At 44.7% G+C, this 72,089-nt stretch overlaps 3 protein-coding genes and 1 long non-coding RNA gene across 5 annotated transcripts; 2 read left to right on the top strand and 2 right to left on the bottom strand.

The window, feature by feature from the left end:
• Window positions 1-24,576: 24,576 nt before the first annotated feature.
• On the top strand, window positions 24,577-25,792 carry LOC127340378 (uncharacterized). Its single transcript, XM_051366138.1, has 2 exons — window positions 24,577-24,966; window positions 25,718-25,792. Exons 1-2 carry the CDS (start codon window positions 24,577-24,579, stop codon window positions 25,790-25,792), a joined length of 465 nt encoding a protein of 154 aa, XP_051222098.1.
• Window positions 25,793-45,283: 19,491 nt separating this feature from the next.
• On the bottom strand, window positions 45,284-46,605 carry LOC127345711 (glucan endo-1,3-beta-glucosidase GV). Its single transcript, XM_051372220.2, has 2 exons — window positions 46,457-46,605; window positions 45,284-46,348 (listed from the first exon to the last, which is right to left on the bottom strand). The coding sequence occupies exons 1-2, from the start codon at window positions 46,461-46,463 to the stop codon at window positions 45,405-45,407; spliced, it is 951 nt and encodes a 316-aa protein (XP_051228180.1). The 5' UTR covers window positions 46,464-46,605; the 3' UTR covers window positions 45,284-45,404.
• A 6,275-nt stretch (window positions 46,606-52,880) lies between these two features.
• Window positions 52,881-60,693, top strand: LOC127345710 (uncharacterized). 2 transcript variants are annotated; one of them, XR_007878861.2, is made up of 4 exons: window positions 52,881-53,193; window positions 53,279-53,565; window positions 54,112-54,489; window positions 60,418-60,693. It is a non-coding gene; the product is annotated as an uncharacterized lncRNA (long non-coding RNA). The 2 variants fall into 2 exon arrangements; XR_007878860.2 differs by having other exon boundaries at window positions 52,881-53,565.
• A 2,447-nt stretch (window positions 60,694-63,140) lies between these two features.
• On the bottom strand, window positions 63,141-63,983 carry LOC127345709 (NAC domain-containing protein 48-like). The gene has a single exon (XM_051372219.2). It carries the CDS (start codon window positions 63,914-63,916, stop codon window positions 63,308-63,310), a length of 609 nt encoding a protein of 202 aa, XP_051228179.1. The 5' UTR covers window positions 63,917-63,983; the 3' UTR covers window positions 63,141-63,307.
• Between the last annotated feature and the right edge of the window lie 8,106 nt (window positions 63,984-72,089).

The following is a 72,089-nucleotide window of genomic DNA, read 5'->3' as shown; positions in this document are numbered from 1 at the left end:
AATTTTTGATGTTCCATGCTTGTTTTACACCAATTACTATATGTTTTAAGGAACTAATAACCTATTAATAGTTGCAAAAGTGCACAAGTTCTTGTTTTAACTTTGTTGTGCAGGAAAATAGGCAAATATGGAAGGAAATAGCTCATTATGGTGAAATCTGGAATTTCCCGGAATCTGTCCCTGCTGAACACTTTTCAAAGATCGCTTCGAAACTCCATCAAAACGACGTCCAATGGAAAAGTCGTAAACTACGAAGTTGTAGAGAATTTCAAACCGAACAATTTGGGCATCTTATTCGTCCAGAAAGGACGACTGATGCATCCGGCAGAGCAGAATTACTGCGGAGGTTCATGCAGTCTCGGGACTCCGAAAGTTGGAACTCTTTCCATACCTGAATATTTCGGCCCAGCCACGAGTTGTGAGGCTCATGAAGGACAGAGGAGAGTCCTAGGAAGGTTCTAGAGGTGCCCAAGAGCCCTTGGATCAAAGGGGCATCCATCCCATGGCCTAGATTGCATCTCCAACACTATATATTGATGGGAACCCTATTTTTAGAGGCCCCCAAGCATTGTCACGAATATCCTCCTCCTTGGAAGCAACCAAGGAGGGCGAAACACTCATCTACACCAGCACCAACTCAAGGAAGAAGAAGGCTAAGGGGCGGCACTCCCCCATGATGCCGGCGGCGGGGAAGAAGTCCCCCGCGCCGTCGTCGCCGCCGCCCACGCCTCCGCCTCCCGACGCTCCTCGCTGAGCCCTCCAATGTCTTCACCGCCATCTCCATCACCAACTTCTCATTGTATTCAGTGGTCCATCCTCTCACAAACCTCTGTACTGCCCTATGTAAACATGGTGTTTGATGCTATAAGTTATAATCCTATGATCTATGTCATGTTGCCATAGTTTATTTGTTCTTTGATTGATTGGTTGTTTCTCTTTGGTTCATTAGAGTTGTATGTTGAAATGTTACATTCCTTGGTGCCCATTATATTTGTGCGCGCATGGATCAAGCACCATAGGGTTGGTAGTACTTGTATACTAGAAGGGGGAAGTTCTACCGGAGTGACAGAAACCTAAGGACGCGAACCAGATAGTTGCATGTATGGGAGTAAGAGGACCACTACTTAAGGCTATGGTTGGGGAAACCTTAATGCTTGCTAGTATTTACGGATATTTGTGATACGTCTCCAACGTATCTATAATTTCTGATGTTCCATGCTTGTTTTATGATAATACCTACATGTTTTGCTCACACTTTATAATGTTTTTATGCGTTTTCCGGAACTAACCTATTAACAAGATGCCAAAGTGCCAGTTCCTGTTTTCTGCTGTTTTTGGTTCCAGAAAGGCTGTTCGGGCAATATTCTCGGAATTCGACGAAACAAAGACCCAGTATCTTATTTTTCCCGGAAGACCCCAAAACACCGAAGGAGAGTCGGAGGCGGGCCAGGGGGCCACCACACGCCAGGGCCGCGCGGGCTCCACCCTGGCCGCGCCGGCCTATGGGGAGGAGGCCCCAGGCGCCTTCGCCTATATAAGCCCTTTCGACCTAAAAACGCGACACGAATTGACGAAACTCCAGAAAGACTCCAGGAGCGCCGCCGCCATCGCGAAACTCGAATTCGGGGGACAGAAGTCTCTGTTCCGGCACCCTGCCGGGACGGGGAAGTGCCCCCGGAAGCCATCTCCATCGACGCCACCGCCTCCATCATGCTCCGTGCGTAGTTCCCCCATGGACTAAGGGTTCTAGCAGTAGCTAGTTGTTACTCTCTCTCCCATGTACTTCAATACAATGATCTCATGAGCTGCCTTACATGATTGAGATCCATCTAATGTAATCGGTGTTGTGTTTGTTGGGATCCGATGGATGATACATTATGATTAGTCTATCTATAAAGTTTGTGAAGTTATTGTTGCTGTAATCTTGTTATACTTGATGCTTGTCACTAGGGCCCGAGTGGCATGATCTTAGATTTAAGCTCTATACTTATTGCTTAGATTGTATCTACAAGTTGTATGCACATGTCTATGTCCGGAACCAAAGGCCCCAAAGTGACAGAAATTGGGACAACTGGAGGGGAAGGCGTAGGTATGAGGATCACATGTTTTCACCAAGTGTTAATGCTTTGCTCCGGTGCTCTATTAAAAGGAGTACCTTAATAGCCAGTAGATTCCCTTGAGGCCCGGCTGCCACCGGCTGGTAGGACAAAAGATGTTGTACAAGTTTCTCATTGCGAGCACGTATGACTATATATGGAAAACATGCCTACATGATTAATAATCTTGATGTTCTGTCTTAATGCTATTTCAATCCTATCAATTGCCCAACTGTAATTTGTTCACCCAACACTTGTCACTTGTTATTGGAGAGTTACCACTAGTGTAGATCGTTGGGAACCCCGGTCCATCTCTCATCATCATATACTCGTTCTATATGACATTGGAAGTAGTATCAACTATTTTCTGGTGCCATCGCCTCTGTGTTATTGCTACACTCTTTGTATTCTTTATTACTATTGCTCTCATATTACTGCTGCTTTCACATCACCCCTGTTACTAGTGCTTTTCCAGGTGCAGCTGAATTGACAACTCAGTTGTTAAGGTTTATATGTATTCTTTACCTCCCCTTGTGTCGAATCAATAAATTTGGGTTTTACTTCCCTCGAAGACTGTTGTGATCCCCTATACTTGTGGGTTATCAAGACTATTTTCTGGCACCGTTGTCGGGGAGGCATAGCTCTACTCATAAGTTCACCTGGGGAGTACACTCTACCTCTCTCTGTTTTTATTTTGTTTTGCTTAGTTTACTTTTGTCTAGTTTATCTGTGCTTAGTTTATTTCTGTCTAGTATTATTTTGCTTAGTTTCTTTTTGTCTTGTTTTATTTTTCTTATATACCCAAAAATCCATAAAAATTTGAAAAACCTAAAAATTAAAAACTGTTGTTATGGAAGAACGCATAACCATGTTGGAGCTTATTGAATTATATAATAATTATAGAGAATCAAGAGCTGCTAAAGTAATGAGTGTTGTGATAGAAAAATTGAATACAATTGCTAAAATCTTGCTTAAACGCCATGATATAAACTGTTTCTCTCAACAGGATACTAAACATCTTAAATTTCAATGTGGCTTTAGTAAAGAAGTTTTAATTATCAACTATAATTGGAATAACTATATTCATCTTGGGTTCGAAGAGGTAGAACAATTTGTTTTATTTATGGGAGCCTCTGAGATAGAATCCTTCATGGTTAAAAATTATGAATCTTGTGTTGTTTGTAAGGACCTTAAACATTATGTCTCTTCTATCCTTAATTTTTGCATAGAAAGTTACAGTGATAATTCTTATATCATTGATTATAAAGAGAGACTCATTAATGCACAAGAATGCACTCACAATTTGCAGGAACCTGTGGAAGAAGAAATTGATGAACCGGAAAGCTCATTGGATGAAAAAGAAGAGGAGAGTGATGAACAAAAGGAGGAAGAATGGATTAGCTACCCATGCCAACTTTCTAATGAGAGTAACTCTTTATCTCTTACACTATTTGATTGTCCTCCATGCTTACCGAAAGAGGTTGAATGTAATGTTCCTGTGGATTCTCTTGAAATATTACCTATGAGTAAAACTTGTGAGAATAATTATTCTACTGTTATCTATGATAATCCATGCTACTTTGATAAATCTTATGATAATGCTTTGTTTGTGCCTGATGTTGAAATGCATGGTACTAAAGAGTTTTGCGTAGCAAATGTTTATGATAAATCTTTTGATGATGGTCCTATGTTACTTGATAATATTAATTGTACTACTAATGAAAATGGGATTGGAGAAGTCTTGACTTTATGTAGGAGTCCCATATCTCTTGAGATTGATCAATCATCCTGTTATATTATTGATAAAAGTGGTTTGAAAGTTTTAATCCCACTATTTTTGAGCTTGATAAAAATTAGGGATTTCTATTTTCGTGCCCTCGGGTCCTTAGTTGTACTCAGTTTTCCCCAGCTCCTTAGTTTTTCCTCAGTTTTCCCCAAGCCCTTGTCTGAACCCGCAGAAGGAGCTCGGACGGAAGGAATCCGTTAAGTTGACCGTTCCGTGCTGACGAGTGGGGTCGTGTCGTTTGTGGGGTCGCGTCGTGTGGGACTGCGTTGTGTGGGGCTGGTAGGAAGGGACCGCGTGGGACAGGACGAGACCATGTTTGTGGGGCCGTAGCGTGTGGAGCCGTGTGGGTCCGGGACGGGAGCACGAGTGGTTTCTGTCTCTTTCGCCCAGATTAGCAGTTTTCAATGTACCTTTTTCCTCTCTCACGCTCGATCTCATTCATATTTGATAGCCCAAATTGGTAGCAAATCTAGAGCAGCTTGTCCTTCTGTTTTTTAACGCCATTCATTTCTTTATGCCTTCGTTTTTACCCAATCAGGTAGGAAATCTAGGGCACAAATCCAGAGAGAAAATATAGGATAAGCTGCATACAGCAACCAACATAGCATAGATATATTCAGGACAGATCCAAAAGTAGTACCGATAGATCCAACATAAGCTACATTTTACATGAATTTAAGCTGCTCTACAGATAGAGCAGTCACATATAGAGAGTGCAGTAGGCACGTTCAACGCCTCCAGGTAGCGCGTGTGACTCGCTTGGAGGTTGCGCAGGTGAATCCCAAGTGTTTTGTGTTTGGCCATGTACGCATGCACGTTCACGGTCCTTCCAACTCTAGCGCCACATCTGCCAATGGATTCATCATGGTTCACCAGGGAGTTGAAGTCGGTGGCGCGGAGCTTCCTGTTGCAGAAGGGGCACTTGTAAATGCCTCGAGCAAAGGGGCCATCGTAATGGCCGGACTGCAGCCTCCTGAGGACGTGACGAGTCTTGGTGTGGAAGGACTCGTCGTCGCTGTCGACGTCGCTGCTCTGCACCTGTCACGTAGCACCAAAGATCGTGCAAAAAAAATGGAGTCAATTGCAACGATGATGGAACAGAGAGTGAACAAAAAATCATGCATGATAATATGGGCTCGAAAAAAAGAGGTAGCCTCAGTTACATTGGACACACTTATATCCAGGATTTGAGTCAGCAAACCAAAGATCATGCACAACAAATTTGTACACACCAATTGTTTACTGACCAAACCCTGAATCAATTTATGCCCAAATATTCATCATCATTGGCACAAATCTTAAACAAAAGCAAATCACAAACACTAATAATGCAAGATCTAACACAAAAGGATCGAACTAGGAACAGACGAACAGTAATAACGCAAGATCTAACACAAAAGGATTGAACTAGGAACAGACGAACCGTAATAACGCTAGATCTAACACAAAATGATTGAAATGAGATAAGAACAAGGGAACAAAGGGTTACCTCCGGCGATGCTGGTGTCGTAGGGGTTCTCCGGCGTGTCGTATTGCACTGGTTCGTACAGGTCCCAAGCGACGGGGGACTGGACGGTGGCGGCGGCTGATGCGCCGGCTGCTACGTTGGAAGCAACGACAGGGGCCTGGACGGGGGCGGCGGCCGATCCGCCGGCTGCTACGTTGGAAGCAGGGACAGGGGCCTGGACGGGGGCGGCGGCCGATCCGCCGGCTGCTACGTTGGAAGCAGCGACAGGGGCCTGGACGGGGGCGGCGGCCGATGCGCCGGCTGCTACGTTGGAAGCAGCGACAGGGGCCTGGACGGGGGCGGCGGCTGATGTGCCGACAATGGGCATCTCATTCTTCTCCATCGCCGGCGGTTTTCTTCGGGGTTTTGCTTCGGTTGGGGCGAAGATGATGGGACAGGAGAGGCGGTTGCTGTGAGCCAGGGTGAACGTGCGTCGAGGGAGAGAAAGAGGGGCTCTATAAAGACGAAGGTGGCGTGTACCGCAACACGCGTCCGCTATGCACGGCTGCAGCGTGCACCGCTACACGAGTCTAACCCTGGGACGTTTGGTGTACTCAGTTATAACCTCAGACCTTATACAGAAATTTTATCTGTACTCAGTTTTCCCCTCGAGGACTTAGACCGGCAAGTGCAATATACTCAGTTTTACCCTCAAGTAGCTGGTCAACAGAGAGTCAACAAATGAGATTAACATAGCTAATTGAGTCATTTCATGCGCAAAAAATCCAAAAAAAATAAAAACATAGTGGCAACTACTCATGGAGTCTTCCTACGCAACCTGCCACCTAGAAAACCTTAACAAACATATATAAATCAGGTTTTACCACAAATTGCCACTTCTCAGAATCACTAGTGTAGCTATGAAGATGATTGGTTTTCCACCCAAACCCCTTTGCAAAACATCTTTCCCAAAACATAGTTTGTCTAAATGATGCCATAATTGTCACACTCATGTATATTTGAATTGCAAATAATTTGATGTAGCCCAATATGAATTATATTGTACAAAACACACATTTTTCATTTTGTAATTCTTTTGTTTGAATCCCTTAGTCTATTTACTATTTATGTGCCCTTGGATTCTTAGTACTACTCAGTTTTGCCCTCAAGTACTGTCACAAATGCTCTGAGAAGCCCAAACTTATCCTGATTGGTTGAGCCGTTGTCACACGGATCGACTCCACGAACCGTTGATCCACTGATCTAACGGGCAGTATACCCCTATCCGTCTCTTCGTGGCAACCTCTCTCTCTCTCTCTCTCTCTTCGTGGCTACCCCTCTCTCTCTCTGTCGGTGGAGAATGCCCACCCCTCTATTTATGTGCAATAACGAGTTTGCCACTTAATATAGTTTGGGATATAGTATTGGTATAAACATGAGGCATACATATTTGCGGATTTCGGTGATTGCATTATTTGTCACCCCTCTAACAATTATCAACTATCTTTAGCTGTCCTTTTCTTTTAGGGAATATAGTTTGGGATATAGTATTGGTATTTTGAAACGGCCTAAAAGTGGTATAATTTTGTTATAAACATGAGGCATACATATTTGCGGATTTCGGTGATTGCTATCAACTATCTTTAGCTGTCCTTTTCTTTTAGGGAATATAGTTTGGGATATAGTATTGGTATTTTGAAACGGCCTAAAAGTGGTATAATTTTGTTATAAACATGAGGCATACATATTTGCGGATTTCGGTGATTGCATTATTTGTCACCCCTCTAACAATTATCAACTATCTTTAGCTGTCCTTTTCTTTTAGGGAATATAGTTTGGGATATTGTATTGGTATTTTGAAGGGACCCTATTTTGAAAGGGATCCCATTTTGAAACGGCCTAAAAGTGGTATAATTTTGTTATAAACATGAGGCATACATATTTGCGGATTTCGGTGATTGCATTATTTGTCACCCCTCTAACAATTATCAACTATCTTTAGCTGTCCTTTTCTTTTAGGGAATATAGTTTGGGATATGGTATTGGTATTTTGAAACGGCCTAAAAGTGGTATAATTTTGGTATAAACACGAGGCATACATATTTGCGGATTTCGGTGATTGCATTATTTGTCACCCCTCTAACAATTATCAACTATCTTTAGCTTTCCTTTTCTTTTAGGGAATATAGTTGGTAATTTCGGTGAATGCACACACTAACTTTGAAAACAACTACAAGTACATGTAACTGAATAATGGATTTGTAAGGTATCCCTTGTAACAACTTCTAGCTACAGTGAGCAATGATAAGAATCCGATCGTAATTATACAACAAAAAAAACCAGCCATCAAAGTTAGCTTGCTTCTTCAACTCGATCAGCTGCCTTAATCGCTTGTTCATTTTCTTCAGTTCTCCCTTCACTTCCACCAGTTCTGCAGTGGGAGCTTTAGGCATAATCGGAACGGCTCCTCTCGCTGCCGCATTCTCTACAAGAAGTCCCCCTCCCAAATTGCGCCCAATAGCGCCAATTGATTCCCTGCAATCGAAGCCTCTGAACGTACACATCGATCCACTCGAAATGCCTGCATTTCTTCAAGATCTGAAAACAACAACGTGAACCCTAAATCCCAAATTCGAGGGAATAACAAGAAAATCGAGAGAAAACAGAGAAATTGGAGTGAGATCTAACCTTATCCCCCTCTCTATATGGCAAGCTCTCGCATGCAACGAACTCACGTCCACGGTTGCCGTTCTCGTCCGTCTTACAGATCGACCGCTTCAGAGGCTCCTGGCGTGGGCAGTCAGGGCATCTTGTCAAAGGCACGGGTCCATACTGCGGCCATGAAGAACGGGAGGTCGAAGAGAAACTAGACATCACCCGCCTACCGGAGAAGGGCTGCCGCTGGCGGAGAAGAAGAACAATGGGGCGCGGAGAAAGAAAGGGGAAGCAATGGCACGGGCACGGGCGCGGGGCTGGCTCGGGCTCCCATTTTGCAACGGTCACCTGGGTAAGCTGTGGGTCCGGCGCGCTAACGTGGACAAGTTGTGGGTCCCACGATGATCTGGATAAGTGGAGACGTGTCCACTGCGGGCACCAACAGTGGCCCCACTTGCCAGCACCAACCAACGTCAACTAAACGGGATTCCTTCCGTCCGAGCTCTTTCTGCGGGTTACAGACAAGGGCTTGGGGAAAACTGAGGAAAAACTAAGGAGCTGGGGAAAACTGAGTACAACTAAGGACCCGAGGGCACGAAAATAGAAATCCCTAAAAATTATATGTTTATGGATCATGAGAAACATGCTTTATGTGATAGTTATGTTGTTGAGTTTGTTCATGAAGCTACTGAAGATTATTATGAGAGAGGAAAATATGGTTGTAGAAATTTGCATGGTAATAAAACACCTATCTATATGCTGAAAATTTTGAAGTTACTCTTGTTTTATCTTCTTATCCTTGCCACTTTGTTCTTCATGAATTTATTTGTGTACAAGATTCCTATGCATAGGAAGTGGGTTAGACTTAAATGTGTTTTGAATTTGCTTCTTGATGCTCTCTTTTGCTTCAACTCTTATTTCTTGCGAGTGCATCATTAAAATTGCTGAGCCCATCTTAATGACTATAAAGAAAGCACTTCTTGGGAGATAACCTATGTGTTTATTTTGCTAATATTTTGTTGTGTATTGGAAGTTGTTACTACTGTAGCAACCTCTCCTTATCTTTATTTTGTTGCATTGTTGTGCCAAGTGAAGTCTCTAATAGAAGGTTGATACTAGATTTGGATTTCTGCGCATAAACAGATTTCTATCTGTCACGAATTTGGTTCATATTCTCTGTAGGTAACTCAGAAAAATCTGCCAATTTACGTGCGTGTTCCTCAGATATGTACGCAACTTTCATTAGTTTTGAGTTTTCTGATTTGAGCAACGGAAGTACCTCTTAAAAATTCGTCTTTGCTGGCTGTTCTGTTTTGGCAGATTCTGCCTCTGTTTTTTGCATTGTCTCTTGTGGACTTTAAGCAAGGCTTTCTAGACGTGGAGAGCTGTAGCTAATGTTTTATTGAGTTCTTGCAATGTGTCACTAAAAAACTAAAGTGAATTAAAGTCTTTTTGAGTACTAACCCCTCTAATGAAGTTTATGAGAAGTTTGGTGTGAAGGAAGTTTTCAAGGGTCAAGAGAGGATGATGATATATGATCAAGAAGAGTGAAAAGTCTAAGCTTGGGGATGCCCCCGTGGTTCATCCCTGCATATTTCAAGAAGACTCAAGCGTCTAAGCTTGGGGATGCCCAAGGCATCCCCTTCTTCATCAACAATTTATCAGGTTTCTTCTATTGAAACTATATTCTTATTCGGTCACATCTTATGTGCTTTACTTGGAGCGTCTGTGTGCTTTTATTTTTGTTTTTGTTTGAATAAATTCGGACCCTAGCAATCCTTGTGTGGGAGAGAGACACGCTCCGCTTTTTCATATGAACACTTGTGTTCTTCGTTCAATGGTAAAAGTTGGAAGCTGTTGCATTTATTGCTATTTGGTTGGAAACAGAAAATGCCTCATATTGACTTGGATAATTTGATACTTGGCAATTGTTTTGAGCTCTCAAGTAGATCATGATTAAGTTCTTGCATCATGTAGTTTAAACCTATTAGTGGAGAACTACCGTAGAGCTTGTTGAAATTGGTTTGCATGATTGGTCTCTCTAAGGTTTAGATATTTTCTGGTAAAAGTGTTTGAGCAACAAGGAAGACAGTGTAGAGTATTATAATGCTTGCAATATGTTTTTATGTAAGTTTTGCTGTACCGGTTCATACTTGTGTTTGCTTCAAATAACCTTGCTAGCCTAAGCCTTGTACTGAGAGGGAATGCTTCTCGTGCATCCAAAACCTTGAGCCAAAACCTATGCCATTTGTGTTCACCATACCTACCTACTATGTGGTATTTCCTGCCATTCCAAGTAAATACTTCATGTGCTACCTTTAAACAATTCAAAATGCTTCTCAATTTGTGTCAATGTTTTATAGCTCATGAGGAAGTATGTGGTGTTTTATCTTTCAATCTTGTTGGGCAGCTTTCACCAATGGACTAGTGGCTTCATCCGCTTATCCAATAATTTTGCAAAAAGAGCTGGCAACGGGGCTCCCAGCCCCAATTAATCAACTTTCATTAATAATTCTCTTCAAATGTTTTGCTCTGATTCGTCAGTAAGCAACTTAATTTTGCAAATAGACACTCCTCCATGGTATGTGAAATGTTGGAAGGCACCCGAGGATTCGGTTAGCCATGGCTTGAGAAAGCAGAGGTGGGGAGGAGTGTCATCTAAATAAAACTAAAAAGGCACTCCTTCATGGTATGAGATTGTTGGCAGGCACCCGAGGATTCGGTTAGCCATGGTTTGTGAAAGCAAGGTTGGAAGGAGTGTCACACAAAAATAAAAATAAATTAAACTAAAGTACATGTGAGAGATAATGTTCATGGGAGCCGCTCTTCGAAAGTCTGTTTAGCAAGGGGGTTAGAGTGCCCACTACCATTCGTTGACAACAACAAACACCTCTCAAAACTTTACTTTTATGCTCTCTGTATGATTTCAAAACTTAAAAAGCTCTAGCACATGATTTAATCCCTGCTTCCCTCTGCGAAGGGCCTTTCTTTTACTTTATGTTGAGTCAGTTTACCTACTTCCTTCCATCTTAGAAGCAAACACTTGTGTCAACTGTGCATTGATTCTTACATACTTGCTTATTGCATTTATTATATTACTTTATGTTGACAATTATCCATGAGATATGTATGTTGAAAGTTGAAAGCAACTGCTGAAACTTATATCTTCCTTTGTGTTGCTTCGATGCCTTTACTTTGAATTTATTGCTTTATGAGTTAACTCTTATGCAAGACTTTTGATGCTTGTCTTGAAAGTACTATTCATGAAAAGTTTTGCTATATACTATCTATTTGTTAGCAACTATAGATCATTGCCTTGAGTCACTTCATTCATCTCATATGCTTTATAATAGTATGATCAAGGTTATGTAAGTAGCATGTCACTACAGAAATTATTCTTTTTATCGTTTACCTACTCGAGGACGAGTAGGAACTAAGCTTGGGGATGCTGATACGTCTCCAACGTATCTATAATTTCTGATGTTCCATGCTTGTTTTATGATAATACCTACATGTTTTGCTCACACTTTATAATGTTTTTATGCATTTTCCGGAACTAACCTATTAACAAGATGCCGAAGTGTCAGTTCCTGTTTTCTGCTGTTTTTGGTTCCAGAAAGGTTGTTCAGGTAATATTCTCGGAATTCGACGAAACAAAGACCCAGTATCTTATTTTTCCCGGAAGACCCTAGAACACCGAAGGAGAGTCGGAGGCGGGCCAGGGGGCCACCACACGCCAGGGCCGCGCGGGCTCCACCCTGGCCGTGCTGGCCTATGGGGAGGAGGCCCCAGGCGCCCTCCTGCGCCGCCTCTTCGCCTATATAAGCCCTTTCGACCTAAAAACGCGACACGAATTGACGAAACTCCAGAAAGACTCCAGGGGCACCGCCGCCATCGCGAAACTCCAATTCGGGGGACAGAAGTCTCTGTTCCGGCACCCTGCCGGGACGGGGAAGTGCCCCCGGAAGCCATCTCCATCGACGCCACCGCCTCCATCATGCTCCGTGAGTAGTTCCCCCATGGACTACGGGTTCTAGCAGTAGCTAGTTGGTACTCTCTCTCCCATGTACTTCAATACAATGATCTCATGAGCTGCCTTACATGATTGAGATTCATCTGATGTAATCGGTGTTGTGTTTGTTGGGATCCGATGGATGATACATTATGATTAGTCTATCTATAAAGTTTGTGAAGTTATTGTTGCTGCAGTCTTGTTATACTTGATGCTTGTCACTAGGGCCCGAGTGGCATGATCTTAGATTTAAGCTCTATACTTATTGCTTAGATTGTATCTACAAGTTGTATCCACATGTCTATGTCCGGAACCAAAGGCCCCAAAGTGACAGAAATTGGGACAACTGGAGGGGAAGGCGTAGGTATGAGGATCACATGTTTTCACCAAGTGTTAATGCTTTGCTCCGGTGCTCTATTAAAAGGAGTACCTTAATAGCCAGTAGATTCCCTTGAGGCCCAGCTGCCACCGGCTGGTAGGACAAAAGATGTTGTACAAGTTTCTCATTGCGAGCACGTATGACTATATATGGAAAACATGCCTACATGATTAATAATCTTGATGTTCTGTCTTAATGCTATTTCAATCCTATCAATTGCCCAACTGTAATTTGTTCACCCAACACTTGTCACTTGTTATTGGAGAGTTACCACTAGTGTAGATCGCTGGGAACCCCGGTCCATCTCTCATCATCATATACTCGTTCTATATGACATTGGAAGTAGTATCAACTATTTTCTGGTGCCATCGCCTATGTGTTATTGCTACTGCTACTGTGTTACTGTTACTATTGCTCTCATATTACTGCTACTTTCACATCACCCCTGTTACTAGTGCTTTTCCAGGTCCAGGGGCACCGACATTGGAAGTTGTAAGGCTTATAAGTATTCTTTACCTCCCCTTGTGTCGAATCAATAAATTTGGGTTTGACTTCCCTCGAAGACTGTTGCGATCCCCTATACTTGTGGGTTATCAATTTGCTAGCAAGCCAATCATATAGTACTTGTAATCCCGGAGGGAGAGCATGTATGTTTAGTCTCTCCTACATAGAAAGCTGCATCGAAGACATTGAACCCAAGATCTTCACTAATCGATCTTGGACAAAGCCACCACTATTACCACCGCCTTTCCACACTCATGGTACTGTTAGTTTAGTTTGTTTTATTGCTGCAGCACTAACATTTATTCCGTGTATTTTATTGTTCTGCAAAGCCACCTCTCATACCCGTTATCGCTCTAGTTTTATTTCCTAGATATTGCAAACGCTTAGTGTGCGTAGAGTTGTATCAGTGGTTGATAGAACTTGAGAGAATGTTTATCCTACCTTTAGCTCCTCGTTGGGTTCGACACTCTTACTTATCGAAAAGGCTACACGCGATCCCCTATACTTGTGGGTTATCATGCCGCATCTGAAACATTGAGTAAGCTGTTGGCACATGGGACCCGCTGTCATCCTCAATGTACAAAAAGGTTTTTTCTTGGATTATTTTTGGCTCCTTATATATATTTGGTCACTTGCCTTTTTCATTCATTCTCATGCCGCCTTTGAAACATTGAGATCGATGTTGCAAAATGGGATCCGCATGTCATCCTCTATGTACAATAAAAGTTTCTTTTCTTGTATTAGTTTTGGCTCCTAATATTTGGTCACTTGCCTTTTTCTTTCGATCTCATGCCGCCTCTCAAACGTTGAGTAAGCTGCTGGCTCATGGGACCCGCATGTCACCCTCTATGTACAATAAATTTTCTTTTCTTGGATTATTTTTTGCTCCTGATATTTGGTCACTTGCCTTCTTTCGATCCCGTGCCGCCTTGTAAACGTTGAAACAGCTACTGCAAAATGGGACTCGCATGTCATCCTCTATGTACAATAAACAAAATCTTGGATTATTTTTGGCTCCTGATATTTGGTCACTTGCCTCTTTATTTCGAGCACACGCCATCTTTGAAACGTTGAGTAAGCTGCTGCAAAATGGGACCCGCATGTCATCTTCTATGTACAATAAAGTTTATTTTCTTGGATTATTTTTTGCTCCTGATATTTGGTCACTTGCCTTATTCTTTTGATCTCATGCCGCCTTTGAAAGAGTAAGCTGCTGGCTCATGGGTCCTGCATGTTATCCTCTATGAACAAGAAAAGTTTCATTTGTTGGAGTTATTTTTTACTCCTAATTTCTGGCTACTTCCTTTTTCTTTTGATTTCCTGCCGCCTTTGAAATGTTGAGTACTCTGCTAGCTCATGGGTCTCACATGACAGCCTCTATGAACAATAAACCTTTGCTTTCTTGGAGCTATTTTGACCCCTAATTTCTGGCTATTTACCTTTTTTAGATCCCGTGCCACCTGGAAACATTGAGGATGTTGTTGCCTCATGGGTCCCGCATGTCATCCTCTCAGAACGATAAATGTTTCTTTTCTTGGAGTTTTTTTACCAACTGATTTTTGGCTTATTTGTTTCTTCCGATCTCCTGTCGCCTTTAAAACGTTGAGGACGCTACTGGCTCATGGGTCCCACATGTTAGCCTCTATGAACAATAAAAGTTTCCTTTGTTGGATTTATTCTTGGTCCGAATTACTGGTTGTTTCGCTTTTTCGATCCCCGGCCTGTCGCCTTTGAAACTAAGAGGACGCTGCTGGCCCGTGGGTCCCACATCTCAACTTCTCTGAATGATAAACCTTTGCTTTCTTAGATTTATTTTTACCCCTAATTTCTGGCTATTTGGCATTTTCTTTCGATCTCCTGCCGCCTTTGAAACGTTGAGGACGCTGCTGGCACATGGGTCCCACATGTCAGCCTCTCTGAACGATAAACCTTTCCTTTCTTAGATTTATTATTTTTTACCCTTATTTCTGACTATTTGCCTTTTTTCTTTCGATCCACTCCTGCCTTTGAAATGCTGAAGCAGCCCTGCAAAATGGCACCCACATGTCATCCTCTTTGAACTATAAATGTTAAGGCTGCTGCTGCAAAATGGGTCTCACATGTTAGCCTCTCTAAACGGTAAATTTTATTTTCTTGGATTTTCTTTAAACCCATGATTTTCTTCCTACTTGACTTTTTCTTCCGATCCCATGCCGACTTGCTGACATGGTAGGATGATGGGTCCCTAGTGTCAGCCTCTAGGTACAAGAAAGGTGTGATATCTCTATTATTTTTTACCATTGATATTGTGGGAAATTTAGCTTTTTTATCCCCTCCGTTTAGTTTTGATCTTGTTATAACTTTGAGGGACGCTAACGCTGTTGGCTGATGGGTCTCGCATGTCAGCCTCCTTGTACGAGAAACTTGAGATATCTTGATTTTTTTACCCATGATATTGCGGGATACTTGCCTTTTTTTCAATCCCTTCCGTTTTATTTTACATTTTAAAAGATGAGGGACGCTGTTGGCTAATTGGTCCCCGATGTCAGCCTCCCCGTACAAAAAACGTGTGATATCTTGATTATTTTGCAGACAATAAACAGTGTATTTCGCTCTGAGCTATTGCCAATGGATAAATTAAATCTTTATTTCTACATAAACAAACTTATATGTTGAATCTCATTGTTTTTTATTTTTGTGAAGCATAGGACTTTCCTGTTTTGGAACAGGCTGAAAGCACGAGTCAAAAGGCGTCCAACAGGATAGTTCGAAGGCTCAGATGGCCAGATGCAGCCCCGTTTGAAATATTTGTCATCTCCTTTTTTTGCGGCAATAGTTTTGCCAATCCTCTTTGGAATCAGAGAAGGGCATGATACTTCAAATTAAGAAGGTTGCAATCATTTTTCTGCAAAGGTTTTATTTCTAGATAGCTAAGATGAATTCGAATCTGCCGTGGTTCAGGCAGCTCAGGTAAGCCTTCTTGCACTCATTAACGGAAGTTTGCATAGCAAGGTCAAGACATGTGGATCGGTGTAATGAATCTATTTGAATCATGTTGTGGGTTCAATCCGCTAGTTCTCTAACACCTCAGCCAAAATACAAATTAAGTTTTTTTCTAAAATAGAAATTTTGTAATCATTTTTAAAACGCCCATTCCCCCACCCTTTAGGAGACATCTCGTCTTTTCAATGATCCATGTCACATAATGTCTACGCAGACAACAAGCTGTTACCGTAATACAGAGAGGCCTCAGAGTTATATCTCTCCATCATCAAAAGGACCAATACCCCGCTCTTGGACATTCAAAGTATCTAGACATACTTTTAGATGTACCTAATAATGTCGATTAATGTCATTGTGTCATACAGTGATCAAAATACATCCATCTACATGTGGACACTTGATTCTCACTATCGAAGGACTTATACATAAGTTACACCGTGAGATTATACTAACGACATGTGACGATACAATCTCGCTGTGTAAATGCTATTCGGCTTCATTACCGTTCTTTTGCAGTTGAACGGTATCCTCGTTACAATAACAATACCCATGATCTGAAAAACAAGATCCTCAGTGAATCTGTAAGCTATTCCCAGAGGAGGGACTGAGACTAACTTGTGTTGTTTAGATCTCTACACATGATGTTTGAGTTTTCCTACCGAATCACATATATGATAATAACAGCATTGCAACATCAATAACTATTTTTTATTAAGAACTTGGATTATATAGTGCTCCCCCGTCTATAAAAAAATGCTTTTTTTTCTAAATTTGGATGTATCCGTACACTAAATAGTATCTACAAACATCCAACTTTAGATAAATCCAAGACATCCTTTTATGGACAGAGAAACTAACAATATTATTACCTCTAGGGCATATATACTCCCTTCATATGGAGGTACGAACAAGATATAAATAACTAAATAGTATGTGCCTACAACATCACACCCTAGAACCACCGAAATATATTGTGCCTATAATACCCATCATCATGGTGTCAATACTAAGCAAAATACACCTACGGTCATTCATAAATATCATATTTTTTGAAATGGCATAATAATAATGTGACAACAAAATTAAAGATGAGCAAACATGTTTTCCATGATATACATATGTTATTTATGGAAATGGCATAATCATAATTCCAACATTAAACTAGAGATGACTAGACATGTTTTACTTGCATGTAATATTTGATTTGGCACAAAATATTTGTCTATAACCATATTATTTTCATGTTTTCACTATAAAATTATGCCAGCTCGCATTTGCGAGGACCACTTTGCTAGTAATCACAAGAAAAAAATGTAGCCGTGGAATCGTGGAAGCATTCACCCACTAGTAAAATCAGTACGTGTGCACTGACAAGACTGCAGCTTGAGGCTGAATATGGGGTTCATGAAGCAAGTTTACAATACACAGATATATAGGTAAGTTAATCTTCAACATTTTATGTAAGATCTCCGATCATGCAGGGGGTGTATAGAAATGCTTCGTCCACCAGCAACGTCCAACTGTCGCATTGCGGACGTAGATAACCTATGTAATGAACTTTTGAGCTGTCCAAATCGTATGCCAGTGCTTCGAAGTGGTTAGACAAGAAAAACACGACCTCTTTGTAGGGGTGGAATCCAATCAACTCAAAGTTTCCATGTTGATGTCCAGACTCATTGCTAGTATCTAGAATATTATCCTCATCATCTGAGTTCCAATCAAAATCCTTCCAAGCTAGCTTCACGTTATTGCCATATTCATCAAGAAAGCGATCATCATCTAAGATCCAAGGTCTGAAAATTCCCTTAGGCCTCACCGAGGCTATATTTGCCAATGGCTCGAGGCCAATGGCATTCTTCGCTACCCAATCTACCTGGCCGCTTGATTCGCTCAGAGTCCATATCCGAATTTGATCATGAACATTTGCATAGTATACATCCTTCCCTAATCTACCAAGATAACTCTGTCCAGCTTTGCTTTCCTTGACATCTATTGGAGTTTTTATTACTTGGTATTTTCCATCAAAAGAAGCAGATAACCTACGAAGACATCAATAATAATTTTAACAACGGTTTTGAATGGCACAAGTGGCGCAATGCTTTGCTTCTGTAAAATAGACAGTATAGTCCTAGGGTTGGCCAGAGGGGCTTCATTATATTTACCTCGTGACAAACGCACCGCGGCAATGTAGCACGTATAAAGCTCCATGATAATACACGCTGTAGCGCCATCTTGGTCCGTTGAGCCCGCCGCTCAGCATTATCCACATGCGACCCCGCACATTAACCGCTCTGGTTGTAGCGCTGCCTTCCCTAGCAAAAGACCTATCCTGCCATAGTCCGGTGCTGGACGAGAAAACTTCTAGTGTCAACAATGGCGTCGGCCACTCCACCGAGTGTTGAGGGACTTCCGTGGTCCACGGAATTTTCGACGAAGAGCTGCTACTTAACGTGAAGTTTTCCTCGATGAGCTGTTCTGGTGGCACTTCTGCCTGCTTGCAATCGGTCAAGTCAAAGAGCCCTAGATCCTTAGGTGGGATCAAGAACACCTCGTAGTGCGGCGACACGGTAGGATCGAACGCGAGATAGGCGGTGCAGGATTGCCCGTGGCCGTTCATGCTCGGGAGACGCTCCCACCGTCGTGTGGCGGGGTTGACCACGCAGAACTCCCTCGTATCGCCGTAGAGCAGGAGGCCATTGCAGTGGTCCGCTATCTTCATGTAGCCGTCGGTGTAGTAGGGAAGGAAGTGGAGGTTGCCGTAGTCGACGCCGGGGTGTTGCGTGGACGGTCGGCCGAGGAACTGCGGGCGCTTGTGGCCGCTGTAGTTGACGTAGATGCCCTCCACCGAGTGCGGGAGGTCCTCAGCTCGGAGCAGTAGCAGCCCGCGGCGATCCACGATGGCACACCACGCCCTTCGCACGCAGCGGGACACGGCGAGGTCCCGCGGCGAGAGGCGGCCGAGGACGCCGGCGAGCACGTCGTGTGGCAGCGTTTCCGTGTGATCCATTGTCGCTGCCGTGACCTTGCTGGCTTGCGGCCGGTCGCTCGCCTGACGTATCCACTCCAGAAAAGAAGTAATATCTTGCCCGCTTCGCTGCTTATATATATGGAAGATTTTACCGGTTTCTTTCCCAAACACGGTTCTAGTAAGATTCTATATTAAGAATTTTTTTTGCGGGGCTGTATTAAGATTAGTACTGAACTCAAATTACGAAATAAAACTTTCATATTGCACAATAACAATCTGACTTGGAGTATTATAGATACATTCATTTAAAGGATGCAAAAACCTCACAGAGCTGAACTTGCTAGGTAACCGTTTAATTGTGAGATACCAGATTACTTGGCTGAGAAGTTCGAATCCGTTCCGTTGGGATATTGATCGGTCTTGGTTTGACATGGTTTACGTGTTACTGGTTCCCGGAAGAGTCAATTTCTCCATTAGCTAAACCCTTTATTACCCTACCTTTGGACTCGTATTTTGTTTGTACACAATCAACGGAGACCCCCCCCCCCCCCCCAACCCATATGTTGCAACATCTTCAATAGCATGCTCTTACTTCGTCTTTCCCTTAATAAGTCATCAAATATTATTCTTTTTTTTGATTTCCTCCTCTCCGGTCTGCAAGTACCTCTGGTCCTAAGCACCCCCGAACGGCAACCATCTATAACTGATATCGACAACCGATACGGATTCTCTATCGATTGACGGAGCTCTCTCTCGAATTTTCGTAGTTGATGTCCGAAATCACTAATGTACTGATCCCTTAACTTCTTCTCTTGGAACCTCTATCTTATAGAGGGAAAGTACGTTACGTTTGCTCGTCACATTGCTCTTGTCCCCCTAAAAAAAAGGAACAGCTACGGTACTAACACTGACTTGTGCATTACGATACAGAAATCACTACAGGAATCGTCCGATACGCCGACGGCCGGCTGCCATCGGCGTAGCCGCCCCTGGCCCTCGGCTACGCTGACGGTAGCCCTCAGCGTAGTTCCTCGGCGTCCACTTCCCTCGGCAGAGACGGCCGCGCCGTCAGCGTACACCTCCTACGCCGACGGTGACGAGGACCCTCGGCGTAGACGCCGTCGGCGTAGCGTCCCCGATGCGCCGTCGCCGTTAACGGCAGCCTCCAGACACTGAGGGCAATACCCTCGGCATATGCGGGCATTTGGCACGCGGAGGGGAGCCAGTGCAGCCTCCAGACGCCGAGGGCAATACCCTCGGCATAGAGCACGCTTAGATGGCGACGAGGCGCGACGTGCGGCCACCAGGCTAGGGGCCAAGGGTCTATGCCGACGGCATTGCCCTCGGCGTAGCCCTGGACATTTGGGTTTTTTTTTTCAATTCACAGCTGCAGGATAGTTCACAGCTGCAATTCAGTTCAGCATGTTCCAATTCACCATAATTCATCCAAATTCGACCAAATTCACAATAATTCACCAAATTCACCAAAATAGCATATAATTCACATAATAGCATACATAATGCACATAGTAGCATACAAGTGGAGTGTCATATCGTCCAAATACATAGTAGTAGCTAGCGTATAACCGGAATAGTAGTAGCAAGTGCGCGCATACATAGTGTGAGCCGACTATATGAAGGATCCGGGCGGGGTGTATCCTCCCTCATCGTTGGCGAAACGAGAAGCCTGGGTCCGAGGGTGCGGTCGAGTAGAAGTTGCAGAAGAACCAGCTGGAGAACCAGGAGAAGTCGATGGAGAGGCACCAGCAGAGGTACGAGCAGAACGCCCAGGAGAAGTCGACGGAGAGGCACCAGCAGAACGCCCAGGAGATCGACCACCTTCATGAATCGGTGTGACCTCTCGCCCACCCGGCGAGGCCTGGTTCCCGGAGCATCCCATTCCCTACATGTTAGCAACTTGCGAGGCAAAGAAAAGCGCTAACTACCGGTTTGGCAAAGAACTTACCGGTGTGAATCTGTAGTAAGTCCTAGCGAAAATTGCCCTCGATGGCATGATAGGCATTTCCCCCGCCATGAGAACTTAATCCGGTCTCATGTAACAGTAACCAAAGAAATCATCAGTGCCTGCAAGATAGGTTACAAATCAGGCTTTGCAAAAATAAATCATGAAACTGAGACTTGTCATCTACTTGCGAAAAGAAAGATTCAAACTTACTTATACATACGCCGTGTAGGCCGTATGTTTCTTATTCCATTGCGCAGAGGCCTGCTGATACTCATCATAACAGGCTTCCAAGGCCGCCTCGAATTCAGATCTGTTTGACCCGTAGTAGGAGTTTCCACATACAGATCCTGGATTTTACCAAGTGCTAGCCCATGTATGCGAAAATCGTCAAATCCGGGTAGATGCAAGGTTATCCAAACCTTACATCAAACTTGTACACATATGTTAGGGGCCGACGCAAGTTTTCCTGCGATTCTGACGCTCCGGTGATCTGTATCTTGGTAAACCCTAGGGCGATGACCCTGCAGATCTACCCATATAGTTTTCTCCGTGCGAGGGTTTACCAATGGACTTTTTTATTTGCTTTGATTTTTTTTGGAAATATGTACATGGAAACCATAGGTTGGGCATACTTTACCATAAAATAGGCTCCGTTTGAGCGGTAGCAGGAGTTTCCACATACAGATCCTGAATTTTACCAAGTGCTTGCCCATGTATGTGAAAATCGTCAACGCCGGGTACATGCAAGGTTAGCCAAACCTTACATCACACTTGTACACATATGTTAGGGACATATGCAAGTTTTCCAGCGATTTCGACGCTCCAGTGGTTTGTATCTTGGGAAACCCTATGGCGAGGACCCTGCAGATCTACCCCTATAGCTTTCTCTGTGTGAGGGTTTACCAATGGACTTTTTTATTTTCTTTAGTTTGTTTAGGTCATATGTACATGGAAACCATAGGTTGGGCATACTTTACCATAAAATAGGCTCCGTTTGAGCCATGGCAGGAGTTTCCACATACATATCCTGGATTTTACCAAGTGCTAGCCCATGTATGCGAAAATCGTCAACGCCGGATACATGCAAGATTAGCCAAACCTTACATCAAATTTGTACACATATATTAGAGAAATATGCAAGATTTCCAGCGATTCCGACTCTCCGGTGGTCTGTATCTTGGGAAAAACCTAGGGCGGGGACCCCGCAGATCTACCCTATAGCTTTCTCCGTGCGAGGGTTTACTAATAGTATTTTTATTTGCTTTGATTTGTTTAGGACATATGTACATGGAAACCATAGGTTGGACATACTTTACCATAAAATAGGCTCCGTCTGAGCCGTGGCAGGAATTTCCACATACAGATTTTGGATTTTACCGTGTTAGCCCATGTATGCGAAAATCGTCAACGCCGGGTAAATGCAAGGTTAACCAAACCTTACATCACACTTGTACACATATGTTAGGGACAGATGCAAGTTTTCCAGCGATTTCGACGCTCCGGTGGTCTGTATCTTGGAAAACCCTAGGTCGGGGACCCCGCATATCTATCCCTAGGGTTAGGGTTAGGGTTAGCAATTGACTTTTTCCTTTGTTTTAGGATATATGTACATCGATAGCAGATATTGGGCCTACTAACTCCAGTTGACCCGTCTGCGAGGAACGTCACTAGTGGAACCTACATATGCCATCTACCAATTCTTAAAAAATAGAACCTTTTTTACATAATTCAGACTAGTAAATAAATAATACAAACATAATATAAAGTAATATGAGAGAGAGAAAAAGAAAAAAATCATATGCCGACGATGGCCGTCGGCATAGGAGGGGGATGGCCTATGCCGAGGGTGGCCCTCGGCGTCTTGGTTGACGCTGTAAACGCATCATCACGGCACGGGTGGGAGGGGCCAGCCTGGTGCTACGCCGAGGGTCAAGTAGACGCCGAGGGCTGCCCTCGGCGTAGCCTTCTCTAAGCCGACGGCCCGCCTACACCGACGGTTGCGTTTCGGAGCTGCTCCGGCGAGGCTGTACGCGGACGGCCCCGACATTTGGCCGTCGACGTATAGCCTAGCCCTCGGCGTATACTCCTATTCCTGTAGTGAATCGCAATACTTTATGAAATACTTTACCTACGGTACAAATGACGAGTGCTTCGCCCCGCCCCCCACCCTGTAACTTATAGTGACTTTTTTTAAAGGTTAATTTCGTCAATTGTCTAATCTAGATTAGTTGTACACACTCCGCCGTAAACAACCAATGATATCCACGCGTGTTCCTTTTTTGACAAAGAAAATATATTAATATCGTAAAGATATTAACTATGTCCGGCCTCTACAACAACATCCTGTTCTAATAATAAAACGGATACACACATCCAAGAAAAAGAATTATAGGAAAGAAGAAGACCCGTTGCACTGATTTATTCCTTGTAACAACGGACAAAACACAGAAATCTATCTTCTGCAAAAGCGACACCTCCAAAAAGTAAACTGGACACATTCATTATCCCCCCGATCATAGATGATAAGTTGGCGGGTGATATTACCAAACTAGTTATAATTAGTGGGCTTCTATGCTCCAAGTCACGGATTTGTGACTTTGTATCTTTATCAATCACATTCAACAAATTAACAGACATATGTGTACAATTAGTTGGCGTGCGATATTTAAAGTAAAATGAATTACTCACCAAACAAGATGGGCAAATGGGTAATTAAAAAATAAATGATCGATGGATTTCTCATGGTCACAAAACGCAGATTTCTTACACCCATGCCAGTTTCAATTACCTTTTTATGCAAAAATCACATACAAATGCTAATCTTTAGTGGTACCTTCAACTTAATATATACTTTTTCAATAGATCATATGTGTTCATTCATGAAATCAGTATACATATACTTGAGAGTGAAAGTTCCAAAATCAATAAGTTTCCAAACAAATCTGTCATCGTCACCATTCAAATTAATAGACGTCTTTCACATATTTTTCTTACAAAGGGATTATATTAATATTCCAGAGATACCAATTGCGCTCACCATTTGAAACAACACAGTTCCCTAATGACACTACGGACAAACAAATAAAAGAAATAAAGAGGAGAAAAGTCCCGCAACAGCGATCTAAACCTTGTAGCAGCAGTACAATGACCACTCATACAACATCTGAAGTCCAAATTCTCTAAAAATGACGCCTCCAAAAGAAAATAGTGCACAAGTGCCGTCCACGCATCACATTGACATTCCATTGACATCTGAAAGTATCCTTCTAAACTCTACACTAGTAGAAAACAGGCCTTTTGTCAGATCCCTTTGGTCCCGGCCGTGTCCTGGGCGTACATGGAACCCTTTGGTCCCGGTTAGTTAGGAACCTTTTGTCCCGGTTTGTACTCGAAACCGGGACTAAACAGTTTTGTGGTCCGCTGCGCCTGCGGTACCCCCTTTAGTCCCGGCTGGTGAGACGAGTCAGGACTTAGAGTTAAACGGTTCGTTCCCCGCGCAGACGCCGATCATCGCGTCGCTATTACTGGTGTCGAAATCGAGCGTCACAAGTCGGAATTAGGGCCGCATGCGCCAGCGGCCAGCCACCTGGTGGCTGGCCTCTTCATCTTCCTTTCCTTTTATATGCCTCACATCTTCTCCACCATTTCCACACACATTCTTCACATATCCATCTCATCTCCTCTACCAAAATCTCTCTCTTCGTTGACGTTTCAGCCACAATGGAGCACCTCGCGCGCGGCCCGGCTCCTCCATCTCAAATACCACCTCATGGCCGAACGGATGTCTTTCAAGATCACGGTCGCTCTCCGTGGAAGAATGGTCGAGAAGTGGATCCGCGCTATCAAGAGGGACTACCTCGACAACGCACCAATCAAGTGTGTTGGCTTGGACTGCGAGTTCACCAACCCTCGCGAGGGTGATCAGCGCGCCGCCGTTCTTCAACTCTCCGTGGCATCCGAGAATTTGGGATTCCTGATTTATTGGGCTGATGAAGTGCCACAAGTTCTCAAGGAGTTCTTGATGGACAATACCATCAGATTCTGTGGCGCGGCTATTGGCAAAGATGTGGAAATGTTGAGTCCCTACGGTATTAATATTACTTCTGTGTTCGACCTCCAGATGATACTCCCGAACCCTAACAACAAGCCCACTCCGAGTCTATATGATCTGGCAAACTCTACCATTGGGACAAACCTTGAGAAGAAGAAGAGGAAAAAATGCAAGAAGAAGGACGCCGCGGAAGAAAAAGAAGATGAACTGATATTTGGGTGGGCCAATTTTCCATTGAGCTATGAGCAAGTGCGCTATGCCGCTTTGTACGCTCGTCTGGGCTTCGAGATGGCTAGGAGTTATTCAGAGCAAGTTGGCTACAATAGTCATGTTGATCGTCTCAACATTTAAAGAACTATGTGTATGAACTATGTGTCTTTCTAGCTATAAATCGTCTTCAATATATATCCAACTATGTATATGAACTGTTTGTGTTCCTATAAATCGTCTTCTATATTTGTATGAAATCCTAGCGACATATTTTCTTGTGTATTTTACATCTCTCATTCACTCATTTCATTGTCTGTCCATCCCTCCTCCTCCGTGATCGGTCTAGTACTTGCCAGCGCCCAGGACTGAGGGCTACACCCGGTGCTCCACCATCACACTACAACCGACCGAAGAAGATGCACTGACCATCCCCCTCCTCCGTGATCGGTCTAGTATCTGCCAGGGACCAGGACCGACGGCTGCACCCTGCGCTCCACCATCATGCTGCAACCGAAGAAGATGCAGTGACCATCCCTCCTCCTCCGTGATCGGTCTAGTATGTGCCAGCGCCCAGGACCGACGGCTGCACCTGGCGCTCCACCATCACGCTGCAACCGAAGAAGATGCACTAACCATCCCTCCTTCTCCGTGATCGGTCTAGTATCTGCCGGCGCCCAAGACCGACCGCTACACCCGGCGCTCCACCATCACGCTGCAACTGAAGAAGATGCACTGACCATCCCTTCTAGTATCTGTCAGCGCCCAAAACTGAAGGTTGCACCTGGCGCTCCACCATCACGCTACAACCGAAGAAGATGCACTGACCATCCCTCCTCCTTAGTGATCATTCTAGTATCTGCCAGCGCCTAGGACCGACGGCTGCACCCGGCGCTCCACCATATTATATGAATAATGCATATATTATTTGATAATAATAATAATAATAAATGAAGAAAACATACCTATTTAATATTCAAATTCCTCACATTTTTCTAATAATAAAGCAGATATTATTTGTTCAATTACGGTTTACAGATTTAAAGATATTAATTTTTGGCCATATTATACGAATAATGCATATATTATTTGATAATAATAATAATAATAAATGAATAAAAACATAACTATTTAATATTCAAATTACTCACAATTTTCTAATAATAAAGCATATATTATTTGTCTAATTGTGGAGGATTTATAGAAAGACACAATGGTATAAGAGTTAATAGGATTGATATGGTAGTATTTACAACAAGATACAATTACATTCGCGTGAGCACAACAGGAAAGAACTGAGAAGTTAAGCCTGGTGAGGGTGGAGTAGTGTGAGGATGTGGAGTTGTGTGAGTATGGATGGCCGACCGAGAAGTGATGACCAAGTTTACAATTTGACAACAGATTAAGTGTAATTAGTATTAAAAATGGTACAAGTGAGAGAGTAACAAGTCAAACAATTAGAAAAAGAAAAAAAAGAAATTATATAAATGAAAAACATAATTATTGAAAATAATAGTTAGTCCCGGTTGGTACGACGAGCTGGGACTAAAAGTTCTCAGCCCAAACCCTGTATCGCGGCTACATGGAAGGCTATTTATCCCGGCTGGTAATCGGGACGGGACTTCCGGCCTGTATAGTCCCGGTTGGCCAACCTAGACTAGAGCCTGTTACGGGACTGAAGGCCCTGTCTCCACTAGTGCTAAATTAAAAAGTGCTAAATTAAAAAGGATGATGAATGCATGCTCTGAAACAGTGGCGGACCCAGAAAAATTTCAAAGCCTAGGCAAGCTTAAATGTAACAAAAAAATTCACATATACATAAGCAAATATGAGGGAATGTTTTTCACATATAAAGGTGGACATGGTAAAAAAAAATACCATCGGACAAGCATTCATCAATTTGTTGTCGTTGAATACCAGGATCACAACCCCTATACCGTCTGGGTTAAAAATATGCATTTCCACCCCATTTTCTTCGTGTGCTTGTGGTTATGGATCTTCTTGTTGTGGTATGTTTCTTGTGTCAACCAAAAAGCTGCTCATTTCTCAAATTTAAATGATTTTATGTTCAAGAATATGTACTTTAAGATCATTTTAACTATTTAAAATCAGAATTGATCTAAAATTAGACATACGGCTGTGCTCAAAGCCTCAAATAAATATCTGAGGAAGTGAGAACAAAGTTAAACCAAGTGTCTTGAGCAGACAAGATTGAGCCAGCCCTGGTTCGAGCCGGCCTCTGCCAGAGTTGCCTCCTCACTCCGGGCCGCTGAACTCGCCGTCACGTGGCTCACGCCTGAGCTTCCTCGCTTCCGCTTGCGGCTAACGTCTCCGGGTTGGGTGGCACCGGATGCGCACTCTTGCCTGGGAGGCTCGTCCCCATTATCGGCTCCCATATTTGGAGTCTCAGACGTCGCCGGCTCGCCGGTACTAGGACGACGTGCGGCGGCCGGGAGAGCTGGAACCTACGTCCTGGTATGAGGGTTTCAGAGAGAGAAGCAAAGTCGACAGGGGAATTGGGGATCGATTGATTTCCGTTAATTCGGTCAGTCGACCAGCCAAATAGACTAATGGGCCAAGAGAACCATGCGCTCATGTTGGGCATTAGGCCAACCAAGGCAACAATCCCTGTCAAAGCCCGGGCAAAGCTTTGGTTCTTCTCTGGCTCGCAGCTGTGGTGGGAACTGCTATACGCCGACCTGGTCGGCGCGTGCGGGGTGCCGCACACCCCTAGCGACCAGGTCAGGTAGTTTGGGCCGCGGCCCATTAGCTTAGGTACGTTTTTTTTCTTTTTTTCTACTTCTCTTTCTTCTGTTTTTTTTCTGTTATTAATATATATTTTTTCAAAATCTAACATTTTTTATGAAATTATTTTTCAATATTTTTTTCAAAATATGAACATTTTTAAATTCAACAGTTTTAAAATTTGAAAGATTTTATATTTTAAATATTTTTTAAAAATTATATTTTTCAAAATTTGAACATTTTTCACGTTTCAACGGTTTTTTAATTTGAACGGTTTTCAAATTTGAACATTTTTCATGTTTGAACAATTTTCAAGTTTGAATGCTTTTTAAATTTGAACGGTTTTTTAATTTGAACATTTTTCATGTTTAAACAATTTTCATGTTTGAACAATTTTTAAATTTGAACGGTTTTCAGATTTTGAACGGTTTTTTATATTTGAACATTTTTTATTTAATTTTTTAAAACATTTCTATTTTTCAAATCTGAAATATAAAAGTAAAAAAAAAGGAAACATAAAAAACGAAAACAGAAACAGAAAAAAGAAAACAGGAAACAAAAGAAACAAAAAATAAGAAACAAAAAAGAAAAGAAAAATCGAAAAAGGAGGCAGCCCGCACCTAAGGGCCGGCCCGTACCGGGCGCGGGGTGTGCGGCGCGCGGTACGCGCCGACCTGGTCGGTGTATAGGGTTTGCCGCTATGGTGATCGGCAAATCCTATATGCCGATCAGGTCGGTGGCTACCGCGCGCCGCACACACCTGCGCGCGCGATATGGGCCGGCCTGGTCAGCCCAGTTCGTGTTATTTCTTATTTTATGTTTTATTTTTCTTTTCTATTTCTTTTTTTTATGTTTATGTTTCTATTTCTTTTTTGTTTCTTTTTACGTTCTTAAGATTTAATTTTTTAAATTTAAATATATTTTAAATGTAAAATTTTCTATCTCAAATATTCGAGGAAAATTCAAATTCGAAAATTGTTCAAATGCGAAAATTGTTCAAGTATAAAAATTGTTCAAATTTGAAAATTGTTCAAGTATAAAAATTGTTCAAATATAAAAATTATTTGAATTCAAAAATTGTTTAAATTTAAAAGTTGTTCAAATTTTAAAAATGTTCAAATTCGAAAATTGTTCATATATAAAAAATAATAAATTTTGAAAATTTGTTCCAATTTAAAATTATTCCAATCTGAAGAATATTCAAATATTTAAAATATTTAAAATTCAGAAAAAACTAAAATTATTTTAATCTTTTATCTCTAAATAGGAGACCCCCACTACTTGATTTCTCTCAACATGCAAGCATGCCACATCACTTTATCAGTTTTAGGTCCACGTCATTTTATTTCCACGTCAGTTCGTTTCCCTAAATTGTTTATTTGCTGAACAAAACCTTCTCCCTACCGTGCAACCCACTTCTTCATTAGAGCCCATCTTATTGATCTGGCCCACAAGCCCACGTGATCCTCAGGTACATGTATTGACTGCAGCGGCCGAAACCCCTAAAAATGACTGCAGCGGCTGAACAAATTTCGCCACGGACCTGTCTCAAATAAAAGTCACCATTAAATACAGCCATCAACAATTTGTGTTTCCTCTTCCCAATTAACACCATGATGGCGCACACACTTCCTCTTCCCACGATCTCTGCAAGAATTAGAAACTGAAGAAGGGATCCGATGAGTTTGCCCACGACTTCTCCCTTTTAACACCGTCACGGCCTCACCGGCCTATAGCTATTATCGCCCTCAAGTATACTGGGCTTCTTCCACCCTGTTGATACCGCCGCTGCCGCTGGTGAGCAATCCCTCACGTTTTCTCCTTGATCACTCTTTCGTATTCACTGATTTGTATTTGATTATGTGCTCAACGACTCGAGTGCCGAAGAATTGTCTGGACCTTCATCGCTGGCACACCGAAGGCTCCTGTAGTCCTGTTGGTAATGTGTACATGCATTTTCTTAGTCTATTGATTGCAGCAGTACAATCTCCAATAAGGTAGCTCATGTTCTTAGACTCCAGTTTTCTCAGTTCTCCAATATCAAATTCACATATTTGTACTTCCTCAGGTAATCAACGACTTGAACGTCATAACCGTATTTGGTCCTTCCTTCCTGCCTATCATACTCAGGACTCCTGGTGGTAATATCTTACATCCATGCTCTAAAGTTATTACCTGCAGAAGTAGCATCTGGGATTAGACTAGGGGAAATTAGCACTTATAACTAAGAGCAACCATGTGGTGTTAAGTGTAAATAAATATATTTTTTCTTGCAGGCCACAATGTTGTCTCAGGAGCTGTGTCACTCTTGAAAGCTACCCTGCAGTGGCAGGCTTGGAAAACTCCGGTAAAATGTGCCATGGTCGTCCACACCTGTTCTATTGATGCCTTAATTGGAAGTCGGATGTAAACACAATTTTGTTTATTGAGTCAGCTCTTTTCTCAAGCACTTAGCACGTACTGGTCCAAACTACAAGCAACGCTTACTCAGTATGTCATTCAATTTCCTCCTTCCAATTCTTTTCTGCTTCCTGTATATTTATATCAATGTAAACATCCATGTACCCTATTGGTATTTACAACTTATCATTTCTTTTCAATCTGGGGCATGTTGTGTATTTTCTACTCAATTCTGGGAATTCATTTTCTCCTTCGCTTTCGCTTAGTTAATGTTCTTACAAATTTGTGAACTTTAGCTGCAGGGAAAGAAACCTGACGGAAGTATTCCGACTATGTTTGTACCAGGTACCAACTCTCGAGGTGATTTATCTATTCTTTCTTGCTGTAAATAAGTTTCAACTCGAACTCTGAATGTTCAACGGCAACATAGATAAGAAAAGTACGCCTATATGATAGTCTCGAGGTTTCTTTTACATACACCAATATTTATGAACATGCGGCTTTTGATATCTCCTTTGTGAATTTGTTTCAAGTAAGGTTCATTCAGATGTTGATGTCTTCTGCTATCATCTCAAAATAGATACTTGTGCTGTGGTGTGTTGTTTGCCAGAGGTTTTGCACTCAATTAAGTCAAGTACCTTTTGTCCATTCACTTTAATCTCTCTTTTAATTTTTGCTTTATTAAGTATATATATATATATATATATATATATATATATATATATATATGATTATTTTTGTTTAACGCAATGTCCAGCTTCTAAAACAGATTGTATTTTCTCGCCAAATAAGATAAATTACTGCATGGGATGGCCTCTCCTTTATATTCAAGATCATGCAGCTCTAATAAGCGATATAAATAAGATTTTTTGTTCTTGCAGGCGATTAGAAAGGAAAGCAATTGTTTCCTTCGTATAGCAGGTATGTCTATTCCATACATATGCACTTAACTATTTCTGGAAGATGTGTTTTGTAGGAACCAACGGTTCGGGTTACTTGGTACGATCATGTGTTTAACTGAGGAGGATGCTACGATCAGCAAAGCTCTTGGCTTTTAAAATCTATTACATATGAATTCTCAGAATAACACTTACCGTCTTATTTTTTCTTATTACTGTTGGAGTGGAGCGAGTATATTCACTTTCTCTTCGTATGAGATCTCTATACTTAGATATATGTTTGCTTTCCTTATGTAACCATGGAGGGACCGAATGAGCATGTGTAGTCCAACTGAATAAAAGGCGATCTGAATCTGCACCTAATTCAACTTTTCTTTTACAACTCAAATGAAAAAACTGTGTTCCACCACTCTCTTTGTAAATAATATTCTATGGTTTATTTGTGTACATGAATTGCTAAACAATGTTCTCCCGGGCATATGCAATTGTGCTATCACGAGGTATCCTTCCAGAATTCTAGCTGGTTTATTAACATATTTGCATTGTGTATTGTAACTTCATAACTATTCTAAGGACATACATGTTTTTACTTATTTATGATTCACCAGATTATTGATATGTGTGCCGCAGCAACGCGGCGGGGTATCATCTTGATATTAATATATTCCCTTTATCGAAAAAATACGTACGTCTCCCACCTCCCGGATTAGATTGGACTTCCTTCTTTTATAATCAACCAATTATTTCAATTGTTTCAATATAATAGAACGTGTCAAACGGATCTTCACTGTTACGTAACTAATAATCTTTCATTAATTCATAGCCACTAATATTAGATCTAACCATTAAAATAATTAAAATGATGTGGATCAATCTAATGGCTCTATTAAAATCAGTATTTTGCTTTTAATATATAATAGATAGATATCTTTTCCGATGTTATATGTGCACACACACAAAAAAGAGAAATATGAGTGGAGGAAAATAGATTTTTTTTGCTTTTCTAGAGTCATATATCTAATTTTTAAAGGAAAATATAATGTACTATGTAATACTCCCTCCGTTCCTTTCTATAATGCCTATTGTTTTTTTGCATTTGTTTCATATTATAAGGGTAAAGCTGTGTTTATTTTTGCAGAAACCCCCTTCCACCAATTTGCTTAAGTTCTAGAAATAAGGAAACAATCACGTAGCTGCTAAAAATCTAGAAACAATCAACGTACCTGCTAAAAACGTGGAAACAGATCGTGGGAGTCCTTCACGCCAGCGAATAGCGGGGCAGGGGAGTACTTCACGCGATTTGTTTCCATCTCATGCGATCGGTTATGGCAAGTCCACGATTTTCTCCGATCTGATTTCGTTTGCTTTTTCCTCTCTCAGATCGGTAGGGGGTTTTCTGTTAAAATGATTGCTTGCGCTAATTTCCGTGCTAAAAATCAATAGGCATTATAGAAAGGAACGGAGGGAGTATAAGTTTTACACATCTACCCATGAAAAAAGATCAGAATTTTGCCTCGGGAGGCAAAATGCCGCACTCGTACAAATATGGCAATCCAATATGAACATACACTAGTAGAAAAACCCCCCTTTAGTACCGGTTCCAAAGGGCCTTTAGTACCGGTTTTGGAACCGGTACTAATTATCCGGTACTAAAAGCCTCCCACCTTTAGTACCGGTTCCTTACGAACCGGTACTAAAGGTGCCTCCACGTGGGCACGGAGGAACCCGTGGGGCTGGAGACCTTTGGTACCGGTTCGTAACACGAACCGGTATTAAAGCCTATTTCGTTTAAATTTTTTTTCCATTTTTTCTAATTATTTTTCACACCCTTTTTTTCACGGCCTCTTTTTTTTATTTTTTTTCAGAATTACTAGTATTTCCGTTATTTTAATTTGGAATGTTGGGCCGGCCCAACAACCCGCCTGGGGGGTGTGGGGCATCTGGTCCTCGCCGACCAGGTCGGCGTACAACACCCGTGGCGATCGCCATCCGCAGGAGAAGCACGGAAACATGGTAGGTCCGCCCATGCTCTGAAACATTATAAACTACTAGTTTGTTGTACAAATGGCATCATTTATATTGGTTCTTGCTGCAATTATAAACAAAACCTTATTTTTTTATATAAACATACTTAAACGATCAGGCAAGCTGTATAGATGCAACTGCGAAGTCACTGCCATCCATGCCTACCTCTCTGACTTCTTGGTCAAATGTTGAACTTCCCTATTGTTGGTTGTACCCATGTCGATATTGTTTTTTTCTGAATGTTCTACTGTGTATTCTGATCAGGCTAACAACGCCCGGCTCCCCACTTATCAGAGCATCTCCACTCGTCCCCCGAGAAGCCCCCCACAAGCCGTTTTTTACATCCGGACGGCAAAAAACGGCCCAGTCGCGCCCCCAGGTTCTCGTTTTCATCCGGAAAACGGCCTAATTTCGTCCGGACTCCCCGGGCCAACCTCGGTTTCCCGGGGATCTCTCGGGGACTCCGGATGGAGCAAAACCAACCGCCCACGCCCACGTGTCTCCTCTTTCGTCCGAACTCCCCGGGCCATCCTCTTTTTCCCCGAGAAACGCCGCTTGGGGAGCACACGACTGGAAATATACTGCCCCCCATACCAAAAATTGATCCAATCCGGAGCTATTTTCATCGGGAATTCGCCCCGAGGGCCTCCAACGGCTGGGGATGCTCTCATATGTTGCTAGGGTTTGGTGCAGTGACTTGTCTTTCGGGTAACTAAAGTTACCATCATACCTTTCAGGCCGGGGTCTGCTTCAAGTAACGCGCCCACCATCGTGTCGTGAATCCGTGTAGCTGCTATTTTTTTTGTTTGAACAAGAGCTGGTCCAGAAGGACCCAGATACTACTTTATATATCAGCGGTGGGAGTACAAGTTACAGAAAGGTCCGGAAAAAAAAAAGGAAAACACACACAAGACCTTCACATTTACAGCAAGGACCCTGCAAAGAAAACAGAAAAAGCAATCGGGTCCCTAGGATCCTTCTCCACCGCAACGCCATGGAAAACTCAACAGCCGGAGCAGCGATGCCGTCACTGATGACCCACAAGTATAGGGGATCGCAGCAGTCTTCGCGGGTAGTATAACCCAATTTATTGATTCGACACAAGGGGAGACAAAGGATACTTGAAAGCCTTAACAGCGGAGTTGTCAATTCAGCTGCACCTGGAAACAGACTTGCTCGCAAGAGTTTATCAGTAGTAACAGTTTTATAGCAGTAGCAGTAGTGAAAGAACAGCAGCAGAGTAACAGAGACAGCAGTAGTAATTATAGTAAACAGCAGGATTAAAATACTGTAGGCACGGGGACGGATAACGGGCGTTGCATGGATGAGAGAAACTCATGTAACAATCATAGCAGGGCATTTGCAGATAATAATAAAATGGTGTCCAAGTACAAAGCAATCAATAGGCATGTGTTCCAATTATAGTCGTACGTGCTCGCAATGAGAAACTTGCACAACATCTTTTGTCCTACCAGCCGGTGGCAGCCGGGCCTCAAGGGAATCTACTGGATATTAAGGTACTCCTTTTAATAGAGTACCAGAGCAAAGCATTAACACTCCGTGAACACATGTGATCCTCACATCACTACCATCCCCTCCGGTTGTCCCGATTCTTGTCACTTCGGGGCCATTGGTTCCGGACAGCGACATGTGTATACAACTTGTAGGTAAGATCATAAAACAATGAATATCATGATGAAGCAATAACATGTTCAGATCTGAGATCATGGCACTCGGGCCCTAGTGACAAGCATTAAGCATAACAAGTTGCAACAATATCATCAAAGTACCAATTACGGACACTAGGCACTATGCCCTAACAATCTTATGCTATTACATGACCAATCTCATCCAATCCCTACCATCCCCTTCGGCCTACAGCGGGGGAATTACTCACTCATGGATGGGGGAAACATGGCTGGTTGATGGAGAGGCGTCGGTGGTGATGATGGCGATGATCTCCTCCAATTCCTCGTCCCGGCGGAGTGCCAGAACGGAGACTTCTGGCTCCCGAGACGGAGTTTCACGATGTGGCGGCGTTCTGGAGGCTTTCTGGCGACTTCGACTTCTTCCCGTGCGTTTTTAGGTCGAAGGCAATAAATAGTCCGAAGGAGGGCGTCGGGGGCTGACCGAGGCCGCCACACACTAGGGCCGCGCGGGCCCCTCCTGGGCCGCGCCGGCCTAGTATGTGGGGCCCTCGGGCCCCCACCTGGCTTGCCCTTCTGGCTCCGCCAATATTCTGGGAAAATAGGACCTTCTGCATAAATTCCGAGGATTTTCCTGAAAGTTGGATTTATGCACAAAAACGAGACACCAGAGCGCTTCACGAAAACAGCGTTAGTCCGTGTTAGTTGCATCCAAAATACACAAATTAGAGGCAAAACAATAGCAAAAGTGTTCGGGAAAGTAGATACGTTTTGGACGTATCAACTCCCCCAAGCTTAGCTTATTGCTTGTCCTCAAGCAATTCAGTTAACAAATGAGCGATAAAAGAACTTTCACGAACACATTTGTTCATATGATGTAAATATTCTCATGCTATGGCTAACACTTAGGCAGTTCATAATAAGATACATGCAAATAAGATCATCTAATAGCTATGTCAATCATGGAGAGGTACCAACAATTAATAATAAGCATCATGAATCATGTAAATAAGCAGGATTGCAATGTTCATAAGAGAGTATGATAAAGTGGTGTCTCGCTTGCCCATGTTTGATCAGCAAAACATAAATGCTCAGGCACCTCTGAAGTTCATAGAAAGACTAGAAATAGTGATAGTCAAAGATAAAAGCATCAAAGTTATACCACAATCAATCATATTTTGAGACAAGCATATTATACTAAGAATGACAGCTGTGCTCTCAAGATAGTGCCCAAAAAAAGGATGGAGACACAACATAAAAGTAAAAGATTGACCCTTCGCAGAGGGAAGCAGGGATTAACATGCGCTAGAGCTTTTCATTTTTTAAAAATAGGAGTAAAATTATTTTGAGAGGTGTTTGTTGTTGTTAACGAATGGTAATGGGTACACCAACTACCTTGCCAACCGGACTCCCAAGAGCGGCTCCCATGGATTATTTTTATGTTTATGTGGCACTCCTTCCAACCTTTCTTTCACAAACCATGGCTAACCGAATCCTTCGGGTGCCTGCCAACAATCTCATACCATGAAGGAGTGCCTTTTTATTTTAGTTTTATTATGATGACACTCCCCCCAACCTTTGCTTACACAAGCCATGGCTAACCGAATCCTTCGGGTGCCGTCCAACAATCATATACCATGAAGGAGTGTCTGTTTAGGTTAATTAATTTGGGACTGGGAATCCCATTGCTAGCTCTTTTTGCAAAATTATTGGATAAGCGGATGTGCCACTAGTCCATAATGAAGGTCCGTCAAGAGTAAATGACAAGGTTGAAAGTTAAACACCACATACTTCCTCATGAGCTATGAAACATTAACACAAATTGAGAAGCATTTTGAAGGTTTTAAAGGTAGCGCATGAGAATTTACTTTGAATGGTTTGAAATGCCATGCATAGGTATTTATGGTGGACACTTTGGAACAACTTGGTTTTTAGGTGTTTGGAAGCACGAGCAGCGTTCCCGCTCAGTACAAGTGAAGGCTAGCAATAGACTGGGGAGCGACAAATCAAGAGAGCAGTAACTATCATAATCATGCTTGCGGCAAAATAAATTAACAGAGGCATAAAAGTGATACAAGAACTCTGAAGCAATATAAATCATCGAGGCTTAATTGACTTTTGTTCAGTCATATGCATGCGTGAGCATGTGCCAAGTCGATATAAATGAATTATTCAGAGGAGGATACCACAATACCATACCTACTTACGAATAAAACAATGCAAGCAAACATCCATGACATGCTACTCATATTAATAAATTGGAGCTAAACATGAGAGATCATGAACTACTAGACTTTCTTAAATGACATATACCTCACATGAACCAACTAAGCATGCTCACATGGATGATTATATGTACAAAAATGAAAACCACGCTCCATCCACCGAAGACCATTGAACTCATGATGAACTTTACAAACCAAAGAAGAACAGCAAATATTTTTGGTGTTTTCAAATTAGAAACAAGAACAAAAGAAAACAAGCAAACAAAGCAAAATCTTTTTGGGTTTTCTTGTAGCAAACTAGCAATAGCAAATAAAGCGAAATAAATGCAAGAAATCAAAACAAACAAATGGTGAAGAGAAACAACAGAAATATTTTTGGTCTTTTTGTGTTTTGGGAAAGAAACAAAGCAAAAACAAGAAATGGCAAACTAGAAAAGTCACATAAACACAAAGCAGAAATTCGTCAAACTTGACAGCAGTACAGTACTCGATTTTTAAGAAATTCTTCCACTGCTCAAATCGAAAAGTGTGCAACTAATGAAAGTTAGATAAAAACCTGGGGAACATGCACAAAAATTGGCTTCGCAAAATACTTTATGGCTATTTTTGAGAATTTTTTCGGTAACAGTCGAGAATCTGTTTTCAGGCAGCACTTCCCCAAGTATCATCTCCCTCTCATTAGAAAACCACTCAAACAAACTAAACAAGTATATACAAGTATCCAGCAATCATAATATGCAAAGAATGAGTGATGCTGGTATACCTCCCCCCAAGCTTAGGCTTTTGGCCTAAGTGGAGTTCAACCCCAGCGAGGTTCGCTGTTCCTCGCTGGTGGATAATGCATGGCGTAGTCATAGTAACGTTCCTGTGCAGAAGAAAAGCGTGGAGGCTCCACATGCCCAAAATGTTGATGCGAGGAACTTGCTGCATCGGATGATGAGTCGAGGTGTTCCTCGACCTCCTCCGTGTTGCCTCTTGCATGATGGCCTCCTCCCTCTATGTGTGCATTCAGTGCACCTTCTGTGACTGACCAATCCTCCCTGGAATCAAGGTTAAATAGAACAGGTGCAGACAATCTCACTAGTTTTTCAGATTTCTTAGTTGTTCTCCAAGTCTTCTTGTAAAATGTTATTTTATAAGACAGGTTTCCCAAGTTAGATGAATCAGAAACAAATTCATGTTTCATCATGGAGACTATGTCAAGTTTTTCTATGGAAAGTTGAATATCAAGATGGTGAGGTTCTACTCCATGCAAAGCTAATAAACGAGAGGCGATGAGACCTCCACAAATTCCGCCAATCTCACGGTTAGTACCAAGTCTATAAGCTATCAATGCCCCCAAATTATAAGTCTTACTACCTTGCAGTGCAGCAGCTAGAAAAGCTAAATCCTGGATAGATAGTTTACTACCATTCCTTCTAGCAAGAACGCATTTAGTAATGAAATAAGCAAAGTAGCGGATAGCTGGGAGTTGAATGCTAGTGACTTTACCACCATCCTCTACGAAACTCCTTCCATGACAAATCATCTCGAAGAGGCTTAAGAGCTCTCGCGGCGATCCCCTTATCTTCTCGCATGACCCCCATTGCGGTACTCTAATTGCTGTACAAAAATCATTGAATGGCAAGTTGATAGTTTTATTATAAATCTTATACTGAACCATGGGGTTAGATCGCGACCAATTGAACTTAAAATCATGCACAACAGACATAGTCAATTTTGCATATTGGCATGGTTCTCCATCAGCAAAATCATTCAACCCTGCACGAGAAATTAGATTCTGAACATCTTCCAATATTCCTGCGCTTCTCATGAAATCTGTGCACGGGTAGTAAGAGGGGTATACTCCCTCTTCACGGTTCACTCTCATGACTTGTTGCACCTCCAATTCTTGTTGGTTTAGTTGATATCTATTCCACTCCATTTTCTGAAATTTTTCAACAAACAATATAAAATTTGATTTGGTGACATATAATCAAGGGGAACTACTATAGGAACTTGCTAGAGTACTAATCACGCATCAAAACTAGTTTATACAACTTAGAACAAGCATGCAAGCTCACTAAACATGTTACCTACAGCAGCAAAATATTTAAGATATACTCAACCAAACAAAATTCTACTTGGATAGACGGAGGAGTCACATACCGGAGAGCAAATGTGCCAAATTTCAGACAGAAATCTGGGCTGAGCAAAGAGATCAAAAAAATCCTGAGCTCTTGAGCAAAAACGCGAGTGAGAGAAAGCTGGTGTCGATTTTTCGGGAGAGAGAAGAGTCTGGGAGGAAGAGATGCTGAAGTGGGGTAAAGGGGGGCCCACACGCCAGGGTGGCGCGCCCCCCTTGCTGGCCGCGCCAGCCTATGGGGTGCCACCCTGGGGTGCCCCACAGGTCATCCCCAAGTGCTCCCAGGTGCATTTTCGAAAAATAGGACCAACGGTATAATTTTTGTGAATTTTTGAAAACTTTGAAAAATGCACATTTCTGGGCATTAAGTTTATTATTACTGGCCATGAAATTTTTTGAAATCTCTAATAAACTAAGGAACTTTGCAAATCAAAAGTGCTACAGCAAATAAGACAAGTGGAGGAAGAAAGAGATGTTGTTTACCTCCTCTATGCATATAAAAAGTATTCGTTAACAAGGTTGATCAAGTCTTGCCACCAAATAAATTTTACATAGCATATGAAGAAATAAACCTCAAATCAATCATGTTACCTTGAATTGTATTGATATGGATCCAATCATAAGATTTTGATAACCTTCTTTAGGCTCATATATAGGACAATCAATAGTTCCAATTTTGATAGTTCTCACATTAGAAATAGTATTGACTCCACATACTTTATCAATCCTCTTGGGGAAATAGACGGTATGCTCCTTATCATCAACATTGAAAGTAACCTTTCCTTTATTGCAATCAATAACAGCCCCTGCGGTGTTAAGAAAAGGTCTCCCAAGAATAATAGACATATTATCATCTTCAGGCATTTCCAACACAACAAAATCAGTTAATATCAAGCAGTTATTAGTAACTTGAACAGGAACATCCTCACATATACCAACAGGAATAGTAGTAGATTTATCAGCCATTTGCAAAGATATATCAGTAGGTATCAACTTATCTAAATAAAGTCTCTTATAAAGAGAAAAAGGCATAACACTAACACCGGCTCCCAAGTCACGTAGAGCAGTTTTAACATAATTATTCTTAATAAAACAAGGAATAGTAGGTATACCTGGGTCGCCCAACTTCTTTGGAACTTTGCCATTGAAAGCATAGTGGAAATTTCCTCATTGGGGATTTTCCTTTTGTTAGTAACAATATCTTTCATATACTTTGAATAAGGAGGCAATTTAATAGCATCAGTCAAAGGGATTTGCAAGAATAAAGGTTTCATCCAATCGCAGAATTTATTATAGTGTTCTTCTTCCTTTGATTTCAGTTTCTTAGCAGGAAAAGGCATTTGCTTTTGCACCCAAGGTTCTCTTTCATTACCATGTTTCTTAGCAATAAAATCTTCTTTAGTATACTTTTTATTTTTAGCATGCTTTTCAGGTTCATCTTCAACTTCTTCTTTATCAGAAGCATCATTCTTATTATTATCATTATCATTATCATGTTCATTACCACTTTCAGTTTCAGCATCGGAAATAGAAATACTATTAGGATCATTAGCAGGTTCAGAGGATTCTACAACATTTTTATGTTTCTTCTTCTTTTTCTTCTTAGAAGGAGCACTAGGTTCAATTCGTTGAGAATCTTGTTCAATTCTTTTGGGATGCCCTTCAGGATATAGAGGATCCTGGGTAGAGACACCACCTCTAGTTGTTACTTCATAAGCATATTTTTCTTTAGGATTATTTTTTAGCAAGTCACTTTGCACTTTAGTGAGTTGATCAATTTGAGTTTGAACCATTTGAAAATGTTTAACAAGCATCTTAACATCATTGGAGGTTCTCTCCACAATATCATGCAAATTACTAATAGCTTGGGAATTTTCCATTAGATGATTCTCGACTCTCATATTAAAATTTTCTTGTTTAACAATATAATTATCAAACTCATCTAAGCATTGCGCAGGAGGTTTCGAATACGGAATATCTTCCCTAGTAAAGCGTTGAAGGGAGTTTACCTCAATCATGGATGAAGGGGGAATTATCTCACATATATCTTCTATGGGAGGTAGATTCTTCACATCTTCGGATGTAATACCTTTCTCCTTGAGAGACTTCTTAGCTTCCCTCATATCTTCATCATTCAATTCAATTAAACCCCTCTTCTTCAATATCGGCGTTGGAGTTGGTTCAGGTGTATTCCAATCATCATGATTCCGGCTTATTTTAGCCAATAATTCTTCAGCTTCGTCTGGAGTTCTTTTCCTGAAAACACAACCAGCACAACTATCCAAATATGCTCTAGACTCAATGGTTAGTCCACTATAAAATATATCAAGTAGATCATTCTTTTCTAAATCATGTCCAGGTCGAGCTCTGATAAGAGAACAAAATCTTTCCCACGCCTCAGGCAATTTCTCTTCATCTCCCTGGTCAAACCTATAAATTTTCTATAAAGCAATATGTTGAGCACTAGCGGGAAAGTACTTTCGAAAGAAAACATCACGCAGATCAGTTGGACTTTTAATAGAACCAGGAGGCAAATTATTATACCAAGTTTTAGCATCATCCTTTAATGAGAAAGGAAAAATTTTAGCGACAAAGTAAGTACGCATCTTGACATCATCAGAAAACAAGCTACTCATAGAAGAAAGTTCAATCATGTGTTCTACAGCACTTTCTTTCTCAGTACCATAAAAGGGTGCTTTCTCTACAATAGCTATATGAGATAGATCAAGAGAAAAATCATAATCTTTATCCTTAATGCATATAGGAGATGTGGCAAATTTAGGATCAGGAGATAACTTATGTCTAACAGTATATTGTGTGAGAAACTTTTTAATTTTTCTTGCATCAGCAGTAGCATTGCATCTATTAATAAAATCATCATTAAGCTCCACATAATCTTCATCAGGATCATCACTAGAATAATCAAGTTCAGGTGAATTAACAGGTGTAGTAGCATTTTCATTAGGAGTTTCAGCATTTTCAATTTGTCTAGACCTAGCAATTGTAGCATCTAGAAATGATCCCAATGAACCACTATCATCAAGCACAGCAGAAACATTATCAATATTATGAGAGTTTTCACATTCAGCAGACGTACCAGCAAGTGAAGCTTGCGGCGGTGAAACAAGTTGACTTATCACAGATGGTGAATCAAGAGCAGCAGAGGTACTCAGAGTTGTACCTTTTCTTGTAGTGGATGGTAATATGGCGACTTTAGAATCGCGAGTTTTACCCATGATGGAGAATTTGCAGCGAACAATATCAATCCAAGTGAACTTCCAAATAAAGCTATGCTCCCCGGCAACGGCGCCAGAAAACAGTCTTGATGACCCACAAGTATAGGGGATCGCAGCAGTCTTCGCGGGTAGTATAACCCAATTTATTGATTCGACACAAGGGGAGACAAAGGATACTTGAAAGCCTTAACAGCGGAGTTGTCAATTCAGCTGCACCTGGAAACAGACTTGCTCGCAAGAGTTTATCAGTAGTAACAGTTTTATAGCAGTAGCAGTAGTGAAATAACAGCAGCAGAGTAAATGGTAGACAAAGAATAGTAATTATAGTAAACAGCAGGATTAAAATACTGTAGGCACGGGGACGGATAACGGGCGTTGCATGGATGAGAGAAACTCATGTAACAATCATAGCAGGGCATTTGCAGATAATAATAAAACGGTGTCCAAGTACAAAGCAATCAATAGGCATGTGTTCCAATTATAGTCGTACGTGCTCGCAATGAGAAACTTGCACAACATCTTTTGTCCTACCAGCCGGTGGCAGCCGGGCCTCAAGGGAATCTACTGGATATTAAGGTACTCCTTTTAATAGAGTACCGGAGCAAAGCATTAACACTCCGTGAACACATGTGATCCTCACATCACTACCATCCCCTCCGGTTGTCCCGATTCTTGTCACTTCGGGGTCCTTGGTTCCGGATAGCGACATGTGTATATAACTTGTAGGTAAGATCATAAAACAATGAATATCATGATGAAACAATAACATGTTCAGATCTGAGATCATGGCACTCGGGCCCTAATGACAAGCATTAAGCATAACAAGTTGCAACAATATCATCAAAGTACCAATTACGGACACTAGGCACTATGCCCTAACAATCTTATGCTATTACATGACCAATCTCATCCAATCCCTACCATCCCCTTCGGCCTACAGCGGGGGAATTACTCACTCATGGATGGGGGAAACATGGCTGGTTGATGGACAGGCTTCGGTGGTGATAATGGCGATGATCTCCTCCAATTCCACGTCCCGGCGGAGTGCCAGAACGGAGACTTCTGGCTCCCGGGACGGAGTTTCGCGATGTGGCGGCGTTCTGGAGGCTTTCTGGCGACTTCGACTTCTTCCCGTGCGTTTTTAGGTCGAAGGCAATAAATAGTCCGAAGGAGGGCGTCGGGGGCCGACCGAGGCCGCCACACACTAGGGCCGCGCGGGCCCCTCCTGGGCCACGCCGGCCTAGTGTGTGGGGCCCTCGGGCCCCAACCTGGCTTGCCCTTCTGGCTCCGCCAATATTCTGGGAAAATAGGACCTTCTGCATAAATTCCGAGGATTTTCCTGAAAGTTGGATTTCTGCACAAAAACGAGACACCAGAGCAGTTCTGCTGAAAACAGCGTTAGTCCGTGTTAGTTGCATCCAAAATACACAAATTAGAGGCAAAACAATAGCAAAAGTGTTCGGGAAAGTAGATACGTTTTGGACGTATCAGTCACCGGGGACATACCACTTGGGATAGCACCTCTGTGGAATCTTCGGCTGGAGTTGATCATCCTCCGAAATGGCCTGTGGCCTGGAGGTTGAGCAGCCACCAGATTGTGGCTGAGGAGGGCCGCCAACCGGCCATAAGAAGCGAAGGCAAGACGGCCACCGCCGTCGCATGTCCCCCGCTGAGGAACTACTGAAGATAGCAGCAAGCGAACCATGATGTGCAAGTCGACCAGGAGCTTCTCGCTCCCTCTCCGCTTCGCCATCACCTCGGTGGTTGAAGAGAAGAAGAAGGGAATCAGCAACCAGGCGACCTGCAGCACCAGCAGCCTTATTCATGGAGATGCCGGCAGTACAGCCCCTCTCCGCCTTCGTCTCCAACCATTGGAGCACCACGAAGAAGAGGAAGACCACCGGAAACCGCCGGACATGGCCAAGATCTGGCGAACTACTCCAAACTAACGACATAGAGCCAACAACACAGCAAAAAGCTAGACCTAGTCTACTACCGTACAGGGAGGGGACCCTCGCCCTACTCATCGCCGGCCGCCGCCGGAGAGGAGAGGGGAGGGGCCAGCCGGCCCTAGATCTGGAGGAGAACGGGGAGAGAGGTTGGGGGCGGGACGAAGGGGAAAGAAGTGCCGCTTGCTAGAAAGGCCGTATCGTGTTTAGTTATTTCATTTGAATCTGTGTAGCTACGAGCGGAGGAAGTGGAGCACCAAATCATCCTTCGCCAGCTAAAGTCGAACCTTTCCTTCTCATCTATGTTGGTAAATTTTTCCTGAGAAAGTTGAGTTTTAAACACTCCATGCAAAGAAAAGGCTTAGACCATTTTTGTTTTGTTTTGTTTTGTAGAGCAATGGTATTAGTTTTTTCGTCGACATGTCCTATCTATCAAATTTTGCAAGTTGTGATATTTTTCTATTTAAAGTAAATGTTACGAAATCACTCTTTCGTTCTTTCAAACACAATTTTTCACCACTCTGCGCCCTTCCGAGCGAGTAGTTCTCAGCAACTAACCCGAAAATATGGTGATAGAAAGGTACACGTGAACTTGATAACATGCCGGGCCCAAAATTTGTTTCCAGCTCTCCAAAAAAACTGAACAAAATCAAAAAATACGTAGCTTGGGCAAATCTGACAAGTTCTGAAATAATAGTCTGCAAGAAACTTTGCCTCCCAGTTTTCTGCAAATTAGTGGTTGATGATATACACCATGTAACTTAAAGGCAGATTAAGTAATAAACCACCTTGATGTTATATGGTGAATCATGCATGTAGTTAAAAAAAAGTAATATCAGGCTCAGGAATATTCCTGTGTCTAGTACCCATGTTGTGGTTGAACACATAAGAAGATGATTTAGTCTTTTGACGGGTTTTGTTCTGTCAAGCATATCCTTAGAGGTGCGAATTTGCAGCTCACTCTTTGGCACGAGGCTATAGAACATGGAGAATATTTTTTAGATACCCAATTTATTTTATTTTTGAGGGAAAGATACACATTTTATTGACGTCGACGCATAACTCTGTCGCTACCCTTGCGGCCTTGGGTCTTGGCAGTTGTTAATTCGGGAAGGTGACCGGGTACACGGGCTGCATGTTCGGGTAGAACAGCCCGAAGTTCTTCTCCGTTGCGTCTCCGGGCTTGCTGTTCTCGTTGAACATGGCGAACAGGTACGTCTCGATCGCCGCAGTTGGCCGCCTCGGCGTCCCGGTCACGACATTGTCGATCAATCCCTGGTTGTACCTCCTCGCGTTCTCCACGGTCGCCGCGAACCCGCCGGCCGACGGCCACCCGCTCTCCGACACGACCACCCTCACGCCCGGCGCGCCGGCTTTCTCCAGCGCAGCGTAGACGACGTCGACCATGGCGTCGAAGAGGTTCGTGTAGACCAGCCCGTTACCGTCGTCCCTCACTGTGGCCCCTGGCTGGAACGTGGCGTAGTTCAGCTGGATGTCCCGCGGGTTGTCCCGGTAGGCGAAGTAAGGGTACACGTTGACGAGCAGCGGCGCGCCGGTGCTCGCCAGGAGCCGGGCCACGTCGGCCATGTAGGGCTGCGCGAACACGCCGCTGGAGGGAGGGAAGGAGTTGGTGAAGACGTCGAACTGCACCGCGGTGGACGCCTTGATGGAGCTGCCGAGGCCGGCGGCGGAGAGGGCGGCGTTGACGTTCCGTATGGCCGGAAGGAGGATGGGGCTGGCGTCGGCCGCGGGGATCTCGTTGCCGACGACGACGTAGCGGATGATCACGTCCGGGTAGTAAGCCTGGACGTTGCTCCGGACCCAGGACGCCGCGTAGGAGGCGTCAGCGGCGAGGCGCCGGACCTCGTCGACGCCTCCGACATCGAGGGTGACGCCGATGCCGCTGCCGCGGAGCGCAGCGAGGGCCTCTTGGTCCGGGTTGTAGATTCGCATGGCGAGGATGTTGCGGGACTTGCACAGACGCACGACGTCGCCTCGCGACGGGAGGTTGTCGCCGACCATGCCGTAGCAGACACCGTGCACCGCTGCATGCAGCATGGGACTCGGAATCAATTAACGAGAACAAAGTATCAATCAAACAGGAAATAGATAATGACAAAGATCTGGAGAAAGACAGTAAAACAAAAGACTACCTCCCATTTGCTCAAAGCTTCAATTCGATCGGTCTCTACTCGCGAAGTTTTTGGCACTCCAGTTACGATAGATTGGAAGTACTAGCCAGCTGTACTGGTAGTATTAAGAAAGCTCTCCATTTCATCTTCTTATATAGTGTTGCGCATTTCGTCTTCCTATTAAACTTTAATTAAGTTTAACTGTCGCTTCGGCTAGGCCATGCATCAACCTTCATTTTCCATCAATTTGTAGGGAGTACAGGATATGCATTGCTAAATTGTTTGACTTCTCCTCGACAAGTAGCTATCTAGCAGGAACGAGCATCGAGTCGATGGCGTCTACCGTTAAGCAAGTATGTAGTTCCCCTCGGATATGCATCGATTAGTTCTTGAAAACATTATCCTCGAAACAGGCCGATGAGATCAAACATGACTGAGATGACATGATTAATTAGCTGGATCGTACACGACTCGGTCGTCTGCTCAATTGCTCCTGCCATGGTTTCATACCTGGTCCAAATTGAGGCTGCTTGCACGCGTTGGATGGCCCGTCGCCCTCAATCCCGTTTAATTATTTTTTACAAGCATAACTTGTTAAGTTTTGACAATGACAAGCGCGCTTCGTCGCGCCGCCTACGTTGTGTTTTAACATTATATGGTAGACGTGTGTTATCAGACATGTTCTAATCCTTCATACGGTGGTTAGGTTTTTCGGTTTTTGTTCTAATGCCGCCTGTAAACTATCCTTCATAGGGCGGTTACGTTTTTCGATTTTTGTTCCAATGCCGCTTGCACACGGAACAGAAGATTAGGCATTCTCTTTGCCGCACATGTAAAATCTGAAGCGTTCATAGTATTTTTGTCATTTGAAGTGTTCAAAGTTCAAAGCATTTTGGTCACGCTTTGGGACACTATTTTTTCTAAAATGGAGGAATATTTGCAGCAGTATGAAATTAGTTTAACAAATATTGCACACCGCGCAATGCTGGCATGCGTGATTGGTTAGCAAAAAATGTAATAATACAACAGTTCGAGCATTGGCATGCCAACATGCGAGTGATTTATCCGATTTCTATAATTGTTAGTCATATACTGGTTCACCCTAGAGTCATACCAGTGCCAATGATATAAACAATGCTAACAGGTATACAATTAGTTCAGTTGAGTCATCAACGTCAGTTAGTTGTAGCTAGTATTTTGCTTATAAAGCAACACATAGAACAAGAGATGTAGCATAAGAGGCCATGTCATATTTATTCAGAGCATATTCATTGCTAGCAAATACTTGATACAATAGTGGAGAACTTTCCTACGCCATTAATTGATAACGATGTGCAGAATATAGTAAGATCGATATAAAAAACTGATGCACGACAAAATAGCACAACTTCAAATATTTCAAGACGAGAAACCAGAATACAAAATGGATATGAGCAAGCATAAGATGCTAGTTCTCACATTCTTTGCACAACAAGTATTAACTGTTGATCCAACGACAATGATGTTAACAAATTTGTCCAGGGAATACTTTTCTGTTAACAATTCATCAAGGTTTTAGAGACCATTGGCTAATAACGGGAAATAAGAAGGCAGACTGGCAAATAAAGCCCGGTATGCAAGTGGTGGGTTCAATGTATTGTATAATGTACATTAGTTATGGGTTGCCACGCAGTCAGGCCCGGGTCTAGTGTTGCCAAATGGGCTGTGCTAAATGGGCATCTAGCCGAGCTAATCGCACCTGGCTAAATGAGGCTGTTAGGCCGGCCCAAACAAATGGGTGTCATGGGAATAGTCCGTACATGCCACACGGCACGACAGTGCAACTGGCTACATGGTGCACTTCGAGAGGGCCATGTGTATGTCCTCTGCAGGCATCCTGTCGTAGCGGACACGTGACGGCATCAGAAGGCTTGGTACGTCTGTAGCAAGACGGTTGCGTGCCTCTAGAAAAGGCCATGCATCAATGTTTTATTAGTCCATAGTACTACTGCAGGTCGCCACATGTCTTTCTGTGATGGTTCATCGTGGAAGTAGCGCGAAACGCCACGACATAGATGTCGTCATGCTAGACGACATAATGCTATTGAATCGACAGTAGTAACATGCAATCATTGGCCCGATAAAAGTTGACATGGCGGTCGGCCACACGGGGAACCGCCCACGTGACGATTTTAGTCTGTCACGATGAACTGGATATGCGTGTTCCGAGCTTGGACTTGGCCACCACAAATACATGAAGAGATGCGTAAACCGTCAGCCTAGCTATCTGTGATGCGATGTTGCCCACGGATTTCCAAACAGTCAATATCACATCTCCATTACGATTTTTTGACATTTACTGACGAACTAAAACTGTCAGCGAAAACCGAGTATGTTGTAGTGAGAGCTGTGATAGAGGATACCCATGTCCCCTTCTGTTGAAGGTTGCTCCCATATTGGTCGAGCACCCCCACCTCCTTGGATGGATCAGGCACCCGGGAGTGGCACCTGCAGGTGTAGCACCGCTAGCCAACACTGAGCTCGCCGAGGTACCTACCCCATCCGTCGCCACCGGCGATTTCTGGGACTTTTCTGCCGTATCACCAACCACTACCCGATACTTGTATTGCTTCCCGAGTCCATCCCACTCCCCCTTCGTTGCATTGAGATCATCCACGTCATCGTGGTCGTCATCATCGCCGGACACCGCACTTGAGTTGGAGGTGGTGTTGTCTGCGAAGGCACCGCTGAACAACGCACTTGAGTTTTCTCGAGTTAGAGCATGCCATCAGCATGCGGAGAGGCTGACGAAGCTTGATCGAGTCCTCGTCGACCTTCATAGGCCAGCCAAGCATTGTCATGCCGTCCAACAACTTTTCCACTCTATGCATCTTTCTCAACACACCGACGAGCTGCACCCACACCCTCTTACAGCTGCTCCGCTGGCGCCAGGTCCGCATCCGCCAAGCGGATATCTTCCACCATTCCATTGAGAGGGAGGAAGAGCTTGCCGTCCCTTGTTCTCAACCGCAGGGTCTCCCCGAAAATGAAGGAGAAGTCCTGGACCTGCTAGTCCCACTCCGTTTCCATGAGGTTGTCGAGCTAACTGTCTAGCTCCCGAGCCATGAGCACCACCTCCTTAAAGTAGATGATCGCCTTATTGGGCATCCCCTTCTTCTACACCATCATTTTCGAATTACAAGGAGAAAACCCACTGTCTAAAGATCACCTGGCCAAGGATGTGCAGCTCCAGCACCCTCCCCTTGGTGGTCCAGTCTGCCAAGTGGTGGCCTTCTAGACCACACAACACGCAAACCGGGAGGAAATTACATTTGGCCTGAAAACGGCTTGACCTGCCGCACTTGAAGCACTCCATCATCGAAGTAGGGGCCCAACCAATTTTTGCGTGCCGACGGTTCTTTGGCAAGAGCCCGGCGATGGGCTCCCTGGTGTGGATGGCTTTTTTTTCCTCTTCGCGATAATTTTCCGCGGCTCAGCCCCCATCGAGCTCGGTCACGGAATCTAGCGCCACGGCCTCCTCATGCGCGCGACGAGCGTCCTCCCACTTCTTCTCCCGCTCACCCACAACGGTGGCCAGGAATTGTCGTTGGCATTATCCTTCGAGCCCCTATCTCTTGTTCTGCTCTGCAAGTGGGAACGATCTCAGAGTAACTTCCATCTATTGTGACGGGCCATTCTGCACCGTGGGACGCTCCTCCAGTCTCCTCTTTTTGTGAGCTTGGTTCCCCTTCCCCATGTTGGCGCTCCATGCCCACCACCTACGCGGAACGAGCGCGTGAGGGGCGGCGGGATCAGAGTCAGCATGCGCATTTGTTCTAGGTCAAACTTTTAGTTTTATTCTATGTGTATCGGTAGTATGTTGTTACTCTTTTTAAAGGGTTAGTCAAAATTTTAAAATTTTGACTTGGAAAAAACTAAAATTACACTTATTCGGAAAAAAGATTGATATCACATAATATATCAATTTAAGTATCTACGCAGCGTAGATTTCCAATTGGGGCCGATGAGAGCAAGAAAACACAAGTTAATGGGATGTTAGAGATTTATCTAGATTTTAATATATCTATACACCAAAGAGTATCTAGATACATCTAAATACACAAATTTAAGACTTTTTTTTATGAAGGTAGTACTATTTTTTCCTAGTTTTCTTTATGTTCTGTTCCAACAAAAACTACCCAAGACGGTCCAGGAGCGAGCACCAGACTAAGGGACCAACAAGCTCTCCGCCCGTTCCAGGACAAGCGTGCATAGACGAGCAAGCAGAGCACAAAGAGTCGATCGAGAAGAGCATCAAAAGGACGACTCATTTCCCCTTTCCTTTCTCTCCACCCCTCCTCTCCTTGAGAGTATCTTCGTCCTCCTAGCCGGCGTGCCATTTGGGAGGAGTTTCCTTGACTCCGGTATGATGCTACACATCAACTTTGCTTCAAGTGGTATAGTCCCCGGCGGCAAGGTGGATAGCCGTTTCTGGAGGTCCCAGATCTACAGTGGAAAAGAAGGGCCGGATCGCTTTTTCCCTTTTTCTTTCTAGAGTCCTTCTTCCAAATAGTGAGGATCATGTTGTAACCTAGTTTTTCTTTAAGGTCCTCTTTGTAATTGTATGCCCAATGTTCTCTTTGGGCATTCGGGAAATCCCAAAATTTCGGGACGAGAAATACGGGAAAAAAATATTTCGGGTTCCAGAAAATGACACCCGATAGTGCATCCTACTACATGATCCCGACTATTCGGGTTCGGGGAAATTCATGAATAGCCCGAATAGATACTAATAAAAAGAATTGATAGTAACAAGCAGTGTGTCAGCAGCGTCCTTCAATCACCGCGTGGGTCGCCGGAGTTGTAGCTTGCCAGTCTCCACAACGAGGCAAGGAGGATGGTGGGAGGAGGTGTCCAAATCGAGCGCCGGTGAAACCGGGGAGGTGTCGACGAGGAGCAGACGACTGCGAGGGAGTGCAAGAGGTCGCAAGCCATTCCGGTGGGAGGGCCGTGACTCACAAGTGAGGAGGCACCCCCACTCCTCGTCAAGGTCGTGGCGGAATGATCCCCCAGGGTGGCCACAGTCCCGTCGTGTTCATCGATCTGTCTCACATGTGGGTGAGGTAGTGGCGGCTGGAAACATGGAGTGGGGAGGTTGTGGCAGGCGGGGAGTGGGGAGGTCGGGAAGAGGCTGCGTGCGCTCATGGTAGTCTAGGGTGACAGCTCCACTTGGACTAGACTTAAGGTGTCTGGGTTTTCTAAATCAAAATTGTTAATGGGCCTCTTGGGATATTCGGGATATTCAGGTGCCAAAACTACAGGCCGAAATTCCTGAAATAATTTTGAGAATTCGAAACACCTTCCTAAATAAATGCTCGGGCTTTTCTATACAGGTTTAGGACCGGAAATTTTGGGTTCATGCTTTAATAAATGCAGCAACCAGGTCTTTCTGGACCCTACCTTGTTCAAAAAATAAAAGATAAGAGCATCAAAACATGCATATTGTATGTGCCCAACACAAGTGTACAACATACAAAAGTTCACCGGACCAAGGCATCATTCGCTTCCAGACGAAGATTGGAGGCGCCGCACACCAACACGAAAAATAGCCGCATGTCCGTATACGTTTGCACTGCTTAATTTTTTTCCGCATGGGTGTACCAAGCATTGATTAGGAAGAAGAGAGAGAAAGATGACATTTTCTATGGTCAGGAATGGCTAGCACATGAGTCTACCATACATTAAAAAGAAAACAATTGATGACGCATTCACGATTTTAGCTAAAACTAGTGAAATGCCCGTGCGTTGCTACGGCAGTCAATTGTTTTCTCCTCTTATCTTTGCGAATTTTGATTCTTCTCTCTTATCTAAGTTTTCGAGTCTTAGGCTTCCACGTCGGTTGATCTTTACCTTATACTATTAGGTCCGGTGTTTGAAGAACCTCGATAGGAGAGCATCATCATCTACATGAGCAACAACCCTTGTTGGTGGTGTTGCCCGATTAGCATGGAGCAACAACTCTTGTTAGTAGTGTCGAGAAGAGAAGATCGACACTTTGCCATAAGATCCGATAGTTCACCTCTCTCCCCCGTACCATAGTCTGGGATCTCGAGGCGAGACCTTTTGTTAGTGGTGTCGTTTGGAAACAAACGACACAGAAAAACCCTATATTAGAGTTGTGTCGTACTGCGTGTTTTTCCGTGCCGTTCCAAGTAATCATGTCATCATGCATATTTTTGAACCCTAAATTATTTTATTAAATTATTATTATTTTTTGCCAAAATTATTCTCTCCTTTTCATCCCAAAATTAAATCCATATTTTTCTAGTATTTTTATGGTATCAAAACTATTTTAAAATAACTTTAAAACAAAACTGAAAAATAAATAAAAGAAAACTGTTTATAAAAACCCTTATAAAAAGGGGTTCCAACCAGCTTCCCTGACTTTTTGCAAGGACATCCCGCCGCCGGCTGTTTCTTCCTCCCCCTCTCTCCTTTTGACACTCTCTCTCTCTGTTGACCCTGAGCTGGACGCTCGTTCCTCTCCTCCTCACACCTGCGCCCGAGCGCCTCCTTCCCTCCGGCCACGCGCGCCGCTCAACCCCGACGGCCGCCGTTCCTCCCTCCTGGCCGCGCGCGCCTGTCCTAGCCTCTCCCTTCCCCTCCACTTGCGCGCGCCGCGACTGCACCTCGCCGCCGCCGGCCGTTCGCCCCGAGCGCCGACCTCCGCACGCGGCACGCTCCGCCTTTCCCTGCCACCTCCCGGCAGGCCACCTCGAGTCGCCACCATGCCTAGCTCCACACCCTATCGCCAGCCCCGCTTCAATCTGCTCACGCTCGCTCCGTTTTGCCGTTCGCCTGCAGGTTGTTCGATCATATGTCTGGCCGGCCTATGCCAATCCTTGGCCGCAGCATCTGGCCGGCAGCAGTCTCACGCCCCGCTCCGTTTGGTCCCTCCCGGTAGCAAGGCCCTCTCCTTTCCCGATTGAAGTCACTGGTCTCTGCTCGACGCGATGCATCCTGGACGCACCAGTTCCTCAGCGTCGCTGCCCCGCTCGTCAGTCAGCACTCAGCAGCAGCAAGAGCTGCTTCTTTTCCCAGCAGCAGTAGGGTGTTCCAATCGCACGCCACCTTCTCGTTTTGGAATCCATGTCCGTATGCAACGATCAACAACTGCTTTGTTTGCTCGTTTGTGCATGTAGTACCCTTCTTTCTAATAGTATTAAATATGGAACACCAATGTACGCATCGACCTATGAATGAGTGCTTGAATTCGATCATGTGCATTGTTGTTTGCTAATTTTGCTTCCCCGTTTTGTCAGCTAGAATGAATCCGTAATTATTACTTTTGGTGTCCGGACTGTATCCAACAATGAATATTTTCTTACCTTGTTCATCCGGTTACATAGTATGCTTGTTCCTGTGTTGGCGTGTTAACCATGCCTGTTGCCTGAGAACTCAAATTTGGTTATGGCTTTGGTAGAACAAAATTAATTTGCTGGTTTTGTCGTTGTGGATGTAGATTTGAAGTCTCATTCTCGTTAGAAACATAGATATGCAGTCTCCATGTGCATTTTTTTCTCTGGTGTAGCAAGTTGTTGGATTCCATCCTTCTAGTTCTTGTTGATCAACATGATTCTTACCTGCATTATCTACTGCTAGATTTCTGATGCTCTCACTCGTAACTTTTTATGCAGAATTTTGTTTCAGTGCGTCGGTGCCAATGTTGTTCCTCAAAAGCTTGTGAACCGTGCAGGAGTAACAATAAGTCTTGCATTGAATTTGTTCTTTGGCTCTTATCTCTCGACATCGGATAGTAAGTGCTATGATAACCTTTTATCGATGCCTTGTATATTAGGAATTCAGGAAGGCAATCTGGAAACTCAATTAACTTCTGTTATTGTGTTGCTGACCTGGTATTGGGTGGTCGGCGGTGTGGTGGAGCTCGGCGTTCTAGACTGGAAGTTGCTGTTCATGGAGGACATCCTCCCCGGATTCCTCTTGGCGGCGCAGCGGGCGGCGCAGCGGGGGGCATCGCTTTTGAAGGTCGGCACCATTTCCATTGAGTACCACTGGTATGCTCCATTCTTGCGTGCATTATTTGCTGCTACTTCAGCTTACCTTCCATTGGATGTTATGCTAGTTCTTATCTATAGTGAGTAATTAATTTTGTTTAGCATAAGAAAATCTGAGGAACATAATTGGTCCACTCCATTATGTAGTTCTGCAGCGAACTCGTATAGTATGATGCACACATATGTAGTTTTTAAATACAGAGAGGAGACAGACTATGACTAAGGATGGAACTTCGGCCGGTTGGGCTGACCCATGGATTAATCCTAGCAATTTAGAAACTGAATCAATCAGTTACTGGTGCATAAAAGCCAACCTGCTATTTTGCCTTATTTTGACTCTAATATTTCTTCTTTACATGCAAAATTGTCACATACATTTTGAACATAAGTAAATTAACACGAAGAATAAAAATGTTGTGGAATGAGGTGCAGCAAGACAACATGAGTATTATAGTATTTAGAGACACTTAAAAATACAAATCTATATGAGATATTTTTTACAACCATTACACCTTCAGAGCTGCTCAAATCTAGTTCAGCGAGTTCAATTGCTAAGGATTTCCTTGTAGACTATGTTCAGCGTGGTCGTTACTAAGGACTCGGTTCTTTTTCGCTTCTTTGAATTCTTGGTATCGTCCTTCCCATTGTCCTTGGTGGCGAGGATCTTGATGTTGCTTTTCGCAGTGGCTCTAGACAACGCGACGTACAACTGGCCATGAGAAAATACCGCCTCCGGTAGGTACACGCCCACAGTCGGGATGGTTTTCCCTTGCGCCTTGTTGATCGTCATGGCAAAGCTGAGCCTGATCGGGAACTGCTTTCTCTTGAATCTGAACGGGAACATGTCATTGTCAGATGGACATAGAGGTATACGAGGAAGAAACACCCTCTCTCCTGCGTGCTGCCCCATGACGATCTCTGCGTCGATGGCGTTACTCTGGAACCCACGGACCACAAGCCTCGTGCCGTTGCACAACCCGTTAGCTGGGTCTAGATTCCTCAGTAATATAACGGGGCAATTTATCTTCAGTTTAAGCGCGTGTGGTGGAAGCCCATTAGGAGTTAGGTCATTCAGGAACTCTTGAGGGTAGTAGCCGTGCGGATCGTCCTCCGCACTATCAAAGCTATAGTAGATCCTCTCCTCTCCCTTGAAACGCTCAATCATGTGCATGTTTATTCCATCGACGCTATCGTTCCTTGTGGAGAGGATAGCTCGAGAAGTCATGTAATGTGGATTGTCCATGTTGTGGTCTAGGGTAGGAAATACATGGTCGATCAACTTCTTTATATCAGCCACATTGTCGCCTGTAGATGACACACATATATCTTCGGGAAGCCTGATGTTTCCGTCCTCGTCAGTTTCCTCGGTGCCGTTACCTACCCTCAATAGGTAATCCGCGAACCACTCGTCGCTCTGTGCCCTCATGTTCTTGACGAGCCTTAGCTGGCGCATGCCTTTCCACAGGTTTGAGCTCCGCAGACTTGCGTCGATTATCTGACCCCGTGACCCTTTCCTCACTACGGGAAGCACCTGCCTGAAGTCCCCACCGAACACGACGGTCTTGCCCCCGAAAGGTCGGTTTGGGCATTCCATGATGTCGCGCATGCTTCTGTCCAACGCCTCAATGGCTTGCCGTTTTGTCATAGTTGCCTCGTCCCATAGTATGAGTGAAGCCATCCTCAGGAGCTTGGCTGTCCCACTTTGCTTAGTGAAGCTGCATGATTTTCCTTCTTCAAGGTTTAGTGGGATCTTGAACCTCGAGTGGGCTGTCCTGCCTCCTGGCATGATGGAAGCGGCGACTCCTGATGTTGCTGTGGCTAACGCGATCTTTCTCTCGCTCCGAACCCTAGCAAGCAGTGCCCTATAGAGGTAGGTCTTCGCTGTGCCTCCTGGGCCATCCACGAAGAATACGCCCCCATCTCCGCTATCAACTGCCGCTAGTATCTCATCGTAGGCAAGCCTCTGCTCGTGGTTTAGTGAGGTCGCTAGAGAAGCGTCTTCCTTGTCTACCTGGATATTGGTTTCCTTGATGACCTCCCTAGCCTCTCCATCTGTGTTGTCGTAGGTCTCGTCGATGTCTGGGAGAGGGAACGACTTTATGTCTTTGCCCATGGACTGCAGCATGCCTCTGATATCAAGTAACACCTTCTGCTCCACTTCTTTTGGGCATGTGTGTTTGCGCCGATAGTCGTCAGACATCGCCTCAAGGTGCCTATCCCAAAGACCACGCACATCTCCAGGCTCGCAGAACACTAAGATCGTTGCGAAGAGCCTCCTGAGTGAGGCTGGCATGGCGAACTGCTCTGACTTGGTAAGACACTCGTCGAGCGTGTTGTCGGCCTCGATGAGACCCCTCCTCTCGGCGGCCTCACGAAAGTTATCACATAGCACACCGTCCACTGTTTTGAGATCTTCAAAGGACCTTGAGCCTGGTACGTGGTTTAGCAAAGACACCCTCGTAAAGTATCGATCCCCCTCACAGGATGGGCCGACACGATCCGACCTATTTGTTGACCCTTGTCCCTTTTCTTCCAGTATTTTGCTGCTTGCCATGTGAAGCTTCTCGGAAAATCTTTGTAAAGAATATCCCGAGCCCATGCGTGCTTCTCGGTTAGCCACGAAATACTCGGTCAACATGGATGGGGTCTCTCGGGCGGCGACGTCCTTTAGGCTGTCTCCTGCTTTGAACGTGACCATTTGCATATTTTCGAGATGAAGCGGAAGTGGTAGGACTGACGGGTGGTTCTCACATAGCTTGAAGCCGAATATCCTCCACATGGCCTCCGGTGGAGTAACCCACCTTGCGTCAACGAATCTCTTGATTTCGTCTATGTTACCATCGGCGTCGGGCTTCTCGATATTGAACGAAGTCTGATCGTGGCCCTTGTATACGTACTTATATAGGTACTTGACGGCCTTTATGCTAGAGCACACCTCCACGTTGATGTGGCAGTCAAACATCCGCAAGAGGTAGGGGTTGTAAGGCACAACCCATATGTTGTCTAGCATCTGGCCTCGGACATTCGCACAACAACCGTCCTTCCGTCTCCGATAAATGGGGTACGAGTCCTTCCCCGTACGGTGGTTTCATTGAATGCCCGCGGGTACCTACACTTGCAGGACCCATCTTGCATGCACACGTTGTTTGGCTTGAGGACACCGCATGGGCCGTGCATCATATGCTTCACGACTATGGCGTATAGCTCCGGGTACTTATTCTTGTCCGGGAGCTCGGCGGATATGACGCGGTCGTACTGCTCTGGCACAATGAGCTTATATATTGAGTCCATGATCAACAAGAAATGGGCGTGCGGGAGGCCCCTCTTCTGGAACTCGACCACGTAGACGTAGGCCTTCACAACGCCTAGAATATGCTTCTTGGTCAACATCTCTTTCATCATCTCCAGCTTGGCCCTAAACACTCGGACCACAATGTCTGGTCGGTCCTGAGGGGTTTGTCCGGGAAGAAGTGCATCCTGTATCTCCTGCCAGTTAGGGTTGCAGGTCATTGTCAAGAAGATGTCAGGCTTGCCGTACGTCTGCACCAACGCCATGGCATCCATATGTCTACGCTTCATGTCTCGGAAGCCCCCCTGGAACTTCCATGGGAGAACAATCCTTGTGCTAACAGCGCTTGCGCGAGTCTCTCCGGCGGTGATGCTATCCACAATGCCTTTGTATAGATCCGCGCGTATCTCCGACTGGTGCTCCCTAAACCAACTCAGCTTGCATCCCTCAATCTTTATGTACATGTCGACTGCAAACCGTTGGAATGTACGCCCGCCATGTAGTATGGGGTTGAATATAGCCGGACGCGTCTGTAGTCGGTAACAGTAGTAGTCCCTAACGGAGACACATATATTTCCACCTCCATCTGTGTGAAAGACATAAAAAACAATGTTATGCAAAATACGAAAGGATAAACAAAAAATGCAGAAGTGTCTTGAACAGCCGAACCTTCATTGTCACGGTCTTCTCTTGACTTTTGTGCGACATGCCAAGGCGTATCACGTTTAGGGAGATTTGGATGCCAGCCGAGCTCCCCCTTGGGGAAAAAGAGGGGGTACGAGAGCGGGTCATAGCATCCTTGTGTAGCCTGTATACTATGCCTCTCATTGTTGTCACCGTATAGGATAATGCTGCGCTTGAATCTATTTGCGAGGTCGCTCCCCTCGACCCAGATCGCAGCCACCTCAGACGACAACGGTAAATTATATCTCCGTTGGTCTAGCTTCTTGTCGGTGTTCAGTTATATAAGGTATTTCTCGAGGTTGTCCTTGTAGGCGCCCAAACTCCTAAACTGCTCGGAGTAGGGGTTTCCTCTTAGTATGTCTACAACCTTCCGAACAACCTCTTGGTCCAGGTCCTTGGTGGCTTCCTTGCGATGGATCAGGCTGGGATCATCATCGTAGAAGTAGAGTTGTAGATGTTCCGGGCGAGAGTTTGGCCCGAACGAATGCATGTTGTGGTATAATTTGCCTTGCGCCCGGAATGTGTACACCCCGGACCTCATGTTGGTGCAGCTGTTGTCTAGGCTGACACCAAGAGTTGTGAATGAGAAGTGGCCGTTGAAGAATCGTATGCTCTCCCGAAAATGCCGAGAGTCCGAATCCGTGCTAGACCATAGCCTCACCAGCTCGGGATAGGTTACGCTCAAAGAAGCTTGATATTTCCGTTTCGACAACGTAAAACCGTCGGTCTCACGCTCAAACTTCTTGGCATGGCGTTGTTCGCGATCTGGTTCCGGCTGCGGCATGTGCGTCTTTGTTTGGGAGGTTGGAATATACAAAGTCAAAAGGATCGATAGATTCCGCGCCGAATGAGTTTGTTGATGTCGATGTATCGAGGTCCATGTCATCAGCTTCGAATCCTACATCGATGGGATGTCACACTGGCATGGAGTTCATATTGACTCGTAACGGAGAGGGGCGTTGGAAAGGGTAGCACAAGTACCTTCACGGCCATAGATGTAGCACTCCTTGTCCATGAGGTCATCAGGGATGTTATTCTCGTCCATGATACCGCTAAGGATGGCCTCCATGTCACCTACAACATTCTCGATTTGGTATGTAGGATCGTTGAATACGCTATGACATAAATAAATAAAATGAGTGAAGATTGTTTTGTTACCGTCAGTCCTAATAGTATAGTCCGGCATGCTCGTTGAAGTGGAGGGGGGAGGTGAAGAAGTTCCCTCCCTGGTGGTAGATCTGTGTCTGCTCGATGCCAGGTTTAACATTGGCAAAGTTGCTGCATTTGGGCAGTGCATCGCAATGGATTGAGCGCATGGGGTGTTCCTCCTAGCTGCAACGTTTTCCCTGCGCCGAGCTAGCCTTGCCGCCTTCTCCTCTTCAGTTTTTCTTTGTGTAGATGTTGGTTTTGGTGCTGCTCTTCTACGCGCATTAATTTCCTCCTTTTGCTTGGCCGTCAAATTATTTCATCGAGCTCTATCACGCTCACGTCTTGCTTGATTTGCGGGGTGTGATATTGCTCTTCTATGTGCATTAATCTCCTCTTTTTCCTCGGCCGTCAAACCATTTCGCCGAGCTCTATCACGTGCACGTCTTGCTTGATTTCGATCTTCTGAAATTTTTGCAGTTGATTGCTTTCGATTTCCAATGGGTGTTTCGTCGTTACGTTTCATTTCTGCAATCACAGCAAAGAAATAGGAGGTTAGATTGTTCAAACAGTAGTTCATAAAATAATGCATGAGTTATATATTGTACAATAATTCAGAAAATAAAACTTGAATGCTGAAACAGTAAACTCTCAAGTATCATACTCTCAGCGTATCATCCTTTCAAGGAACCCAGGACGTCTTAAGGTAGCCACGGTGAGATATGGCTGATATGTCTTTGTTTCTCAGTAGAACATTGGATGGTATTTAAGTGTTTGTACTCTATATTTAAGTTTTTTTTCCTGTGCAGTACCATGGCAGTACGATGAGAGGACGCAAACTGAATGTAAATCTGGTACCTTTAGTGGATCACAGGCTAAGGGAGTTGATTCGGTGCAGCACGTATGTATTTCTGGCGAAGCAATCGAGAGTGTTTTTGATGTATTCGGTGCAGGGAATCAAGTCCTTTTTATGATGCGGGTGGCTTTCCGTGTTTTGGCATAGTTCCTAATGGAATAGGAGCAGAATTTGGCAGAGTTCCTGTCGGAGTAGGAACAGAATTTGGCAGAATTCAAGTTATTTGTTATTCCCTTGTGTTTTGGGCTGGTTTTATCTGGGCCTGCGCTTGTGTATCTGGGCCTGTCTGCTCTTTGCATGAGCCAATCGATCGAGATCCAGGTGACCAGGCGATCGATCGAACGTACGACGTACGGGTTGTATTGGCATTTAATAGTAAAGATAACTATGTGCTGTACTTTTGTTGCTAGGCTAGTTGTCAATTGATAGTTAGACTTTCTTGCAACTAATTAGAACAAAAACTAGTGGAATGTGCCAAAAGTCTGTTAATGTGGTGATACGTGCAACGCTATGAACAGAACATGCTGGAATGTGCAAAAATTCCCTCGCGAGCAAGCAAAGCACAAAGAGACGACCGAGAAGAGCATGGAAGACGTGCGTACTGTCTGCGCGCGACACAAGCGTACAACATACAAAAGCCAGCAAAAGTTCACCTCGCCAGACAAGGCATTGTTCACTGCAGGCCAAGATCGGAGGCGCCGCAGAGGTTTCTGTTAGGCCATCTGCAGCGGCGCGACGTATTTCAAACGTCCAAAGACGTGTCGTGTTCTTTTGCGTCGGGTCAAATGGTTGAAATCGTCTGGGCGTCCGTTTGCGTCGGGGGTGGCTCCAGCGGCACGACGCATAATTTTTTTTCATTCATGAAGCCATAATTTACATTAATAAAAAAACATAAAAAAGCAAGAAAGGCGCGCTAAAGGTAGGTGATGCCTACTGGTCGTCGTCGCTGACGAGGTCAATCAACTCCGGCGTCGGCCATGGAAGCTCGTATGCCGGCGGTGGAGGAGGTACCGCTGCATGGGCAGGAGGCTGTGGCCAGGAATCCCACGCCGGAGCAGCAGGCGGAGCGCGGATGTTGGAACGCGTCGGCATGGCCGGAGGAGTCGCCGGCCTCCCCTGCGCGAGCGCTCACTCGCGGAGCTGGATTGCGAGCTCGTCCCACAAAGCGAGCTCGTTGAGCTCGTCATGCTCGCTGTTGGCCAGTGTCATGGCAATGCCTCCTCCTCGAAAATGTCCGGCGGCTGGGTCTCCGGATCCCACGCCGGCCCGCCGTCGTCGTGGTCGTACTGTGCCATGGTCACGTCCTCGTCCTCGTCCTCGTCCTCGTCCTCGTCCTCGTCCGCGTCCTCCTGGTCGTTCTCTTCTTCTTCTGCGGCGATCTCGGGCTCGAAGAAGTCTACGTCGGCGAGGTAGCCAGCGCGGTGGCGCGCGTCGAACTCCCACGTCCCGAATTAAATCCAGTTGTATGAGTTCAGCGCGTACGCCGGATCCTCCCGCAGATCCGGCGGCAAGATCGCTCGGCGGCGGCGCACCTCGTCCCGCCGCTCTCGGACCTCGCGCGGCACGGGGGGGGGGGGGGGGGGGGGGGGCCCGGCACGCGCCTCGAGTTGAGGTACCAGGCCCTCCCGGCAAATTCGCGTCCGGCCATGGTACCGGCCGGTTTTCCTCCCATAGCTGCCGCGCGAAGTCGACGCGGACGTACCGGCCGACCCGTGCCTTCTTGCCGGACCGCGAGCCGCTAGACTCGTGGTCGTTCTTGGTCTTGCGGAACGGCCAGCATTTCTTCCCCATGACGTCGGTGGGGTGGATACCGTGGGATGTGGCAATGGTTTGGTCGGGGAAATGGCCGCCAGCAGCGTCCCTTTAAGAGGCTTGGACGCCATCTCGCCTTCAATGGCCTGCCAATGCAACACCGCCTCGCTGCGCACGCTCGCGGAAGCCGAGGCGCGCCATTAACGCGGCCCTGCAAACGCTGCAGCGCGCCGCTCGCAAGTAATGCCGCGGAAGACGATGCAGTTGTGTCCCGGCCAGGCGGGCCTGTGCGAGGACCGAACGGACACTTTGCGCGTCCGCTCAGCGTCCGTAGAGACGGAAACCTAGCGCATATTTGGGCCAGGTTTGCGTCTCCGCAGACGGCCCGATCACTATGCGTCACGCCGCTGGAGGTTGTATCAGACGCATTTTCGGTCACGGCGGACGTCGCTCAGCGTCTGTTTGCATCGCGCCGCTGAAGATGCCCTTAGGCTGGTGCCAATGCATCACCCCACTATAGCCTCGCCACGTCAGCTTTTACCCTCACTCTCACCCCACTCTCACCCCACGGTGCCAGTGCACGGGCTATAGTGCCAGCTCTCACTTCCTATCTCCTCCCTAACGCCTCCCTACCGCCCCCACTAGCACCGCTATCGCCTCCCTCTCGCCCCGCTCTCGCCTCCAACGCGGGCTATAGGCGGACGGTACCGCCCCTACCATCGGGCGGTGGAACCACCGCCCGTCGCTACCGTCTCGTCTCACTATCGCCCCGCTCTTGCCTCCGGGCGGGCGGTACCGCCCGCTCTAACGCCCGCGTTGGCACCAGCCTTAAGCGCAGACCAAAGTGTCAGAGTAGACGCGGCACACTCCACTCCACACTGACACTACCGACGACGATGAGAACAAGAAACATAAACTAATGGATTTATTACTAATCACAGTATTTTCTTTATTCCTTTCTTTAACCATCGATCCACACATACACACACGTCAAAGATGGAGTGGTCGAATCCTACAACAGGCTTTGATCCATTGCCTGATCTATCACCGAGCTCGCCGGTCGCGCGGTGGCAAGATGCCCACCTGCCCAGCTAGCTAGCAGCTAGCTGAAGAAGCGAGCGCCGCCGGCTGGACGGCTTGCCGGCGTTGGTCCTGCAGCTCCGCCGGACGTGGCAGAGCACCCAGTACTCGTCCTCCGCGCCCTCGTCCGCGCGGCGGTAGCACAGCGGGTCCGTGATCTCGTACTCCGTCATCACCCACCCGGTGCTCCGCCGCCCCTCCGCCCCGCCGAGCACGTAGAAGCCGTACCTGGTCCTGGACCAGCGCGCCACCACGCCCAGCGCCGTCACCGACCGCCCGTGCTCCCGGTTCCCGCTGTGCATCCACGAGCCCCCGCCGCCCGCCGGGGTGCGCCGCACCACGGCGTTGCCCCGCCTCCGCGCCGCGAAGAAGTACCCGTGCCCGCGCTGGAGCAGCCCGTGCCGCGCCAGCAGCTCCCACGGCGTCGCCGCGCAGGGGTCCGCCTCCACCACGGCGCCGGGCACCCGGGGCGCGAACCCGCGCAGCTGCGGACGCAGGAAGTGCAGCACCAGCTCGTCCTCCGAAGGCTCGAAGTCGAACCCCACCTTCTCCTTCTCCTTCTCCTTCTCCGTCTCCTCCTCCCCGCCGGCGAACAGAACCAGATTCTTCTGCTCCTCCATTACTCTAGCTAGTCTACCCCTCGCTGGGATGAAGTCAATGCTGCTGAGGACAAGATGCGGCGAGGGACAGAGACAGCTAAGCTGAAAAGATAGCCATTCGGCACGCACTTCCAACCAACCACCCGCTACCATGGAGGCATGGACCTTTCCCCTTTCGGCCCAACACGACCTACTCGATCCAGCCCAATCTGGATCGCTGCTAACAGCTTCCAGCATGCCCAAATCTGGTGATTCTCAACAAAAAAAAGTGACCAAATCTGGCAGTTTTCTTTTTCCTAAATAGTGATGACCCTAAAACTCAACAGTTTAGTAACTCATAGGTTTATATCTCATGGGTCACATAAGGTGTACATAAAAATTAACAAGCGGAATAAAACCAATACAAGTCGTCTATGCATCTTGTAGTCGTCTAGAAAGCCGTCAGCCATCCTGGTTGAAGATATCTCATGCAACCGTCTCCAGACGGGTACACCTAGTATCCATATGCTCACGTTGCGCCTCCGCAAGCAACACTCTAGTTTCTAATTGATTTTCTGTGTATAAAAATATATAGATACGACCAAGATACACGCTCTAGCACTCTCTTCTCGTATCATTTCCCAGCTCTAGATGCCATTGTCCTCCTGATGGTACTCGAGGAAGTCCGCTCTTCAATGGCTTCTTCTCTAACTTCTATGTAGACCGCATCTTCCTGCGTCAGCCTAATTATACGGTACAAGGAAACCTAATTATATTGTACAAGGAAGAGTAAAGAGGGTACTCAACATGTCCAGGAATATGAGATGGTGTTTAATGCACTATCACTACTTAGAACAGCAGAATTCTAAAAAAGAATGCATTTTGTAGGATAAGAGTCAAATTTTATCTGAAGAACTAGTCCTCTATGGACTCATTTCCTGCCGCCTGCTCGCGGTTCCAGCAAGAAACATGGAGTGACAAGTTATAATTTTTACACTCTCGAGAGATTCATTTGACAAGAATACATGTGTATAAAGCAACTCATGAACTTATAGAGAGCAGTGCCTAGTACAGTCCGAGATTAAACATGCTACAATATTCGACGGACATGGATTTGGGAAAATCAACACTACCCCCTCGTGTTATATTTATATTAGAGTACAATGGCACAATTTATAGAGTCCAAATCCAATACTGGTTAATATACAAGGAAACTATTACTACCTCCATCCCAAAGCTAGCTTAAGGCTTATATTATTTTTAGAAAATCAAATTATGTCAAGTTTGACTAAGTTTTTACCTAAAATCATAACATGTAAAAATATAAAATCATTATCATTAGATAGATAATAAAATATATTTTCGGGTGGTATCTAAAAATATTATATTTGTTGATATATTCTTCTAAATGTTTGGTCAAACTTTATTTGGTTTGACTTTTCAAAAAAAAAAAAAAACCTTAAGGTTTGGGATGGAGGTAGTTTATGTCTATTATTCTTCCTCAATCTTAATCTTGTCTGAAGTGTCAAGGAGGTTAAGACTGTGCCGCAGACCTCAAATACATACAGACCAAGCTAAAATAGTTCTAGCTTCTGAATAAATGTTTAGTGCATTTGAAGAGATATGCGCGCAAACTTGTTCAGTCATCAGTTAATAACATGTGCACTTACAAGTACTACTGAAACTTAGGTGACAGCAGTCTATTTCAGTAGCATGCAACTGCAGCTGAACCCACAAGCACACACACATGATAATCAAAGACGGAGCAACACGTGAACCGAGACATAGCCTGGATGGTTGGCTGGTGTTGATACCTGTCCTACCCACGAGATCCCGAGTCTGAGTGCTAGCGCCTGCTCTCTCGTCGTACACACCCAAATATCTTCTATTGAATTGCTTGGAGGGCTTCTTACCCCCAAGTCGCATTTTTTTTATAGACGGAGCAACACCAGACCTATGCTCGAGATAAGTTTTCACTGAAATTTTAGATATTAGCATGCAAGGTACAGAAGAATACTAGCTACAGAAGTTCTGAACTTCTAGATATCTGCAATTATATTTTCAGAGACAAACATTGTCGTTCTTAACTTGCTAAATCACCACTTGAATGCACAGGTAGTAACTGAAACCTGCACTTCTACCAATAACGTGTTCAAGCTGTCAAACACAAGACTCCTAACCTGATTCGTATATGTACAGTGGAGTTGCTGCTGTATAAAGATACCAAACATCTGAATACAAAAACTAAGCCTAGTATGAAACAGCACCATATACAGGCAAGCAACGAATTTTCTTGCAAAAAGATAAGTACTAGCTCTGTGGTTGACCACCTGAGGAGAGATCCATGCATGTTGGGCACTTTCATTGCAGGGCATTAGGAGCGGACAGAGATTTGGTGCACATGGGCACCAGTGATCTCGTTTTTTTAAAAAAATAAAAATCATATTTTTGAGTTTCAAAAAAATCTGCAAAAAAATCCACACATAGTCAAAGATGTACCCCGCAAACGTGCAAAAAATCAAATTGAAATAATTAATATTTTGAGCTACACAAAAATGACAAAATTGTAGATCTGAGTAGTCATTTTCAAATCTCAAAAACATATCAGATTTTGTCATTTTTCTCTAGCTCAAAATAAAAAGAATTTCGGATTGGGATTTTCCATGATTGTGGGATGTATCAATGACATTCTTCAGAATTATTTTCATGATTTTTATAACTTGTAAAAATATTTTTAATTTTTTTTTAACATAGCGAGAGCACTGGAGCTCGGGAGCTAAAAGCACTTTTCGATTAGGAGCATATGTAAATGCAATGTCAAGATGTCCTTGGAAGTCTTGCCCATCTAAATATCCTTTAGTTCTGACTGGAACAGCCATCTCTGGCAAGTGTGTTGCTGTACCCCTATATGGCGGTGTGTAGCTGCAGACTTGGCGGGTGTTCAAGATATAAAATCATTGTATTGTTTGATATACAAGAGATAGGTTTGTTTCTGAGGCCTCTCATTTATAAATAGTTTTGTGTGTAGTGTGATTTTAGTATAAGAGATGTTACAAAGATCGAGAGATCATCTCATTGCAAGCTAGCCAGTCAAGTTGTTGAGAAACAAAAGGAGAGAACATGCCATGCTAAGAGAGGATACCTTCCTGAAAATATATAGCGTCAATATGAAAGTGGTGGGTGAGATACAATCCAAACTCATAAATGTGATATATATGCACAATAGGAGATAGCATCTACGGCCCAACACTGTTGCATGTATTAGTAAGTGAATACGGAGGCCCCGAGGCTTGTAGTTGGGCTCATGAACCCTTCTGCAAGCTTTGCAGAGTGCAATGCAAGTATGTTTACATGGTCTTTCTGTTTGTATGACATGTTTGATAAAATATTTTCACGTGGAGTACTGAATCCAATGGTGTTAGAGTTCTAATAATCAGACACAGAATTGTAATCACATACAGTGTAGTACACCTATCTGGACACCTTTGTACGCCGCCATTGTGTCCACAAAACATCATATACATGTACAGGAAACGCCTAAATCAAGTTCTTGATGTGATTTGGCCTGCTAATCTCTCTTGATGCTGTCACTACTCTGCTCTGGTGGTCCGTGGTCAGTTGTGGACTCCCATCACTTTTGCTGCGACTGGCCGCTAGCCCGAGTCTCCTCCTCCCTTGGTTCCTTTTCTCCCTCCAACTCCTCGGCTCCATGGTGCTTGGCTCTCCTAAGTCACGGCCATGGCTCGTGGAGCTTGGTCCTTGAGAGAGAGCTCCAATTCAGGTAGGAATGTGAGAGCTTGGTCCTTGGGAAGTACTCCACGACAAACCAATAACAGGAAGCATATTGACCTACCACCCAAGCTAACTTTCAGTAATGCTTAAGCAACGATGCCATTATAAACTAATTAAGTTGCCCATTGCCTATATGATAGGCAATAGCTGCATAACTGAATTCAGATTCCATGAAGTTGTTGATTATCGTTTCAACTCAGAAGCATATTAACTTAAAGCATTATGTACTTACCAAACCGTCCTAGAGCTCAAAAGCAAAAGTACTATTGTCTGTCTGTTAGGTATCATACTCCCTCCGTCACATCAAAAGTATCTCAACTTTGTCAAAATTTGGATGTATCTACCAACTAAATAATGTCTAGATACATCCAAATTTTAACAAAGTTAAGACACTTTTAGTGTGGGGCGGAGGGAGTATTATATTTGATGTGAACAGATAGCAATATCAGTGCAAGTAAGCCAGAGAAAAAAGTTGACCCCTAACCTTACAGGCTTAAATCTAATGAAGATGCAATAAACTTACGTTACTATCTCCCTCACAACACACACATGGGTAAAAGTGGATGGATTTGGGAATTCGCTGGGTCGTTTCTCTATGCGACACAAAAGACATACATTGTATTAAATCAGCTTGGTGCTGAACAAAAATTCCTATATGAACCGAGTTTCTTCAGTGGTAGCCTGGTAGGTAAAACCAACTGTCTTTTAAAAAGGAGAGCGAAATGTTGCCGTCAGAACTTCTAAATATCCCATTTACTAAGAGGCCCAACCTATCTTCAATGGACAACAAAAAAAACCTAGGTGTAATAATTCGGTTAAGAAAATCCAATCTGTTCTAGGCTTTTGCATCTCTTTAAGGAATTCCAAACTGCACGCCACATTAAACATTCCACAGAGAAGGAAAAACTAAAAAAAAATAGCAATATAATACTAACTATTTTCACTTCTTGGCCTCTAAAACATGGAATACTTTCTTTAAAGCTTCAGTACAATCATGATTCAATCATTCAACATTGTTACAACCAAAGCTGCAGTAGCCAGTACGTCATATAGATAATTTACCTAGATGCTCCACATGCCTACATCTAGGATTTTCCGCCTACTCGCCAACTACTTTCATTACATTTCACACTTTTCATGAGGTCATCACTCACCACCACTAATACTATTCCACATCTCAATTCCAGTCACCAGGTGGCAAGTTCTGGATTTTAAACAGGTCATATGCCCCTTACAAAATCAGAGGTTTGTTGAGCCACTCAAGATCCCAGTATCATGTAAAGCTTTGTTACCATGACCCATGATTAACTGAAACTGTCGTCGTGGTGGAACGGCGGATGCCATAGGATGGCTTAAGTTGGGGCCGAATGTGCGCTAGAAGATTCGGGGGAGGTTTTTTGTTACAGGGAGAGGTGGAAAAGAAACCGGATTGTATATATGAACTTGGCCAAAGGCCAGAGGTTGAAGACAGTACGGTACAATTTTCCTATGGATCTCTCTCTCTCTCTCTCTCTCTCTCTCCCTCTCTCTCTCTCTTGTTGCCCGTTGTCCATCCCGCGCAGGGGTGTGCCCCCTCTCCTTATATAGGGGAGAGAGTGGTTTACAAGGGAAGAAACCCTAATGGAATCTAGGATGAGCTAAGCTACTTTATAAAGCTACTTTGGCCCAGCTGGCACCGGTTCTGACTTTAATCAAGGAGCGATGACCTCGTCCAGTATCTTTTACGTCAGCTTCTCCTTTGGCGTTAGGGCTTCGATTAAAGCTGAAGTGCTTCGCTCATCGTTGTCCTTTAGTCCTTGGTGGAATCTTTGACTGAAGTGCCGACATGCAACAGTAATTAGATATCTGTTTGCCGGTACCTTTACCTCAGGGTTCCGGTACCTTGGTATTAGGTAATACAAATTCCTTATCGGATGTACTCCGGTATACCCCTCCTAGGATACCGGTTCGTACCAGCTCCGCTTAGCTAAACTTAATGTTAGAATCCGGATCACTCTGTGATTCGGTTTACCACTACCATACTATGGCTAACTTGCCATAGTCTTAGCCTACCGGGGGCCATCCCCCCGACATTAGTTCCTGAAGCTGGTATAGTCTGGCGGATTCTACCCGACGGGCCATGTTAGGTTCCTACTGAAAACGTACCGGACTAATTCTTCCGGTTTCCTTTTAAACGCACCCGGCCTCTTGCTGGAACCACTCCATATTATATCTCCGGCTTCTTTTGCCGGTTTCTTCCTCATTAAGGCTCATCTCGACGAAGTCGAGAATATCCCGAAGTCTGTGCCTGTCAGAGACATGCGCATTGTACCTGGCGCACCAATGTCAGACGTCAAATCCTTTGACTCCCGTGCGCAGTTAATGTGCCGCAGTGGATCCATGTGGCCTTGCGTGTGGCATGCTTCTGCGGTGCGTGTATCCACGCGCCACGTGGCGGCCCATGAGGCGAAACGGTGCGGGCCTGGTGGTTTTCGGCCCACGAACCTCTTCCTCATATAAGGGCGTGAGGGTTCCTCATCGCCCTCACACTCCCACTTCACCTTCACCAACTTCTCGCACCCTCTGCCGCTCGAGCTCTCCGCGCCGCCGTTCGCTGCTCTGCCCAAACTCTCCGGCGAAGCTCCACGAAAGCGCATTGCGGAGCCCAGGTCCTCCTCTTTGTCAAGAATGCGCACCGCCGTTCCTCCTCCGCTCAGGGACGCTCCACTCCCTCCGATACTGCATCCAAGTTCGTCGCCATCGACGCCCTCTTCGACGGACTCCGACGAACCCTCGGCCCCGTCGGTCGACAGGACTCCCGCCGCCGTTCTCAGGTCAGTTCTCCCAGATCTGGTACTCTCCCCCTCTTACTATTCTTCTCTGGCGCAGTAGTGTATTTATCCCCTCTTTCTTTTTTGCTTTTTCTCTCTTGCGTCGATCTTCGCGAAGAGGTAGATTCGAGGAAACCTATTTATAGTTAGCCTCGACACTTAGGAAAAAATGTCTTCCGAAGAAACCGGTGGGCTGCCTTCCGGCGGAACCCAGTTTAGCGAATCCCCCGAGATTTCCTTGGGGGAGGAACAGTCCGTCGCCCAAGAATCCGACGGGCTCGAAGAAGAGCTTGCCTGGATGGAGGAAGAATCCGGCTCGCCGGAAGAAGGAACCAGCAAGCGGGATGATGAGGCCAGCAGCTCTGGTCAGGCTTCCGGCGCGAAGCCAACGGTATACACTCGCGGGGCCTGGAAGGGCTCCGATGTGAAAGAAGCCGAGATTGACTGGCTCTACCGGTCAGAAGGATACCAGAAGAGGTGTTCTGTCGGATTCGCGGCAAAGAGCTGGAGCCTAGGCCCAGGCCAGGCGAGATCGTGGTTTTCACCGCCCATTTTGAGCGCGGCTTCGGCCTACCGGCATCAGAGTTCTTTCGCCGGTTTCTCGACTTCTATGCGCTTCAACCCCATCACCTTCCTGGCAATGCCATTTTCTACCTTTCCTCCTACGTTTCCTTTATGGAAGGCTTCGTCAGCCTCCTTCCTACTACCGAGACCTTTGCTCGCTTCTATAATCTTCGGATCAATTCGGTCCAAGATAAGAAGCTCCCGCTCCCCAAGCCCATCGTTGAGTGCGGGGCGTGCATACTTACACCCCGCCAGGGGAGTCCTTTCTTCAAATTCTCCGGTTTGGAGTCCTGTCGCGCTTGGCAGCAAACCTTCTTCTATGTTAGGAACGGCAGCAACACCGATTTCATCAACTTGCCGGCATACGTTCCCGGCGCCCCCTCTAAAGTTAATTGGAAGTTCAACCCGAGGGATAGCCACATCGAGACCAACCGGATCGTCCGGTACATCCAGGAGCTTAAAGATAAAACCGGCATCTGATTGTGCACGCGTTCGTTTCTCGCCGGGTCCTGCCCTTGCAGCGACGCGCACACAAGATTAGCCATATGAGTGGCAGGAGGGATCCTACTAGGATCACCACCTTTGGTCTGAGCAAATCCAACGTGGTCCTCAAGGCCAGGCAGATTTGCCGGATAGAGATGCTAGTGGAGTGGAAGTGGGGCCTCCAACCCCTTAGCCGCAAGAAACCTCCTCCGTCCCAAGTAAGACTTTGAGGTGTACGGGATGATGCTTCCGGTAAAGTTAAGATCGCAAACTAACTCATTGTTTTTCAGGTACAGCGACGCTTTCCTCGCATCCTTGCTGAGGAACCGCCGTTGTTCAAGCCCAAACGCCGGATTCGGGACGACGCGGATCTGGATCCGTACGTTCTCGGAAACGTCCACAAGATGGGCCCGACGCACTCTCGGCGCCCCGATAACTTTTCTGCCCTGAACCCGGATAATGCTTCCGACACTGATGACGACGTCATTTTACTTGAGGTATTTTATCTGTTCCCCTTATCTCAAACTTTTCCTTTGTGAAGCCAGTTACCGCTGACCAAAACCCCT

Source organism: Lolium perenne, chromosome 3 (genome assembly GCF_019359855.2).
Source record: "Lolium perenne isolate Kyuss_39 chromosome 3, Kyuss_2.0, whole genome shotgun sequence".
NCBI lineage: Eukaryota > Viridiplantae > Streptophyta > Magnoliopsida > Poales > Poaceae > Lolium > Lolium perenne.
This window is presented reverse-complemented; position numbering and strand designations above follow the sequence as displayed.

Excerpts from the sequence above, each read along its gene's own strand:
- LOC127345709 (XM_051372219.2), bottom strand. The coding sequence starts at position 63,916 with ATGGAGGAGCAGAAGAATCTGGTTCTGTTCGCCGGCGGGGAGGAGGAG.
- LOC127340378 (XM_051366138.1), top strand. The coding sequence starts at position 24,577 with ATGTCTTTCAAGATCACGGTCGCTCTCCGTGGAAGAATGGTCGAGAAG. Across the intron at positions 24,967-25,717 it reads CTCCGAGTCTATATGATCTG|TATCTGCCGGCGCCCAAGAC; the intron begins GCAAACTCTACC and ends TGATCGGTCTAG.